The 72,089-nt window shown below is 34.1% G+C and overlaps 6 protein-coding genes across 9 annotated transcripts in view; 3 read left to right on the plus strand and 3 right to left on the minus strand.

The window, feature by feature from the left end:
- Positions 1-27,050: 27,050 nt before the first annotated feature.
- On the minus strand, positions 27,051-28,481 carry LOC122310348. Its single transcript, XM_043124244.1, has 2 exons — positions 27,791-28,481; positions 27,051-27,652 (listed from the first exon to the last, which is right to left on the minus strand). Exons 1-2 carry the CDS (start codon positions 28,479-28,481, stop codon positions 27,051-27,053), a joined length of 1,293 nt encoding a protein of 430 aa, XP_042980178.1.
- A 1,110-nt stretch (positions 28,482-29,591) lies between these two features.
- On the plus strand, positions 29,592-42,519 carry LOC122311701 (dnAJ-like protein slr0093). Of its 3 annotated transcripts, XR_006242847.1 has the most exons (8): positions 29,592-30,060; positions 31,390-31,467; positions 31,604-31,679; positions 34,376-34,449; positions 34,578-34,648; positions 37,171-37,372; positions 39,033-39,081; positions 42,097-42,519. XR_006242847.1 is itself a non-coding variant. In XM_043126336.1 (7 exons), exons 1-7 carry the CDS (start codon positions 30,031-30,033, stop codon positions 42,100-42,102), a joined length of 384 nt encoding a protein of 127 aa, XP_042982270.1. In that variant the 5' UTR covers positions 29,614-30,030; the 3' UTR covers positions 42,103-42,519. The 3 variants fall into 3 exon arrangements, 2 of the variants coding, with proteins under 2 accessions (XP_042982271.1, XP_042982270.1); XM_043126336.1 differs by lacking the exon at positions 37,171-37,372 and having other exon boundaries at positions 29,614-30,060; XM_043126337.1 differs by lacking the exons at positions 37,171-37,372; positions 39,033-39,081; positions 42,097-42,519 and adding an exon at positions 35,065-35,370 and having other exon boundaries at positions 29,598-30,060.
- Positions 42,520-47,029: 4,510 nt separating this feature from the next.
- On the minus strand, positions 47,030-47,889 carry LOC122309054 (putative gamma-glutamylcyclotransferase At3g02910). The gene has a single exon (XM_043122410.1). It carries the CDS (start codon positions 47,738-47,740, stop codon positions 47,156-47,158), a length of 585 nt encoding a protein of 194 aa, XP_042978344.1. The 5' UTR covers positions 47,741-47,889; the 3' UTR covers positions 47,030-47,155.
- Positions 47,890-48,774: 885 nt separating this feature from the next.
- Positions 48,775-54,439, plus strand: LOC122311767 (prohibitin-1, mitochondrial). 2 transcript variants are annotated; one of them, XM_043126433.1, is made up of 6 exons: positions 48,775-48,928; positions 49,549-49,737; positions 50,297-50,413; positions 52,574-52,744; positions 53,108-53,320; positions 54,029-54,439. In XM_043126433.1, the coding sequence occupies exons 2-6, from the start codon at positions 49,561-49,563 to the stop codon at positions 54,221-54,223; spliced, it is 873 nt and encodes a 290-aa protein (XP_042982367.1). In that variant the 5' UTR covers positions 48,775-48,928; positions 49,549-49,560; the 3' UTR covers positions 54,224-54,439. The 2 variants fall into 2 exon arrangements, with proteins under 2 accessions (XP_042982367.1, XP_042982366.1); XM_043126432.1 differs by having other exon boundaries at positions 48,904-49,044.
- A 2,627-nt stretch (positions 54,440-57,066) lies between these two features.
- LOC122310349 lies at positions 57,067-59,179 on the plus strand (the record flags this gene model as incomplete). The annotated part of the gene is made up of 4 exons (XM_043124245.1): positions 57,067-57,315; positions 57,416-57,619; positions 57,954-58,169; positions 58,522-59,179. Coding segments are annotated over 4 exons (900 nt in total), but the record flags the coding sequence as incomplete, so codon positions are not given.
- Positions 59,180-67,798: 8,619 nt separating this feature from the next.
- Positions 67,799-72,089, minus strand: part of LOC122309839 (uncharacterized sugar kinase slr0537) — a 15,052-nt gene continuing 10,761 nt past the window's right edge. Inside the window, exon 5 of the mRNA XM_043123530.1 lies at positions 67,799-68,461. Coding sequence (XP_042979464.1) covers positions 68,008-68,461 — 454 coding nt within the window. The 3' untranslated portion in view covers positions 67,799-68,007. The remainder of the gene's footprint in view (positions 68,462-72,089) is intronic.

Below are 72,089 nucleotides of genomic sequence, written 5' to 3' on the forward strand. Positions count from 1 at the left end.
CAGTATGGTCAGTAGGCTTCGGTCATAGAACCATGGCCTCCTACTCAAAACCTTTTCTTTATCTGTTATGCATTGAAACTCAATCAAAAAGCATTGGTCACCCAACTCCTTGAACCTTACCCATCCTTTTAGCCTCCAAATTTGGGACATAGTTACTCTGAAGCCTTCACTATTGACTAACTTTTCAGTTAGAGCTCTTCCAATGATGCTATGCTTTCCACGCCTGCCTCCCTCCAGATCTTCCTCTGGTTTAACATGAAAGAAAGAACTTTCCTCTTTTGAGAGCTGTAGCCTCTCCCATCTGTTGGCAAGTTCATCTACCTCCATTCTGGTTATCTCCACGTTGTAACTGACTCACACAAAATGAGACTCAAGCTTTTGCCCAAGGCAGAAGCACTGGAACCTCACTCTAACTCCCGAGAGTAGAGAAGGCACTCGTCAATCGGCCGTCTACATATTGAGATGGGTTGTTAGGCAATTGGGCATGTAAATATTGTATGGACGTACTTGCAGTCTTGCATATGATGATCATAATAATAATTTATAATAAAAAAAATTAGAGATAGGAACAAAAGAACTGCAGTCTTCCTCACATGAATGCATTAATTATCAATCTCTTTTACAAAAACTCCCAATCAATTATGTATATACATACTGCTGTGTACTTAATTTCTAAGAAGCTCCGGTGGTGGAATAAAAGTTTAAAAAAATATAAAAATAGGTGTACGTGGTGTGTGATGTATAGAAATGATAATAAATAGCAAAACTCTTTAACAAAAGATAGGGCCATGTGCCCACCAAAATCAAGATTGTGGAAACCGAAGAGGTGATTTATAGCTTAAAAGTAAGAGTACTATAAAAAGATTTTATATTTGACGTGGATTTATATAATACGTTAAATCTAATTTATAATAAAAATAATTTTAATTATAATTTAATGTATTATGTCAAATTATATTAATTTGTGATTTTAATTTTATAAAGTCTTTTTATAATTTAAATATTTTCAAAAATATATATACATATATATCTTTCTATAATAATAAGTATCTATCTCATTGCTACAGTAATAAACAGTAATTTCTCATTCCATTTTCGTTTACTTTTTCCTTCAGTTTTTGTGCATATTGTCCGTGCAAGTGTCTTTGAACTGTATTTATTATATATTTTAGTATGTTGGCAGTCCAAACCAATGACAGTTGTACTTTACAGGTGTTCTTTCCATCAGTTCACTCATGTCCCTTTCCAATGCATGATTAACCAATTGTGTCAGTATAGTGTGTCCCTAGTCAGTGCATGCATTCAGATAACGTGTATAGGTGATATAAATGTCAGTCATGCTTCCAGACCGGTTTACATTTTAACATTATCAAGTATTATAAAATGACCACTGATGAGGATTAAAAAAAAAAAAAAGGCAAAAATCGTAAAAAAACATTAAATAAGTCAAACAGACTCATTACTAAAAAATCATAAATCTAGCTAATAAAAAAATTTTAACTCACTGCTAAAAAATCATGAATCTAACTAATAAAAAATTAAAACCCAATCTAGCTAATAAAAAAATCAAAACCCACTAAAAAATTATCCTTGATAATTAGAAAAAAAAACGTGTTCTCTGCTGAAGAAGGAAAAAAAAAAAAAAGACATGCATATCTCATCTAGCTAATAAATAAATCAAAACCTAGAAAACAAATAAAAAATCACAAAAATATTAAATAAGTCAAAACAGACTCACTACTAAAAAATCATGAATGTAGGTAATAAAAAAATTTTGACTCACTACTAAAAAATCATGGATCTAGCTAATAAAAAAATCAATCAAAATCCAATCTAACTAATAAAAAAATGAAAACCCACTAAAAAATTATCCTTGATAATTAGAAAAAAAAAACGTGTTCTCTGCTAAAGAAGGGAATAAAAAAAAAAAGAAAAAAGAAACACATGTCTCATCTAGCCAATAAATAAATCAAAACCTAGAAAACAAATAAAAAATACAAAAATATTAAATAAGTTAAACAGACTCACTACTAAAACATCATGAATTTAGGTAATAAAAAAATTTTGACTCACTACTAAAAAATCATGAATCTAGCTAATAAAAAAATCAAAACCCAATCTAGCTAATAAAAGGCCACTTTCATTACTGAACAAAAAAAGATAAAAAAAAAAAAAAAAAATGCATCATTTCCACAGTTCATTATAATGGTCATGACTCATGATTGGTTTTGCAGCAATTTAATTGGCTTTAGCAGTGGTTTTGCAGGGTGATAAGTCTACTAAAAAATCATGAATCTAGCTAATAAAAAATCAAAACCCAATCTAGCTAAAAAAAGGCCACTTTCATTACTGAACAAAAAAAGGCCACTTTCATTACTGAAAAAAAAAAAAAAAAAAAAAAAAAAAAAACCATGCATCATTTCGACAGTTCATCGACTCATGACATTCTTTCAACACTTCCTGTACAAGTAAAATTAAATCTATGTCAGATATTTAAATAAATAGATAGGTGCATGTTTTTTCTTTTCCCATACGTGTTTGATTGGTTTTTCAGCAGAGAGATTTAAATAAAGAGAGAAATCATGTTTTACCTTTTCCTATATCTGTATGATTGGTTTTCCAACAGTTTAATTGGCTTCAGCAGTGGTTTTGCAGGGTAATAGGACTTCTTGGAGGATTGAGGAGAATAGTGCACCTTAAAAAGGGTCTTTATGGCTCATTTGTGGTTTACTGCTAGCTTGTTTCGTATAGCTGATTTGGTGTTTTCTTTCAGAGGTACATATTTCCTTAGTGTGTTATTTCTTTGTTCTTCTTTCTTCTTTATAGAACAGTGCATTTTAAAAAGGTCTTTATGACTTATTTTTGGTTTACTGCTAGCTGGTTGTGAGGGCTAAATTGGTGATTTTTTCCTAAGCTACATATTTCCTTAGTAGCCTACTTCTTATTTCTTCTTTCTTTTTTATGGGTTATTTTTTATTCTTGCTAGCTTTTCTTTCTTCTTTGCAGTGCTTATTCTTTTTCTGTAGGTTATTTTCCTTACCCTACTAGCTTTTCTTTCTTTTCTTTTTTCCATTGTTTACTGCAGTGCTTATTGTTTTCTATTGATTTTTTCTAGTGATTTTTTTTTTCCAGGTCTTGTTGGTTGGGCACTTTCAGAGTTCCACACATTTCTGGTTTTTATCTTTGTAAGTATATAGTGTGGTTTACTTTGTTATCTTTCATTTGTTGTTGTTCAGATTTATCCTATTTTTTGATTTGGTTCATGCTGTATATAAGAAGGTGCAATATATGAAAAGATATAAAAAGATAATGGGTTCTGTTTCTGGCTTGGTTATGTTCTATGCTGTGCTTGGTTATGTTGTTATGTTCTAAAAAGATAAGAAACTCTACACTAAGGTTATTATTATTAACTCTTACAGTGTCTTATTTCTACTTATATGTTTTGCTATATTTGTTTTCTTAATTCTTTTGATTTCTTTTGTTATGTTCAGTGCTTTCTTTTTGGCTTGGTTATGTTCAATGTTGTCCTTAGTTATGTTCTTACGTTCTAAGAAGATAACAAACTCTACACTAAGACTATTATAATTAACTCTTACAGTATCTTATTTCTATTTATGTGTTTTGTTGTATTTGTTTTTTTAAAACAATGACATGCAAACCAAAAAACTAAAATAAAACCCATAATTTTTTTAGGATGGCAAGTCATGAGAAGTATTATAATATATGCTTCTTAACTCCTATGCATCTAAATGTATACAAACTTTTTTAAAAACTGTAAACAAATGGAACAACAGTTAACTCACATGCCACCAAAAAAATAAATCAGATCAATTAAATCAAAAAATGAAAAAGAGAATAAAACAATTATATGCAAACCAAAATAATAAAACCTATAATTTTTTTAGGATGACAAGTCATGATGGTAAGGAAAATGCCTACACATAAAATAATCTGCCTAAGAAAAAGTTTTATATTTTTTTGTGTATTCTTATAGTTTGTGGGTCAAAGTGTGGGCTGTATTCAAAGTCTTAAAGTGATTTGCCGCCTACATCATTTTATTGTATGTTCTATCTTATGTATTAAATGTGTATATATAGGATAGAGAGTTTTATTTATTGATTTTCACATGCATTACCGAATATTCATTTAAAGACCTCAGATGAAATGCATAAGAAAAAGTTGTTTTCGATATTAAGGGCCACATGTTTCAAACAAAAGACCAACAAACCAGCATAGATGAGATACTAGAAATGTTAAGGGCAGTACAAAGTAGATGAGATATATACCAACAAACCAACATAATAGATCAGTACATAGATTTTGGAGGGAAAAAAAAAAAAAAAAACTTACCCAGATCTGTTCTAGGCCCCGTCTCCCTCACATGCATTGTGGTAAAAACCAATGCAAAACAAGAAAATAAACAAGCAAATCAGGTCAAGAAATAAAATAAAAAACAGGAAATGAAAAACAATAAAAATACCGACAAATAGGGAAATATATTTTCTCATGAATATATAGATTATAGATAATAATACAGACAAATATAAACTTTACAACACTACATTATAAAAAAGATTATATTTTCTAATTGATCTAAAAATGACACATGCAAAAACAACAATAAGCCAATTGAAAAAAATAAATAAATGACAACAAAAATCTATCATTTCACACAAAAAACTGAGGTCTTGCAAACTTACCAAAAAACATTTAATAGGAAGGGGGAAAAAAAACAGTGCCAAAAAACTATCTGTTCAAGAAAAAATGCCAAAAATCGAGAGGACACAAACCCAGAAGACCCACAACATGCAAATGCAAAGAACTCAAAAAAATGCATGCAAACCAAAAAAGTAAAATAAAACCCATAATTGTTTTAGGATGACAAGTCATGAGAAGTATTATAATATATGTTTCTTAATTCCTATGCATCTAAATGTATAAAAACTTTATAAAAAAATGTAAACAAATGGAACAACAGTTAACTCACATGCCACCAAAAAAATAAATCAGATCAATTAAATAAAAAAATAGAAAAGAGAATAAAACAATTACATGCAAACCAAAATAATAAAACCCATAATTTTTTTAAGATAACAAGTCATGATGGTAAGGGTCAAAATTTCTATAATAGCCTCAAAGAAGCTTTAGTAGATGCATAGGCTAGCATATAGTTCATTTCTATCAGAAGCCTATGTTGTTGTCTAGACAAAAAATAAAATTCATTACATCAAAATTAGCATGTCTGCTTGGTTTAACGAGCAGAATTAATACCATTTTTTTAACAAAATAATGCATGCTAACAAAAAAAAAAAAAAAAAAGATCTAGCTAAAGATGACTGAAGCAGTGGTGCAAAATTGTCATCCTAACATCCACCAAAACAAAGAATCCTAATGTTTCCATTAGTAAAATCTTTCAAATTATTTTCTTAAACTTCATCCAGTCATCTTTTATTAGTGTTATGCTAATAACCGGGAAACCATTTATAACGTTCACATAACATCTACTGGAACTTTACCCCATTCAAAACAATTGTATGCATGTTTGGCTCTACTATAGCAGCACTGACCACATGGAGTTTCAGTCTAAATAAATTATGCTCAAACGAAAAATGTACTAAACAGAACAATAATGGTATATTTCTCTGAACTAATAATGCTTTGAGAATGAATATAAATATACTAGAACTCCTTAAATCAATAAACAAACTTCCCTAAAACATAAATTCTAGGGAAAAAAACATGATTCAGAAGACCAGGAAAGAAATCTTCCATTGAAAGAAAGATAGCACCAAATACAAATGAAATCATGACAAAAAAAGTCGATTTTAATTATAGGCAAAGTTCCATGCTTTCACAGAAACAAAAAAGCCATATGTCAAATTCGCATCCATTACCAAAAATTAACTCAAATCGTATACTAAAAGAAAAAGACAAAAATAATCAATCATAAACAATATATGACATAGAACAAATCAAGAATGGAATACTTACAATAATAACATGTTTGAAACATATGAACAGATGAACAAAAAATTAAAGCCTCAAAAATTTCAAAAAAAAAAAAAAAAAGATTCCCATGTTCGAAATAGAGTAGATCTTCGACTACTGATAGCATATAAAAACAAATTAAAAAATAAATTAAAAATCACGTGAAGCAATGCTATCTCCGATTAGAGCTCCCTCCCTTCCTTCTTTCCCATCAAGGCTATAATGCTTGCCTATCTTTATCATTCTCATCAAAACAAACCCACAATCAACAAAGGAAAGCCTCAAAAACTTCCCAAAAAAAAAAAAAAAAAAGATTCCCATGTTCGACAAAACAGAGTAGATCTAGCAAAAATAAACCCATCTTCGACTACTTAAGGAGAAAAAAATAGAAGAAATAAATCTGGTTTTTTGGTTGGAATAATAAAAAATTAAATTGGTACTTTATAAAATAAAATAACAAGACTATTTAATTTCTAGCAAAATAACAATATATAACAGACCCAAATAAATAAATAAAACCCCATGTTTAAAAAAAAAAAATCCAAAATAGACCCTAATCCTTTCCCACATGCTCATAAAACTAAAAAACTACAAAAAAAAAAAAAACACAGATTTTTTATTTTTAGCTCATTCAGTCGATATATATATTTGGCCTGAGTAAAATATCTCACCCACTTAGATGGATTATAAGTTCCAAATTTCTTTGCTATCTGCAAGTATTTCACCTCCATTAGAGATAGATTTCACCGTATTATACCATAAAACATCTCTAATAAAACTACCACACAGTTTTTCGAACCATAATTACCCAGTTCAATTCAAGTATTTAACAATCATAACAACTTTCTAACCCATAGAATGCATGCTCAAATCAGAACCAAATCACAATACAAATTTGGAACAGTGAAGGATTCAATGCAACATTCCAATCACAGTAGAACAATGCAATCTTGGTGCACACATTGAATTCTAATACCCAAGTATTAAACACGCACATCTTTCTTTTAAAAACACCAGTTTTTCCCAAACTCAATATAAATTCTAATACCCAAATCAACATAGATCTATATAAGATATACTCTAATACCCAGTGCACAAAAAGAAAAAAAAAATCAAAATCAACAAACAGAAAACAAAAGAAACAGAGAGAGGAAAACATACCCAAGGATGAAGACGACGGCACGAGGATGTACCCATAAACAGAAAACTCCTCAAATCGTTTACTGCTAGATCTGGGCAGAGTAGTGGAAAACGACCCATGTTAAAGGAAGAAAAAAAAAATCAGAAACTTAGGGCTTACCGAAATGCTTGCTCAAAGATGGGGAGAGAGAGAAGAGGCTTACGGAAATGCTAGCAGTGAGATCATTGACAGAGACGGTTGAGAAACTTCAGGCTTCACCGTCGGAGCACGCACAAGAGAGAAAGTGAATGAGGGGGGGGGGGGGGGGGAGTGGGTAGGGCATCGAAGAGCAGAGAGAGAGAAGTGAAGAACAAAGGAGAGATACAGCGGCTGGTTTTGTCTGTTAGAGAGAGAGAGAGAGGAGACGAGAGAAGCTAAGGTTTGTCTGCTCGAAGGGAAGAGGGGTCGCGAGGGGGGGGGGGGTTGCGGCATGGGTGATACGAATGGGAGGGAGTATGGGGCTTAGGGTTATGATGAGACTAAAACGGCACTGTTTTTAATAGCAAAATATATTTTATGTATTATTGAGACTATTAAAAGTATTAAAACACTTGATATAAAAAAAAATATTGAATAAGAAAAAGAATAGTTTCTCATTTTTTTTCTTTAAAATAAAAAACTTAAATTAAATTATCAATCTAAAAAGCGTTTGGATATATAAAAAAAGAAAGAACTAATAGCAAAAACACAATTATTCTTCTGTTCCACGATGTTTAATAAAATTAAAGTATTCTTGAACAAATTTTAACTTAAATAAAATTAACTCATCTAACAAAGTTTATATTTAAACGGTTTTACTAACCAAAGTGGTTTGTAATTATTTCCTTTGTTTTTAACACCTGAAAAAAGTTTCTAAAAGTAGAAGATGTATTTATTTAAAACCACCAACAAACCACTTGTTAGTAAACATCTTTAAATATATCCTTCATGGTTTTTCTCTTGTATGCAATTATATCTTTTTAAAAATCTTTAAATATTAAAAAAAAAACAAAGTCATTAGTAATTACTTTCTTTACTATTAAAAAAATTTTAAAAAATAAAAATACGGGCAAGCATTTTGAAAAAAATCATATTTGAACAAGTCTTTTTATATTTATTCTAAATAAAAGTATAAAAAAGTTCAAAATGCATTTAAACTAAGGATATCACATCTTAAATATATTCAAAATAATCATTTTATTTGTAAGTAAGTTTGGAACATGAGCTGTTGTTAAGAAATTTTGAAATATGACTACTATCCTATCAAATTAAAAAATGAAATAAAATAAAATAAAATTTTAAACTTTAAACTTTTTATCCAATTGATTTTAAAAAAATACTATCTTCACTTATAATTTGATGAAAATTTTAAAATTTGAGATTTAGAATTGAAATTAAAAAAAAAAAAAAAAAAACTCATGAACTGATAAATTTCACATTTAAATACATTTAATATTGTATAAAAAAATAATAATTGAATACAGTCTTAATTAATGTAAAAGTTACACATTTTTTTTAACAAAAAGTAGGATTTATTATTAAAAAATTAATTTATTCATATAAACTCTTATATGAATTATTTTTTTAATAAAAATATGAAACACTTATACATTCAATAAATATAAATATAATTTTTTTGTATAAAATTTGTCGATGCTTGTTAGAGACTAGAGAGAGGGAAAGAGAGATGAGAGAGTCAAAGACTCGAGGCGTTGCTTCATACATGGTTTCATTTGTAACTTTCTTTGGACCACATAAAATTAGAAATGGCTCGATGACGTCCGATAGAGACCCACAAGTGCATTCTACCCGGCCTGGTCAATGCATCTTTAGGCAAAAGAATAAATATTCTACCTATCATCACTACATATATTATATATATAATAAGAACGTTGATGCTGATAATAATAAGCATTCCAGATCTTTTATTATAACCATATTTATTACAACATTCATTTTATTCTCTATGTATTAAATTATCGTTGAAATCAATTTTTAAGGGAAGAAAAAAAAAATTCAACAATTTATATATATGTGTGTGTGTATATACAATGCAATCAAAACTTACAATACCTTTTGTGTTTAGACAGAAATTATCCTCCTTATCAAGAGATCTAATTATATAAAAGACTCTATATTGTTTATTTCAAAACCTGTAAGTGCCTTTATATATATTATATATTTCTTTTTGCTGGTCCTTGTTTATAATTTTTTTGTGGGTACTTGCTTTGAATAGTAAATTAATTTTGAGAAATATTTTATTCAAGAATTTTGATATGTGATATCGATCTATGCTTTTTATAAGTTCCTTTTTCATGGTATTTTTTCATTTCATATGTTATTTTGTTATCTTCATTTCCTTGTTGATGTAAAGTATAAATAATTTGGTTATATGTATTTTTCAACATATGAATTAACGAAATTGTTTATAGCATTTAAAATGAATCATGGAGGTATGGATTTTGCATTAAGCTATTGTTATTTATTCATTTAGTTTTGGTTGTGTGGAACAGTATCCAACGTTTGGAAGAATTATTTGCTTCGTTAACATAATGAGAAGTGGTAAGATCGTGTTAATAAGTTATGTAGCATTTGCTGTGAAATAGTAATATTAACTTTTTAAAAGTTAAGTTTGGAGACTATTTTTTGAAGATCATAGAAAACAACTAGCAAAGAATGTCCCCTATAAAGATTTACCAGAAGAGAAAAAGGAAGAACTCCATAGAAAACAGAAAGAAAGATATGCTAAAAAAAATGCATCTAACAGCAATTCCATCCAGTTAAAATATTCAACTTCATTTGGTGGTGATCAACTAACTACATCAATTGATGAACCTTCAAATGATGATGTCCAACATATAAACACCACTCAAGACTTTACTGTTTTACAAAAGGTGTCAAAGAGACAACGAATTTTCCATGCTGATGTTGACATCGATGAATTGTTTTCATCTCATGAAGTATGTGTTCCTCCTGGTGTTAATGTCTGTGTGGTTAATTCAGAGGCAACATCATCATTAAACAATGTGACAGATTGTTCTAATTGTCCGAGTGATTCTATGGATTTTCTTACACGTAAATCAGGAAATACTTACATAGATGAAACAACCGTCTCTAATCAGCTTTTGATTCAATAGGTTTTCCTGAAATTATTTTCTCATCTTTCTTATTCAAATAGCCTTATATTATTTTTCATTGAAATCTGGGAACATTCTATTCAAATAGGCTCCATGTGTTGTTCGGGAACAGTCAAGTTTTGAAACAAGTATACCGCCACCTTGTAGGGGTAAGAAACCAGTATAATTATATTATTCATTCTTCTAATTCCATTGTCAACTCTTGCCACTCTTCTAGTAGTGTCCTTGGTCAGATCATTCAAAGAACAATCGATGAGTTTACATCTATTATCTTATATTCACTTTTGAACTCAATAGGTGAGGGGCATTGCCGCTTTGCTGGACTTAGGCAATTATTACAAGTCGTGCCATCTGAAGCATATTTTTAGCCGTATGTGCCTTATTGCAGACATTGTAAAGCAAAGCGATTCTACCATGAAACAAAAGGATTTTGTTGCGCTGATGGAACAATTTCTTTGGCCACAAATGCTGTCCCTGATCAACTTTATGATCTTTTTACCTCCAACACAGATGAATCTGTGCATTTTAAGACCTATGTTCGGACTTATAATAACAAGTTCGCGTTTACATCTTTTGGAGTTAAATTCGATAGAGATCTTTGCAAACGGAATAGATGAATTTATACCTTTCGAACTCAGGGACAGATCTATCATTATATCAATGATTTAATCCCTTTAAATGGTCGTTCTTCTTATCTCCAATTGTATTTCTATGATACGAAGCATGAATTAAAAAATCACATTTCTGATTCAGAAAGAATGAATCCATCAATTATAGCTCAACTCATCGATATTCTTTGCATCAATCCATATTCTGTGTTTTTCCGGTCTCTTGGTGATTTGCCAAATTTTAAAAATCAAGTAATCCATATAAGATCAGATGCTGGTCTAGATCAACGTGTATTCAATGCCCCGACATCTTCACAAGTTGTAGCAATATGGGTTGAAAATGAAGACGCAAATCAGCTAGGAGGACGAGACATTTGTGTCTTTAGTCATTCTAGTGAAGTCATATAGTTCAATATTATTTTGGCGGCTATGATCCACTTCAGTATCCGTTGTTATTTCCTCTTGGCGATACGGGTTGGCATCAAGGCATTTAAAAGGTCAATAGAGGAAGCACATTAACATGTAATGAAACAACCCGATCAATAGATCCTTACCAATTAATGTCAGCAGAAAAATTACTTACAAGAGAACAGCGAGGTTATAGTGTAATCTTAATCTTCCCATTTTCTACTTAGTTTGTAGACGTCCAATTTTGTAATATTTCATTCCTCTACAACTTTTGCAGCATTAAACAGAAAAAGGAAGGATCCAATTGTTTCGTGCCGTGAATATTATTGCTACAAGTTACAAATTAGAGAAAATGTCAGATCAATTTTGTTACTGTTTGGTTACCTATTACAACAATTTGTTGTTGATATGTATGTCAAGATCGAGACGTCAAGATTAGATTATTTCCGTAACAAACAACAACATATTTGATCTGAGTTATATCAAGGTATTGTTGATACCATTACACTTGGAGAAATCGATGCTTCTAATGTTGGAAAACGAATTATTCTACCTTCGTCATTTATTGGGGGTCCAAAATATATGCGAAAAAAATATATGAAAGTAATGGCTTTAGTTCAGCGTTATGGTAAACCAGACATTTTTTTAACAATGACGTGCAATCCAAACTGATAAGAAATTTCAAATGAATTACGCCTGCATGAGGAGAGTCAAAATCGGCCTGATTTGGTTGCTCGGGTCTTTCATGCAAAATTAGAAGAATTAAATGATTGATTATTCAAGCAGCAGATATTTGGAAAAGTCTCAACATATGTTTATGTTATTAAGCACCAAAAAAGAGGGCTTCCACATGCGCATTTTTTAATTATATTATAGAGGGATTGGAAACTCTATGCACCTGAATCTTTTGATTAGATTGTATCGACAAAAATACCTGATAAAAATATAAATTTGTACTTGCATAATGCTATTATCAAGTATATGATGCATGGACCATGTGGAGTGTTGAATCCAACAAATGTTTACATGAAAAAAAAAATGGTTGTTGCAAAAGCTAATATCCAAAAAGTTTTGCATCAGGTACGACTATTGGAAATGATTGCTTCCCAATATATAAGCGTTCTGACAATAGAATAACTGTCAAAGTGAGAGGCTATAATTTGGATAACCGTTGGGTCGTTCCATATAATCCGTATTTGCTTGCAATATTTGACTGTCACATTAATGTTGAGATTTGTTCTATGATAAAAGCAGTCAAATATCTTTATAAGTATATTTACAAAGGGCATGATCGTGTTGCTTTCAATTTGGTTTTTGAACAAAACAATCAAAAAATTGATGAAATCTAACAATTCTAATTGACCCGATGGATTGCTCCATCTGAAGCTATGTGGAGAATATACGACTTCATTATTAATGAAATGTACCCAGCAGTATATAGCTTACATTTACATCTTGAGAATCAACACCAAGTAACTTTTCGAGCAAATGAAGACTTAATCAATGTTCTCAACTCTGATTGATTTGCAAAATCAATGTTAACAGAATTCTTTGCATTAAACCGAGTGGATGAAAATGCCAGGACATTGTTGTACAAAGAATTTCCAGAATTTTATGTTTGGAGCCAACAATATAAAGAGTGGACTCATCGAAAAAAAAAAAAAACTGTTATAGGTCAAATTGTTACAACAAATCCATTCGAAGGTGAGAGGTATTATCTGCGGATATTGATAAATCATGTAAGAGGACCTTTGTCGTTTGAAGATCTTAGGACAGTTGATGATGTTGTGGCTCCAACATTTCGTAAGGCAGCAACTATGCATGATTTGCTACAAAGAGACAGTAGCTTAGAAGATTGTTTACATGAAGTATCTCTATATCAAATGCCATCCAGTTTGAGACGACTATTTGCAACTATTTTGGTTTATTGTAATCCAACCAATCCGAGAGAGCTTTGGGAACGTTTTGAGCAATATATGTCAGTTGATTTTAGGTCGACTAAAAATTCTATGTTGAATGTAAGAATGCAAGTTTTGCGCTTAATCTCTTTTACACTTGAATCAATGAGGAAAGACATTAATTCGTTCCATCTTCTTGATGACAATATTTTTTTTTATGAAGACCAACTCAATCTAGGGAAATTGAAGATGAATTGGCTATTGAAATTCCAGAAGAAGATATTGTTGCATCAGAAGCCCTTAATAGTAAACAACGACATGTCTATAATTCAGTTTTGGAAAAGGCTTTTTTAGTGAAGCTGCTACATTCTTTGTTGATGGCCCTGGTGGGACAGGGAAGACATTCCTGTACAAGGTACTTCTTACCGTAGTAAGATTAAGAAAATTAGTCGTACTTGCAACTGTTTCATCTGGTGTTACTACATCTATCCTTCCTGGAGGTCGAACAGCACACTCGCGTTTTAAGATTCCACTGGATAATGATGAACATAGCATGTGTTGTGTCAGTAAACAAAGTGCCCTCGCAAAGTTACTACATGTGGCAAGGTTAATTATATGGGATGAGGCCCCTATGTCAAGAAAACAATATATTGAAGTATTAGATAAAATATTACGAGACATTAATGATTCAGAGTTAACATTCGGTGGAAAAGTTATCGTTTTTTGTGGAGATTCTCGTCAGGTTTTACCTGTGATTCGTAAAGGAACAAGACAAGAACATGTTGACGCCAGTTTGGTTTCTTCTTATTTGTGGCCTACATTGATCAAGTTTCATTTGACTAAAAATATGTGAGCAAGATTGGATCTAGTCTTTTCAGAATATGTATTAGAATTGGGCAACAGAATGCCACCAATCACAGTTGATGAAACTATAAACATTCCTAATGGCATGCTTGTTCCCTATGAAGATGACTATACTTCTTTGGATCATTTAATAGATGTTGTTTTCCATGATATTTATGAATATTCAATAAATATTTCAGCTATGATGAATCAACACCAAAGAACAGTTATGTTGATGAAATAAATGCATTACTAATTCATAGATTTCCTGGTGAGCTTAAGCGATATTATAGTTTTGATGAAGCAATAGATGTATCTGAATAATTAGTTACAGATGATTTTTTAAATACTCTAACCCCAAATGGACTTCCTCCTCATGAATTGTTACTGAAGATAAACTGTCCTATAATGCTGCTTAGAAACATTAATTCTTCAGAAGGACTATGCAACAGAACACGTCTAATTTGTCAGGCTTTTGATCGAAATGTCATTAATGCAGAAATCGCAGTTGGGCACCACAGCAGAAAAAGAGTCTTTATTCCAGGGATCTCATTCTTACCAAATGTTGATGAAAATAGTAACTTCCCTTTCAAACGAACTTAGTTCCCTATCAGATTAAGTTTTGCAATGACTATAAATAAGGCACAAGGGCAAACATTGGATTTTGTTGGAATATATTTATCTCAACCTGTTTTCTCACATGGTCAATTATATGTGGCTTTATCAAGGATAAAGACTGCATCTACAATAAAGATTTTAATACGGTCAGTATCAATTGAACGATCAGAAAAGAACTGCACAAAAAATATTGTTTATACGGAATTATTAAGATTAGCATCTTCAGATTAATGTTAAATGGGTAATGATTCAATTGTATAATTTGAGTTTAATTACTTTAACAAAATTGCGCATTTAATAGAATTCTCTTTTCTGTATATTTAGTATTGTGTTTTTTAATTTATTATACTCTTCAATTCTCTTTGTAATTTTTTTTAATGCAGTATTGGGTTTACTATACTTACACATATAATATCTTTGTATGTGAACAGCTTTAAAGATGCGGACGGTTTATACATCGATAAAAGATATTACTCTAAGTACAAGAGACTGAAAAATTAAAATGGTTGTGGCAAAGAAGTTACCCAAATGAACAGGTCAACGCTCACCAATGAAGTACCAAAGCCTAACATTCATTGATTCAGAGGTATAGTATTTATTTCTATCTATTGTCTTTTATTTTATTTTATTTTATTTTTTGTGTATTAAAAACTGGTAAATGATTTTGTTATTTTTGCATTCTATCTATTAAGTTTTGTTTTTTTTTTAATTTTTTTACTACTAATTTGTTGGATCTTTTGATGTTTGATTTTTTTAAATCTTTGGCTTCCTTATATAAATGTCGATAATGTTCTATTAATTTAGTTCTCTTCCTGTAACACATTTAAAAACAAAAACTTTACACATAACTCAAAACAATTTAAAATCAAAGAAAATCATTATACTCAATTATTTATTACAATTTATTTTTTTGTAAATTATTCATTATAATTTTTTATATTATACAGGGAAATCGGCTGAAAGCTACGTACGATATTTGATAAGGATATTGACTCACGACAAGATACTTTGCACATTTTTCAATCATATTACATCATTAATGCATATGTGAAGCCATTGGATTCGAAGTATAGAATTGAAACACATGAATATCAATGGATCTTAAATGCTAAAATGATAATTGAGGAAGTTCCAAAAGATGAAGGACAATTGGAGCCACCAAAGTACCAATTCATTCCATTTAATGAATTAGATGCTTACAAGAATTCAATTGCAGAAATAGGTAATTCACTCTTTATTTTAGAATATTTAATTATCAATATACTAAAAATTTAAATCTTATTTGTCAGATATTTTAGCTGTTGCAATCCAAATCAAACCATGTAGAGAAATAACTTTAGTGCATGGACCAACAACTATTCAAGAGATATATGTTATCGATCAAGGGTAAAACTATTTTTTGGGTAGTTCTGCTAATTCTTTTTTTTATTCCAATTTTGTAGCTTAAACCACATATGTTTAACTATGTGGGGTCGATTTGTGCAAGATGAATGCAAAAAGATCTCAAAAATAATTGAGACAAAGCCAATTATACTTAGAACAAAAATAAGAGTTGGTTCTTATAATTGTATTTTTAATAATTAACAATCTTATATTTTCTTTTACAGTGTATATACTTGCATTAATTATGATGCTTATTTCCAATGAAAGATTATCTCTATCATCACGTTCGAAAAGTAAATTTATAATCAATCCTATTATTTTTGAGGCAACTTCATTGCAAGAGTGGTAATCATCACAAATAAGTCATTATTTGTTTCATACCATTTGAATATTGAAATCTCTATATTTTTATTTCTTATGTTGTATTTGTTTTTATGAATTTTAAGGGCAGTGATTAATGATTTATTACTCAAGAGTATTATTGTAAAAAGCTTGACATACCCGTCTGCGTCTCTATTTTCTGTTGGTATTCGGAAAATAATCAAGAATTGTGATGTTGCTAAGTTCATCAAAAGTTTGCAACCCATGGCGATAAAATCCTATTTTTAGTAACAAATTCAAATATTTATACAATCAATTCTTCTAAAAATTTGTTTCTAATGTGATGCAGAAAATAAAATTTTGGATAAAGGCGAAGATAATTGTGGTTGATTTGCACCAGATATTTTTTTACATGTCATGTATTGGCTGTAATAAAGGAACTGGATATGATTACAATGATAGATTCCTTTGTTACCATTGCAAACACCAAAGCATTTCCCAACCCCGGTATGTATCTTTCAAATTTTTTGTTTGATAATTTATGTAATAGATTTAATGTATAGTTTTTATTGATTCTAACTTAAAATGATATTTCCATCAAATTTGTAACTGCCGAGCATATGTTGAACTCGACGATGGTATAGGAAGACTATCTATTGTTATGTTTGGTGAAGTTGTAGAAGAAGCATTCGGTTGTTCGGCAGTTGAGCTTATAAATCATAATGGAGATGTACGTCTTCTTATTTTCTATTCGCTTTATTGTTGCGAGTAGAAAAGTCTATCTCAAAATTTTTAACATATTTAATATATTATCTATAAATACATTGAAGTTTATATTAAAAAAACTATTAAAAGTAAATTATAACAAAAATCATTTAAATTGATTTTTATATACTTGTTTATTATACCAATTTTATTTTTATTTATAACATGCATAGTAATTTAATTAAAAACATTGTATTAAAAAATTTGTGTTAATTTAGAAGACATAAATTTCCAATATATAAGGTATTTAAATTTTTATTAATTATGCAATTCTAATTAAAAATTTCCTTTGCATGAACATTTATCATATATAGAAAATCTTGTGGCACAAGTTTCACAGAAAGAGTGGAGGATTGAACTTTTAGTAGACCTCGATCGACTCAACCAAAAGCAGTACAAGAATTTCAATGTCGTCTCTATTGATACTGTACAAGATGACACAAAATGATGGATCAAAATAAAAACATCAAAGGACTCATATTTTGAACTGATGTTTTTGTTGGGCTTGTATTAAACTTATTGCAGGCAACTTTGCTAAAACTACGATGCTATAAATATGTGTTGGACTATATTATGTTTTGAACTAATGTTTTTGTTGGGCTTGTATTAAACTTATCATATGAAACCTTGCTAAAACTATCGATGTTATAAATATGTGTTAGACTATGTCATATTTTGAATTAATATTTTTATCTTTTAATCTATATAAGCATGTAATTATTATACTATACTTAACTATCATTACCCTAAATATTTACTAGATTTCACATTTTTTTCCATATGCTTTAAATTATTGATTGAAATCAATGTTTTTATGAAATATATATTATTTTTTAAATAATTATTTCATTAAACTAGATAAACATGCATTGCACGTTGCTCCTACCTAGTATATATATATATATATATATATATCTATTTAGTTCAATTCAAGATCTTTAGTTTTCCCAAATGTCAATCTTACACAGCAAGATCATTGAAAAATTAAATAATTTTGAAATAAATAAGAGTAAAATATCACTGTAAATGGATAAAATTGATGTATTATAGTGAGAAAATAAGTAAACTTTTCTCGTATCTTGCCATGCATCTTATCCACCTATTTTTTGAAGGGAAATTTCTAATAAACATAAGCCAAGTCCTTACGTATAACATACGAAGAACATTATAATATTGTGTAAACGAAGAACATTGAATAAAATATCATTTATTCAATAAATACACACAAATATTTTGCATCTACTTGCATACTTCATTTCACTAAAAAGGGAGAGGCAAGCGTCTCTCCTTGAGCCATTTCCTGCCTTCAGTTTTCAGTTCGCACCTTTGAGGTGAATCGAAAGCAATTCTTATATATGAACATGAAAACAAGATTCTTTTGGCTTGAAAATTTAATTTTTGAATTTTCCACCCATGTATCGCCTTTGTCAAGTCTTTGATCAAGACCTCATCTTTCCCGAATTTCTCCTTTCAGGATTTTTACTAGTGTGCGACGTTTTTAGTGGTGCTTTCGAACCACACCAACAACTTGGTGTTTCCAATACTAAATCATCAATTATAGACAATAATAATTGTGTATATGTCATTCGGGATTCTAAAAACACTGCACACAAGTTCAGATTAGTAAAGAGGCTGATTTCATAATAAGGTAAACTGGGAGTACTAAAGATGCCAATTTCCTTCCAGGATTTCATATTGTGGAATGGCCAAAATACTCTATATTTTGCAATAAATGGATACTACTTATTCTTTTCAAAATCAGACCTACTTTGCTAGAGTTTGTTAATAATTTTGTCACTTTGATATCTTTATTTCTTTTCTAAATCTTCATGTCAATCATCCAAGCCAACATGTGTGTAAACAAAATATTGCAAATAAATCTAGCAATCTAGAGCATAGGAACAATTATTCACAATATTAACACAACAAAATAAAGATAATAACATTTGAGATTCCCATTGAAATTAAATACATTAAATGACCAAATAAAGATAATATAGTTATTCTTGATTTTGAATAGATCTCAAATAACCTGTTTAGTCCTCAAATTAACAAAAAATAAATAAAATACCCTTAATTCTAAAAAAATGAAAGGGATTTTTCTATATCTTTAAGTAAAAGAAATGAGTAGTGCAAAATTGATCAAATGTGGTAGAATTTGAGGGTGTTGACAGTTTGGTGGCAATTTTTTTTTTTTTTTTCTCGTTGATAAAGATGAGGGAGGTGCTATATTATTACAATCCAAATACAGTTCATAATATGCAATATTGTTTTGAGTATAAGTTGAGAAAAGAAAATAGATCCCAAGTGAAAGAAATGGGTGGGGCAAAATTGATCAAATGTGGTAGAATTTGAGGGTGTTGACAGTTTGGCAGCAATTTTTTTTTTTTCCTCATTGACAAAGTGAAGGGAGGTGCTATATTATTACAATCCAAACACAGTTCATAAAATGCAATATTATTTTGAGTATAAGTTGAGAAAAGAAAACGTATCACATTAAACTAACCTGTAGCCCCATTTTTATATTATACTAAATAGATCCCATTTATTTCCTTCTCTCAACGTTTAAACTAACCTGTAACCCAGATCAACTAAGTTCATATAATTTATAAGTCTCCCAAATCTATATGATTTGGTGGTCATTAATGGAAAGAAATTGAAATAAAATACCACAACAAAACACCACAATCTCCGAATGATTTGGTGATTTCAGCTCTAGTAGTGGATATGGTTGCTCATTCACCTCAATTTAGTAAGCTAAAAGGTCAAATATTTATGATATTCTATATATCTATAAAGAAGTGTAAACCCTAGAATCACAAATTATCTTGATATTCTATATATCTATAAAGAAGTATAAACCCTAGAATCACAAATTACCCTTCCGTAGATCTATGGGTTTTGTGTCGGGGGACTAAGGGCTTCATGTCATTGTACTGAGGGCTTCGCATCAGTGGTTTGAACAAACCGAGGGCTTGGGGACTGAGGGATCCTGCGATGGGTCTGGCCTCCTCGGGAGGGCTGAGGTCGTGGTGCTTGGCTTGGTTGTTGAAAAAGATGAAGGGCTTGATTTTGGTGGTGCTTAGATTCGATAAATGTTGAAGAAGACGAAGGGTTCAAAGATGAAGGCTTTAAGGGTTGTGAGGTCAGGGGGGCATGACTGAGGGCTGAGAGACAAGAGATGTAACATAAGAAACTAGACGCAACACAAGAAACTGGTTTGGTATTTTAGTGAACCCGGTCTACACGTCATGGCCACTATGAGAGCCTTAACTTCCCATACGAAGCAAATAATGGGATCGGTTCAAAGTTTCAAAGCTTACTATTAAGGATAACGGTCCGATGGTTCTTAAATTACTCTCACATCATTTGGCATGTATTAGATCCTAATTTTCAGATATGAATATTAATTCTCTTTAGACTCAAACAAAAACTAATAAATATTAGAAGGTGTAAGGAAACTATTTTGAACATGTTATCAAACTAGAGGGAGTTGAGCTACTTTATTAAGGTTTTCTTTTCTATCCATCAACTCCCTTTTCCAATCCACACGAATTCCCAACCAAGGGTTCAAAGATGAAGGCTTTGAGGGCTGTGAGGTCAGGGGTGCATGACTGAGGGCTGAGAGACAAGAGATGTAACATAAGAAACTAGACGCAACACAAGAAACTGGTTTGGTGTTTTAGTGAACCGGTCTACACGTCATGGCCACTATGAGAGCCTTAACTTCCCATACGAAGCAAGTAATGGGATCGGTTCAAAGTTTCAAAGCTTACTATTAAGGATAACGACCCGATGGTTCTTGAATTACTCTCAAATCATTTGGCATGTATTAGATCCTAATTTTCAGATATGAATATTAATTCTCTTTAGACTCAAACAAAAACTAATAAATATTAGAAGGTGTAAGGAAACTATTTTGAACATGTTATCAAACTAGAGGGAGTTGAACTACTTTATTAAGGTTTTCTTTTCTATCCATCAACTCCCTTTTCCAATCCACACGAATTCCCAACCAAGGGTTCAAAGATGAAGGCTTTGAGGATTGTGAGGTCAAGGGGGCATGACTGAGGGCTGAGAGACAAGAGATGTAACATAAGAAACTAGACACAACACAAGAAACTGGTTTGGTGTTTTAGTGAACCTGGTCTACACGTCATGGCCACTATGAGAGCCTTAACTTCCCATACGAAGCAAGTAATGGGATCGGTTCAAAGTTTCAAAGCTTACTATCAAGGATAACGGCCCGATGGTTCTTGAATTACTCTCACATCATTTGGCATGTATTTGATCCTAATTTTCAGATATGAATATTAATTCTCTTTAGACTCAAACAAAAACTAATAATTATTAGAAGGTGTAAGGAAACTATTTTGAACATGTTATCAAACTAGAGGGAGTTGAACTAATTTATTAAGGTTTTCTTTTCTATCCATCAACTCCCTTTTCCAATCCACACGAATTCCCAACCAAACACCCCCACCCCAAACCCTACCTCCACCCCGTCTCTTCCTTTAAAGTCACTCTTCTCCCTACATCCCTTCATTTTCTCTATTTTTTCTCCATTTTTTTCTTTTTGTCAAGCCATTAAAAAGTTAGATGTAGAGCTTTTGATTCACAAATTCATTATGCCATTCCCATCATTGGGAGCGCTACCACATATTTGACCCCCCATGACACAGTCTTCCCTACTACCCAACATGTGACAACCATGCACTGCCAACTCATCTCATATATGAGGCTCATTTTGTCGCTAAACACTTCTAGTTGGCCACAATTAGCTCTCCGACCTTGTTATATTGGTTTTCTATTTTTTTAATGCCTTAATTTCAATGGCATTCAACGGCATTTTTGCACCCAGCTACCACCATCCATCATACACACGCCCAGTGGAAAATCTTTTGGTGTCCAGCTCCATTTCCCCTCCAAAAATTGTCATATTTTGACCAATGCATGGCTTCCATGCACCACCATATTTAGCCACCTATGATTACGTTATTCTTTTTTTCAGAAGATTTATACCTTTTTTTTCTAGGTGTTACTCTCATAAAATTCATTATCCAGTAATGCAAGAGATGAGATCCTGAACGATTGTTTAAATTATGGGCAGTCGCAATTAACACCTGATTTTGTTGGCTGAAGGATAATCCATTAGCCAAAAAACTGCCTTCATGATGACATTTTCTTGGATATAAGCCTAGAAAGCATGAAATAAGAAATATTATATTCTATTTCCTAAAAACATTCTATTTGGAGGCCAGTTCACCCATAGCATACTACACACCTGGTTAGGGAGCACCACGTCATGGTCCACCTCTCTCCCCTTGTTGCTTCTCTCTTTCTCTCTCTCTCTCTTAGAAGCCACCTTCCCCCTCACCCTTTATGGTTCTCTCTCTCCCCCCACATGATTCTCTCTTGTCTTTCACTGTCAGAAACCAACCTCTCCTCCCCACTCCTTGAGGTTCTCTCTTTGTATTTCTCTCTATTTTTATTTGACCAATTTACAAAGACACTATGGGTGCTTGTTTAGCAAGAAGAGACGGTCTTCTTCCTCTCCTTCTATTGCTGCCATTTCTTCAACATCAATGGCACTTCTAAACACTTCCCCCCTTATGCAGGTACCCCCTATCCTTGCCATTGTGAAGAAAATGTAAATATAACGTTCAAACCAAAGTTCCCTTATGATTTTGATGTTGGAGAATCCAGTCTTAGCTTCTTCCAAATAGGTTCGTCCCTACATGCTATGCAGATCATGTGGTCTCTCTCTTTTTTTTTTGAAAGGATCAATACTCTATTGATATAAGATAACAAAGGAGGAAAACAAGATTACAAAATTGGACTCAACGCCCAATTCAAACCACATCCTCAGCCAGCTCAAGGGATTCCTTGGCTAGACAGTGAGCAACATTGTTGCCACTTCTTCTCACAAAACTCACCGTGTAACTATCAAAATCAGCCAATAAAACTCTAATGTCCTGTAATATCATGCCTACACCATCCCATCTTTCAGTGTGTTTTTGAAGACTATGGATAACAGTCTGAGAGTCACCTTCCACCACAATTGATTGCCAACCTTCTTCCTTTGCCCATGTTACTGCATGAAGGCCCCCAAGAGCTTCAGCTAGGAGGGGTTCTAACACACCACCTGACGAGAGCTTCTTCGTGGACACAATTGAGCCCTGATGATTCCTGGCCACCAGACCAAAACCAGTCCTGTTTTTTACTGCACTCAAAGCTGCATCCCAATTTGTTTTGATGATATTCATAGGAGGAGGAGTCCATATGGAGAAAAGCTCTTGGGAGTGATGGGTCCTGTTCTTAGGCTGGCCCTGTGCAGCTTTAAAAGATTCCAACAAGTCGACTGCCTGCCTAGCTACCTGGGAGGGATGTGTGAAGGTATTTTCAAAAAGCATACGATTCCTTCTATGCCATATTCCTTTAGCTGTCACTGAGAATAACTCCAACGAATCCTGGTAGGAAGAGGCACTGAACTTCTCCACCAAGCTTTTGAAATCACCTGCATTACTAGAGCTTTTTTGGAACACTGTAGGGCCTTGATTCCACACATCCATAGCTGAGGGACAGCTCCACAATGCATGGGTGGTTGACTCTTCCTCCCTATCACATAAAGGACACAGTGGGGAATCCACAATATTCTTCTTAAATAAGTTCAACCTAGTTGGGAGTGAATCTAGGCAAGCTCTCCAAATGAAGACTTTTGTGGCATTTGGAATGTGACTTTTCCAACAGCAGGTCCAGTTCTTGGTACAAGGTGCCTGATGTGAGGATTGCCCCTTCTGTGAATCCACAATCCCTTTCTGCTTATAGTAAGCACTCCTTACTGAGAACTGCCCATCTTTAGTCTCTGTCCATATCAGCTTGTCTCTGGCACCAGTCACACTAATAGGGATTTTAAGTACTATTTCAGCTATTTCTGGACCAAGAGTAGCATGAACCAAAGCACGGTTCCATTGTTTTGTGTCCCCATCTATAAGTTCAGTAACTCGAGCATCTGCACTCAGAACTTGAACTGGGGACTGGACCATGAAGCTGGTAGGTCGTGGCAGCCATCTACAATTCCAAATTTTTGCATCCTGGCCATTGCCTATTCTCCATATTGACCCTTTTTCGAGAAGACCCCTTGCTACACAAAGGCTTCTCCAGATAAAGGAGGGTCTTGCTCCTATTTTGGCCTGAAAGAAATTAGACTTTGAGTAGTACTTAGTCTTGAAAACAGTGGCAGCCAGGGAGTTGGGATATTGGATGAGTCTCCAGCCTTGCTTTGCTAACAAGGCAAGATTGAAACTTTCAAAATCTCTGAAGCCCAAGCCTCCTGCTCCCTTTGCCTTTCCCATTTGATTCCAAGATACCCAATGCACCTTTTTTTCCTGGTTCATATGGCCCCACCAGAAGTGATGCATAACTCGATTAAATTCATTTAGCAATGACTTTGGCAATTTGAAAACACCCATGCAGTATGTTGGCAAGGCTTGGATGACAGCTTTTAATAAGATTTCCTTCCCTGCTTGTGATAAGAATTTAGTTTTCCAGTTGCTGATCCTACTCCTCATCCTGTCCAGAATTCCCTTGAAGGCAGCATGTCTTGATCTTCCTATAAGTGCAGGAAGTCCAAGGTACTTCTCATAGGAAGAGGTGGAACGAGTACCAGCCGAGGTCAGAATGTAATCTTTGGTGGCTTTTTTGGTATTGGCACTAAAGAATATTGAGGTCTTGGCTTTGTTGAGTTGCTGTCCAGAGGCATGTTCATAGATGCCAATGATTCTATTAAGGGCTGTCCACTCCTTAGCATTTGCCCTGCAAAAAAGAAGACTATCATCTGCAAAAAATAGGTGGTTAATGCTCAGTTTGCCACGTGAGATAGGGAAGCCATGTATGTCCTTAGCAGATTCAGCCTGAAGCAGTAATCTACTGAGCACTTCAGAAACCAGGATAAAAAGGTATGGAGAGAGGGGATCCCCCTGTCTAATACCCCTATGAGGAAGAAAGCTTTCTTGAGGGACTCCATTGATAAGTATGGAGTATGACACTGAGGATATACACTTCATAATCAAAGAGATCCAGCTTTGGTGGAACCCCATCTTCTCCATGGCCTGCTCCAAGAAAGCCCATTCCACCCTATCATATGCCTTGCTCAGATCCAACTTGACAGCCATGTAACCTTACTGCCCCTTTCCTTTTATTTTCATAGAATGCAAGGTCTCGAAGGCAACCATGACATTGTCCATGATCATTCTACCAGGCACAAAGGCACTTTGTGTGGGAGAGATGATGTGGGGAAGGATGGACTTTAACCTGTTAGATAGCACTTTTGAAACAATCTTATAAAGTACATTACATAGAGAGATAGGCCTAAAGTCCAGTACAGTTTGAAAGTTCTTCAGTTTAGGGATTAAAACCACATATGTGTCATTGATTGGCTTTAGGTCCCCTCCCTGATTCAGGACCTCCAGGACAGCCTTTGTGACTTCTCCACCTACCACATCCCAATGGGATTGGTAGAAGATGGCTGGAAACCCATCTGGGCCAGGAGAGCCCAGAGGGTTCATCTGAAAAAGAGCCTGCTTGACTTCCTCAGGAGTAAAAGGCCTAGTGAGATCCCTGTTCATTTCCTCTGTAACTCTAGGTAGGAGATGACTTAAGCATCCCTCACTACCCGAGGGGTTAGAGGAAGTGAAGAGGTTTTTGTAGTGCTGATTGAAAGCCTCAGCTATACCATCCCTATCTTTAATGATTCTTCCATCCTCCAGTACTAGCTTAGTAATCTCATTATTAAGTTTTCTATGATTAGCACATTTGTGGAAGAACTTTGAATTCCTGTCCCCATCTCTCAACCATTTCTGTTTAGCTCTTTGCTGCCATTTTAGGCTTTCCTCTTCCAATAGCCTGTCAATGTCCCTCTGGAGGTACTTAATGTCCATGGTGTTTGAGCCAATGTTTGAGTTCTGTAGAGAGGATAGTTGGTTCAACATAGACTGAGTGTCCTTCCTGGATTTATGAAAGGATTTTTGGCTCCACTGTTTAAGAGAATCTCTGCATTTACCTAAGTTTTCCTGGACTGAATTCAAACGAGACCGTTGCTGAGTAGGCTCAGCAAGCCAACTGGATTGGATGATAGTCCTACACTCCTCATGCAGGTTCCAAGTGGCTTCAAACCTGAAAACATTCCTTCTAGCCCCTCCCTCACAAGCCAAACCCCTCCACCCATTCTGCCAATGAATCAGGATAGGTCTGTGGTCTGAGGTTTGGGCTGCAAGGCCTTGGATTCTGCACTGAGCAAATAATTCTATCCCTGACAGATTACCAAACACACGGTCAAGCCTCTCCTTGGTGAACTGACTTCCTTCACGATTGTTACTCCAAGTAAACTTAGGCCCTGCAAAGCCTAAGTCACTTAAGCCACAACCCTCCACAGCCTGTCTAAACTGTTCCATCTGGTGATAAGGTCTACAGGCAGCCCCATGTTTTTCATGTTGATGTAGAACTTCATTGAAATCTCCAAAGCAAAACCACGCCTGTTCATACTTTGGTTGCAGCAACCTCAAAAGCTTCCAGCTATCTGTTCTGTTAGCAGTCAGAGGAGCACCATAAAAACCAGAAAACAGCACCTCTCTGCCAGGGGCTTCCTGTGTCAAGATCATCGAAATATGGTGCTGTGAGTAGGATTCCAACTTGAACTCAGATGTGCCATTCAACAGAAAAGCAAGGCCCCCACTTAAGCCTTTACTATCCACTACAAAACTAGAATCAAATCCCAGCCTATTCCTCACTTCCTCGACCCTTCTCCTACCACACTTTGTTTCCATCAAGAAAACAAACTTGGGCCACTTAGTCTTCACTAGTAAGTGAAGTTCTCGAACTGTACGGGGGTTCCCAAGCCCCCTACAGTTCCAACTAAGGCCTATCATTGTTGTTGGTGGGGCTGCATAGCAGCCTCCACCAACTCTGGATTAAAGCCTTTTGTACCAAGGCCAAGATTGGCTCTCTTCTTCCTGTCGGGTGTCACTTCATCAGCCTGGTTTGTTGGGCCTCTTTTTCTTCTGTTTCTGGTTAACATGCCCAACATAATGGGCTCCCCTTGGTGAGCCTCCCTGGCCCTTCTTTTCCACGTGGCTCTTGTCTTTAGGAGCTCATCAGGCCTTTCCTTTGACATCTCAGAGCTAGCACACACATGCTGCACTTGTGGTGGAGACTTTAGGGGGGAAATGAAATGTTTTGGGGTACTAACCGAGGTCGATATGCCAGGATCATGCTTCCTCTGGTGCTGGTCCACCATCGCTGCCCTCCCCTCAGGTATATTAGCATGAAAACCTGAAACCATCTCAAAGTCTGACAAGCCATCCTCTAAAGGTGCTGTCGGGTCCTCCCCCTTTTGGATATTTCCAAAAGTGGAGCAGGTAGGTTGAGCTTTTGGTTTCTTAGTTTCTGCCTCCTCCTTATTTGGGAATTCTGTGGAGAGCTCCTGAGCAGGCACCTTTCCATGGTTAGGTGCCTCAGTCCAGGTCCCTCCATGAACCACCGTATGCAGCTACTGTGATTGGTGAGAGTCTCCCGTATCGCCACCATACTTCCTGACTTCAAAAATCTTAGAGTTCATCGGTTGAGCTCTCAACCATGGACCAAACTGGGAAGATTTGGCCTCACCTCCCTGATAAGCCCCTCGCTGAGCTTGACACCCCTTTGTCCTGTGATATAGGATTCCACAATGAAAGCAGAAAGACTGTAATCTCTCATACTTCATGTGAATCCAGTGCTTCTTGTTATCAAGCTGCAACCATTTTCCTCGAAGCAGAGGTTTGGTCAAGTCCACTGCCATTCGGACCCGTAGGCACTTGCCCCATGCTCTTCCTTCCGAGTCAGCTTCCACACGGATCACATGACCAATCGATGAAGCAAACTTGCTTCCAAAGTCTGCATTCATAACAGCCAGCGGCAGGCCATGCAGTTGGACCCAGAAAGGTTCAAACTGAAAATGCACCGCAGTGAGTGGGGTAGATTCTTCTAGTTCTTGAAGGGAGACTAGGTTCCTGTCGAAGAACCATGGACGACCACCCAAGACACGTTCCTTATCTTCAAGAAGCTGGAATTCTATTAAGAAACGGAAGTCGCCCATATCCTTGAACTTCACCCATCCCTCAAGTCTCCATATTTGAGACATTGTCATTCTGAAAGCTTCAAAGTTGAAACCTTTCTCAGTCAAGACCCCTCCTACTATGCATCGTTTTCCATGCATGCCTTCCTTCATAGCTTCATCAGGAGAAGCCACAAATACTGTATTTTCCTCTTTTGATAGTGAGAGATTCTCCCAACGACGAGAGAGTTCCTCTTCTTCCATCTTCATGAGCACCACGATCCCACACTGTAGCTCTTCCTCGAAGAGACTAACACCCTTGCACCGGCAAGGTACTAATACCTTACTCTTTCTCTAGAGAGAAAAGAGAAGGACCAAAACAATCTCACCCCGAGATTATCCATGTGGTCTCTCTCTCTCTCTCTCTCTCTCTCTACACACACGTTTTCCTATTCTTTAGATTTTTTTTAGTTTAAAGAATGCAATGGTTGAGTCTAGTGCACTTAGAAAACCATTTCAAAAGTCAATGTAAATTGATTGTAGATGAGCATACGAGAGGATGCGTTCTACAGGAGATGAGATTTGGAGAGAAGGCGTACTATGGGGAAGAGCTTTTGTGTTTTGTGAAGTTTTAAAAAAGAGTAATGTTACTCATCATTCCATGATATGATATTAAATTATTAGAGAATATTTATTATATTTCACTTGTAAACTTATCTAATGATGCCACATCATGAGATGATAAGAAAATAATGAGAATTTGCATAGTGAATAGATTTTTTCTTTAAAAAAAAAAAAAACGTAAACACGCTTGCATCTCACTTAAGTGGTGTGTGGTGTAAGACTTCTAATAAGTAGCAAGACTCTCTATTTTATATATATATATAGAGAGAGAGAGCTTTGTTACTCATCATCCTCACACATTACACACTATATTTTTTTTATTCTTCTTAAACTATTTAAATTTTTTTATTCATCATTCATATATCACACATTATAAGAAAAAAAAAACAGTATGGTATGTGATGAGTGAGGATGATAAATAGAATTTTGTGTATATATAATGTATTATTTAGTTTGAGATGTTTGCAGGAGGAGTACGTATCTCAATCTTGCCATTGTACCTTCTAATTTTTATTAATTTAATTTGATATAAAATGTATATATCGCCAAGCTGTATTGATTATTGAAGAATAACTATAAAAATAGATTTTAGAAGAATAACCAATCAAAGACGGTTTTCAATTTTCGAATATTTATTTTGTATTTGAAAAAAAAAACATGGATTCCTCGTCCAATCCATCCATTAATGAAAATTAACTAATTTATTTTTGGTTTTTAGTAAAACTCAAACATAAGTTTCAGTTTTGCAGTTCCAAATTTCACATTTCCTTTTTTTAATGGTTGTTCCATGTTTTGTTTTGTACGTACCCTTCTTAGTGCAGTATAAAAAGTTCCGTTATTTCGTTTTGGTCAATAATTTAAATTAATTTTTTTTTCTACCAAGAAACAAATCCAAACGAATTGTGACATTCAAAGCTCCGATCCTCTCCTTCCCCATCAAAATTCAACCACAGAGCCCGAACTCCTCCTGATTTTCTTTTCCTTCTGTTCTCTTTTGGTTAAGTACGAACACGAAATTGAGGCTTTTGTTTCTCGTTTGCAATTTTTTTTTTTTTCAAAAAAAAAAAAAACTATTTAAATTTAAATGAGTTCGGAAGGGTATTATCATATCTTCAGCTGATTCAGCGCGGTAGCTACTGCACTTCTCAAATGAAATACATAGACAAATCTTCTCATAGAAACGAAGCAGATGGAAGGCATTGATAGTTCCATCCAAAAGGTATGTGAAAATTTCCATGCCGTTTTTGTATCTTTTTCTTTTGTGTATTCTACGATTCTTTTCAAGATTCCGGCAATCATTTTTGGATTCCGTTTATATTTTTTTTTTTTGTCTTTTGCGGTTGTTATTATTCTTGCTCGATTTAAAAAGATGATACAGCAGAACAAGGTGATATTTGGGTGTCGCCGGATTTTCATTAGTCGTGTATGCATCCGTGTTTCTTTCTTTCTACCGTTTTCTGAGTAACCAAATAGGGGACTTCTATTTCAATGATTTTTTAACATAGTCTGGGTATAGATGTGGAATGAATTAAGTATAAAGGCATTGGGTGTTAGGATTTAGTTGGGTTAGTTGATGCACAATGGCGTTGTTGTGAGTTACTATATGGTCACTAAAATTTTACTGCAAAGAAATATGGCTGAAATGGGGAACATCTCTTGTTATGAAGTGGCATTTAACTAACTCTACCGAAAAGAATTTACAAATGGGTTCAGGGAATCAGATCATGAGCTATAGACTAGTATGAGATGTTCATTGTTCTGCCCAAAATCAGTTTCAAACATGTTTTTTTCTCCCTAAATATTTTCAATCTAGGATGCCAATTTACAAATGGGTGACATTTTCCTTTTGGAAATCATCAGGGCACGCTGTGAGTGGTTTACCCCTTTAAATCAAACCCATGTTACCTGAGAATACAGACAGTTCTTCTGTACGGATGAGGAAGTTAACAGGATGTTGGTTAAACCATGATGGGTAGTCTTTAGAAACCATATGTATGGAGTGTAATGAGCTAGGTATTAACCAAGCTCAGCCTTCTATGGGTCTTGCCTTTTAGTCCTCTTTAATTGGCCTGCTTTACCTCAGTCTGGATAGTTAGTTTGTATTTTCCTGAATGTGCACGCCACAATGCAAATATTAGGAGATTAGCATTTGCAGGTGACCTTACTATGTGAATACTGTAGACAAAAATGAGTTGTGCAGAGGTTTCGGTGACCTGCATTCCATCATTCCATTTACCAGGGAGGTAAAGCCTGCCTCAGTTGAAGGTCTTTAGAGGGAGATCTGTATTGCAATAAGAACAGTGTTAAAAAAATTGGAATCTGGATTCTTCTAATAGTATAATTTGACCATTAATTAGCTTTGCAATTTGAAGATATCATTCAGAGCTGCTGATAGAACTGAATTTGATGGGAGCATGCCTATTGTTATCTTACATGAAATTTGTGATGCAAGTTCACATGACTTGTTCCCCATAGTTTTGGTTTATAGATTTGACCCCAAGCATTTATAGTTTATGTATATTTCATGTGAGCCTTTACTTGTTTGAAGGATTATTACAAAGTTTTAGAGGTTGATTATGATGCAACTGAGGAGAATATCAGATTAAATTACCTGAGGCTTGCACTGGTTGGTCATCTTTCTTTTCTGTTAGCTCCTTTAATAGTATTTTTTCCTTTGCTTGACTGTCATAAATTATTTTAACTAAATGTAATGGGACACATTGACCGAGGAAAAATATACTTGATTCTGTGGCTATATATAGAAGTGGCATCCTGACAAGCACAAGGGTGACAGTGCTGTCACGGCAAAGTTCCAGGAGATCAATGAAGCTTACAAAGGTAATACTCAGGCATGACAGGTGCAGAAGTCTGCATTTCCCTCTCTATTTGCATATGATTTTAGTATGAGAAATTCTATTGGACTGCAAGTGCAGGCCCTTTATTAAATGAGAAAAAACATCATTTTAGGAGGGATATTTTTGTAATTTTAAAAAATTTTAAAGATAAAATTGCCTAGGCCTGCATTGTAGTCCCAAATGGTGACTGTACATAGCATTGCTCTTTTAGTATTCTTTGTTCTTTAAAAACAGTGAAGTTAATGGCCCTTTTCAGAATTTGCAACTGTTAATATCAGCTTTATCCTCGACTCCTACTTATCAAAAAAAAATATCAGCTTTATCCTCCTTTTTTCTCTTTTTTTTTCTTTTTCTTTTTCTTTTTCTTTTTTTTTTTTTTAAGTAAGAGATAAATATTATTGATATGAATTAAATAGGCATAGCCCATGTACACAAGAAGTATACAAAAGAACACTTAAATACATTCTAAGAGTGATAAATTAAAGATAAGAAGTCATGAACATTGTCCCCATTTAGTACAATAGCAGAAAACCAAAGCAGTAAAGTATGGAGAAAAAATTCCTCAGCTCCACCATTGTGCGTTCCTTATCTTCGAAGCTACGTGCATTCCTTTCCGACCAATACACCACATGATACACGACAGGATCATCTTCCACACTGCTGCCTCTTGATGATAGCCTTGCATCTTCCTCCAACAACCCAACAAATCCACCACCCTCAAAGGCATAACCCAAGCAACATCAACCCTTTGAAAGATCTCATCCTACAACACCTTTGTTACCTCACAAAGTAGTAAGAGGTGATCCATAGATTCTCCATTCTTTTTACACACATAACACCATTCCATCACTACACATCCCTCTTCCTCAGATTGTTTGTAGTCAAGATCTTCCCAAGGGCGGCATTCCATACAAAAAAGGCTACTTTAGAAGGCACACGAGACCTCCAAATATTCTTCCAAGGGAACGGAGTATGATCTTGTGTTGAAAAAATTTTATAGTATGCCTTAACTATACATTTCTTGTGATTATTAGACCTCCACTTCAATCTATCATACTGTGCTATAGGTGTCCCCATGGAGTATAGTAGGCTGAAAAGATCCGATACATTAGATAATTCCCAATCATGAAAATCCCTATTAAAAAGAATATTCCACTAATGAGAACCATGAGAAAATAGCCGCATATCTACCACTAAAGCCTCCCTATTAGCTGCAATATGACAGAGAGCCGGAAAAGCCCTTTCCAATGTGTGATCTCCACACCACACATCCTGCCAAAAACTAATTCGATTGCCCTCTCTAGCTACAAAGCGAATATGTTTTTCAAAGCATGACCACCCCCTCCTTATAAACTTCCATAAATCCACACCATACCCCCCTCTCACTTTGTTGGAGCACCAACCACCCCAAGCAGCTCCATATCTAGTGTCAATAATTTTCTTCCATAATGATCCCCCCTCCGTGTGATATCTCCATATCCATTTCCCGAATAAAGTTTTATTAAAAGTTCTCAAGTTACACACTCCCAACCCCCTATACACAACTGGAGCACATACTGTCTTCCATCTAGCCAGATGGAATTTCTTCTTTTCCCCATGCCCCCTCATAAAAATGCCCTAAAGAGTTTCTCAGTCCTGTTCATCACCCTGCAGGCATAGGAAACAAAGATAAAAAAATATGTGGGGAGGTTAGTAAGGGTGCTCTTGATAAGGGTGAGACAACCCCCTTTCGATAAATACACCCGTTTCCAACCAGCCAACATTTTCTCTTATCTTCTCCACCATTCCATCCCATATAGCTCTAGCCTTAAAAGTTGCTCCCAACGGAAGGCCCATATATTTCGTTGGCAAAGAGGACACCTCACAATCCAAAAGGCTTGCTAAACTGAGGATTTGAGACTGCACCCACTGGAACCATCTTAAACTTACCAAGATTCACCTTGAGCCCCAACACTGCTTCAAAACAAAGTAATAGTGCTCGTAGAGTTGCTATTATCTGCTTCACAAAAGAGTAAAGTATCATCTACAAATAAAAGGTGTGAGATGATAATAGAGCCACCAGTGCCATTGTCCACCTGGAAACCAGATAAGAAACCTCCACCAACAACGGCCTGCACCATCCGGCTAAGTGCTTCCATAACTATAACAAACAAAAGAGGAGATAGATGATCTCCTTGCCGCAAACTCCCAGAACTATAAAAAAAACCAGCAGGTGTACCGCTAACTAGAACTAAGAACCTGGTGGTAGATATACAATGACGTATCTAGGAAATCCAGCTATCACCAAAGCCACACCTCTCAAGCAGGTATAAGAGGAATTCCCAATTCACGTGATCATAGGCCTTCTCCATCTAATATCTTCAAGAGAATCTGACAAGTATTTGAGAAATTCACACAATGGTCCTTGGCTAGTGTTCTTTCAGTGATCGATATTTTTGATTAGATGTTGAACCATCAGACATCAAATTTTTCTAAAAATTTTTTACAACAAAAATGCTTAAATATATTGCCTTTCAACATCGTAGGACCTGTTTCTACACATTACAAAGAGACAAAAATGAAAAAAAAGAAAAAAAAAAAAATTAAACATAGGCATTTTGGTCCTTTATTATTCATCAATTTTTTTTCTTGCGTAAAGCAGTGTCACGTGTTCTTCAATCTCTATTAATTCTTTTGCAGTGTTGATTGATCCTGATAAACGAATTGACTATGATCTAACCGGAATCTACGAGATTGATAAGTATACTTTGCGGGTAAGAAAATTCGAAAAAAACTATTATGAGGCCTAGAAAAACTTATTTAGGTTCTTTCTAAGCATCTGTTGTTATAATTACTGATGTTCCAATGTGACTATCTGGAATAATCTACCCTTCCAATGCAGGAATATCTTGCCAGATTTAAAGGATTGATACTTACCTGCAATGGGCTTGGCATCAGTCAATCGCCAACAAGGTAATAGTTTAAATTTTAATTAACACAAATAATATTTTTCAATGTGGTAAATGACTTATGAAAGCTTGTGTGTGTTTGTCTATTTACTTTTGTGTGCATGTGAGTGGGTAGGTTTGTGTGTGCATTTGATATAGGGTATCTGAGTGTTGTTGTTTCAATTATCAAGAATCAAGATATTGTTTTATAAGTATCAAAGATTTTTTGAGTTCTTTCCCATAGCGTTCTTCTTGTTTTCACAAGAAGTATACAAGATGAACAGATAACTAGGAATAGGAAAGGAGAGAAGAAAGTCATGAAAACTCCGCCCATTAAAATCTATAGAGGCTCTCCAAACTAGTACAGTCTTGAAGAAAAATGTTTTCTTCCATCATTCACTCTTGAACCTCAAAAAGTTTTTTTCATTCATTTCCCTCCAGGTACACCACATGAGACAAATAAGGACAATCTTCCATACTGATGTAAAGAATCAAGAAATTAACTCTGGAGATTATGTAGATCTTCATCTTTTTTATATATATTTCTTATATGATCAATTGCATTAGATGTTGAAGAAAGCATAAGAGTTCCCTATTGTTTCATTTCTTCCTAGATCTGAAGGACACAGAATGCGAGCCAATTGAGCTGATTCTTTTTGAGTTAGCCTAACTTGTTTTTCAAGGCAAGAATTTCCCCCCGATAAATACCCTAAAAGCAATTAACTTTTTTTCTTTTTCTTTTGAATATTCATTTAACTCGGAATTCTGTATTTGTTTTCTATGTTTCTTCTCCAAGTTCTGGTCTGCTAGACAGAAGTGCAAGTCACATGGTTGATTGGCAATTAAACAATAATTATATCTTTCTTAACCTTTTGGCTAAAGTTGAGTACCAATGATGTCCTACCATAGTGGTCAGGGACTTTGGGAAATTGTGGGTGATCAGAGTTTGACTTGCTAATTTTTGGCCACTAGAACTCGAGATAAATGTGGCAAGGCCATTTTGTGAAGGAAAAACCTGGAAACCAGATTGGTGTAGCCACTAAATGGGAGGCTGACACGCATGGCTGCGAGAAATGTTGTTAGCCGCACAGGATTCTTGCTCAAATTTGAAATAAGATGCCATAACTGATTGTTCCATAGCTCTCTCTCCTTCCTCCAAATCAAAACCCAGTGCTGCCTCCTCAACCCTCTTTTACCATCTCCTTTCTAATGTGGAATCTTGTAATGGAAGAATGTGCCAATTTGTGAAATGGATTCTCTGAAAATACTTTTTTGTCTGATTTTTCAAGTGAATTATATATATATATATATATATATAAAGAAGAAGAAGAAGAAGAGAAGAAATTAAAGAAAAAGAAGAACACTTTGAAGCTTTGTGACACAGGTTAAAATACGTCGGAGAAGAGGAAAAATGGAAAAATGTTAACCTAAAATGTTCTCAACAATGGCTCCTCAACTTCCATTATTAAAAAAAATGGTTAAAAAAAGTGGACCTTGATCCGTTAGTCCTAAGAGCTGCTTGATCACTTCCTGAGAAACAATCCCCATTTCTTCTTCTATATCTCTCCCTTCCTTTTTTTTGATAAGTCTCTCCCTTCCTTGTACATGTATTTATCCAAATGCACACTCAAAAATTTTCTTTTGAGTTTATTTCAGTATTTACCAAAGCTTGGTAAGTTTATAGATAGACAAACACTAGCAAAAACTCATACCACAACATAAACTTGAACAGAGAGAGAGACCTGTCTCTCAGTTCCCACCAAGAAATTTGCTTATGTTGTTTTTGCTCCGATTATGTTTTATTGTAGACTTACGTTTCAGAAACTATAGCAAAGAAAGGCAAAATCGAACTTGGTTTGAGTGGTGACAAAGCTATTGACAACAACTACAACTGAAAATGTCTGTTCAAATAGCTTTTTTTTTTTTTTAACAAGTAAAAATATTATATATATATATCAATAGGAGTAACCAAATACACTGGACGTATACAAGAAAACACCTAGCCCATACTAGAGTGCCCCGAATCACCCAAAAACCCGTGAAAACTACCCTAAATACACCAAACCCAAATTGGAATGGAACACACCTCCCCAATCCCAGCCCCTTGTTTCCCGGACAACTAAATCAAATCCCTCTACAAGACTGTCTTCCCTCGACTTGAACTATCTCCCTTAGCATCATAGTTAACTGTCCATGAAAGACGCTTTAACTCCCTGCTTTTCTTGAAACTTGATTTAGTTTCAAGCGCGTGGCTCGCCTCAATCATAGTGAATAGAGCTTTAATTTGGGCTTCATATGCATCATTTGAAATCCCCACGATTTGCTTAAACCCTTTAACTTTATTAAGAAACCAATCCGATGGTGAACCCGCTATATCATTTAACTTTGTTCAGATAGCTTCGACAACACAGTTTTGGGTTTTATCTCTCCAATAGCCTTTTTTTTTTTTAAATAGAGACGAAGGAGACCATGTTTTGTTTTATTTGATTTTTGAGATGCTGGCGTGCCATCATTTTATTGGATGGTGTCAATGACCACTTTAAACAGGATCCTATTCAAAGGGGAACTGTTTTGTGAAAAAGGAAGTGATAGCAACTGCACTAGATTGATGTGCACGTGAGGCTCCAATGCTGGAAGCTGAATGGGATGTTAGAGATCTTCTATGAATACTTTTTTCACAGCTGTAAACAGATATAATGATGATATTGGGATTAGTTCTGGCCCTCAGTTTCTGCATATGCTTCCTAAGGTACTGGGAACAGAAGTTGCGAACATTTGTTAGTTATTTCTTTGTAGAATTTATATAAATTGTTGAAGGTTTGGCATGGTAGTTTCTCAAAATAGAACTGTTGTCCTGGGGTGAATGTGATCTGCAAGGAGAGGGCACCTGCCTGCATATCGTTCATCTCTTTTTTGCATTATAATAAACCAGTGAACCCTTGGTTCTGTACAATTTGCTGGAATTGGAGGGGGAGAAATTTTTCTTTTAGTTTTGCGGATAGATTCTGTGGCAGTGGTCCTGAGTAGCCTCTTCGTTTGATTTGAGATTTAAATTTTGTGTTTATCTATCTGCTTTTTGTTTAGTCAAATTACTGCACGCCTAGTGCTTCTGGTTACTCGTGGTGCTCTCCATGATTCCATCTTCCCTCCACAGCACCATTCAACAATGTGCCCAAGCTTGAAAGGACTTTCTTGTCTTTGACCTTTTGATTCTATCCTTCAAGACTCCTCAAACCTAGTAAAAAGAATGGTTAGATTCGACTAATACTAGTTGTCAATCTGTTCATGCCACAACTTTAATATTCCTTGAATAAAGGCTGTGATAAAGAAATTATTATTATTATTATTATTATTACTGTTGCTGTTGCTGTAGCTGTTGTTAATATTATTATAAATGTATTTATATAAGTTTTCAAACAAATGCTGTTTCTTTTTAATAGTGTATATAAACATTATTTTGATTTACAAAACTGAGTGATGTATAGGTTGTGAGTTTTCTACTAAGTGAGCATTAATATTTAGGTACTGTTTGGCCACAAAGAATTTTCATCTCAAACACAAAATTCTCATCTCATCATTACAACTTTCCCAAATTCCCATACAAAATATAATAAACAATTCAACTTTTTTCCTAATTTTTCAAATCCCAAAATAATAATAATATTAAAATATAATATTTTAATATTTAATCTTAAAACTCAAAATTCTCATATGAAAAATCTCAGTGGCCAAGCAGAACCTAATGAGGAAACAAAAGGATGGAGGAAATAAATTTGTAAATTTTGTAACAAATCCAGAGAGTAAATGATAATAGATGAAAGAAAAAAGAATAGGGCAAGTCTTAAGACATGCAGCCACAGGTAAGGTGATATTAACTGTTGATATTAAATGATGGTAAATGTTATAGTTCAAATATAATACTACATAATTAACTTCAGATTTCTTAATTATTAAGCTAATAAGTCTGTAGAGAAATTTTGTTACTCAGGATCCTAGGCATGTATTTTCTGCAATCGATAGCTCATTCTAAATCTTAGGCCTCCTTAAAGCAATTTTTAGCTTTTGCTCTTATATCATTTTCCTAAGAAGCGAAGTAAACATTATACTTCACTTGGCAAATGGTGCTCTCATTCTTCCATGACCCAATGGTACAACATACCCCAAGCATGAAAGGAGGACTGCCCTATCTTTTCTGCTGATTACATTCTTCTTTGTTAGTTGATTCTTTTCTAAACATCAAGCCTTATGCACTAAACTGAATTGTTGCCATCAAAGTCTAGCCATATTTTATTCAACTCCATCGGTAGATTTTATTCAGAAGAAGTTGCTGTCCAATATATTAATATAGTAGCTTTTATAATTTTTATCAACCTTGCAGAGTTACTTATAATTTATATATTCTAATGCAGGACACAGCAGCAACTGACAGAAACCAATGAGTTAACAGATAAATATGAGGTTTGGACTTGCTATCCATATCAAACTTTTCAATTTGCCTTCTCGATCAATTCCTGTGATACGCTGGTTTAAGTGTCTGATAGTTGAAAAAGAAAGTGTCTGGTAGTTCCATCCCTATTGTTACCTATTAATTAAATCAAAGCTGAATAGAGTTAACAATATGCATACAAAATTGAAAACGAACCTCATCAGGTTTGTAATATTAGATCAATGCAGTCAAAATGAGTGGTGTAAATTATTTCTCTTGAATAATCTTGATTACAAAGCTGGTTCTGGTGGATGTTAGACAAGTATTGATCTTGAATAAATGATGGGTTGAGATCTTTCTTTTTCTTTTCTTTTTTTTATAAGTAAATAAATTCTATTAATTAAAGAATAGGCAAATCCTGATACAATGTATAGTTTGCCCTAACTAAGTAGGAGCAATGGAGATAAGAAAATTATGAAAATCTAGGCCATTAAAGTCAACAGCAATGGCCCAAGTACAATGAGTTCTAATAAAAAAAGCTTTTAATTCCTCGATCAATCTCTCTTTGTCCTCAAACATCCGTTCATTGCGCTTCTGCCACAAACACCACATGATGCATATAGGGATCATCTTCCACACAGCTTTAATCTGTTGAATACCTCTCAAGTTTGTTCAGCTGGCCAAAACCACCACCACTGTCTTAGACATAACCCAAGCCAAGTCTACTCTACCAAGAACCTCATTCCATAACCCTCGAGTTGTCTCCCAATGTAGTAAGAAATGGTCCATAAATTCACCCCCCTTCCTACACATACAACACAAATCTATGATGATCACCTTACATGTTCTCAAATTATTGGTTGTGAGGATCTTACCCAAGAAAGCAGTCCACACAAAAATGCTGCTTTGGGTGGTGCCTTATGTATCCAAAGCTCTCTCCCTGGAAACTGAATATAAGGCTCTTGAGGGACGGACTTATAAAAAGAGTGAACCGAGAAAGAGCCTCTACCTATAGGTATCCACCACAACCTATCATGTGAGTTGCTCGGTTTACTGGAATACAAAAGGCTGAAAAAAGCTTCAAAACTACTCATTTCCCAATATTGTGCAGCCCTAATAAAATTGATGTTTCACTGGATTTGCTCCCCCGATCTCACCATAACTTCCACCATTGAAACATCTTTGTCATTTGCAACCCAGAATAGTGAAGGAAATGAATTCTTTAGAGCACCATTACCACACCAAGTATCATACCATAATTTAATTCTAGTTCCCTCTCCTAGATAAAATATTGTGTGACAAGTGAAGACTTCCCACCCTCTTCTTATATGTTTCCACAGCCACACTCCATACACCCTTCTCACTTCTTTTGTACACCAACCCCCCCCCCCCCCCCCCCCCCCCCAAAAAAACAACCCCCATATTTGTTCTCAATCACCATCTTCCCTAGAGCTTCAGGTTCCTTATGGTATCTCCACAACCATTTACTAAGTTATGTCTAATTAAAAGATCTCATATTTCTAATGCACAAACCACCATTCGAGAGAGGGTTACATACCTTCTCACATTTGACGAGGTGAAATTTGAATTCCTCCCCTACTCCACCCCATAAGAGGTCCCTTTGAAGTTTCTCAAGACAAAGCTTGTTGGGATAGGGAACAAGGACAAAAAATAGGTCGGTAGATTAGATAATGTACTCTTGATCAGGGTAATCCTACCAACTTTTGATAGGTACATTCTCTTCCATCTTGCTAATCAATGCTCTACTCTCTCAATCAATGTGTCCTATAATGAAACCACTCTCAAGGCGGCTCCCAATGGAAGTCCAAGGTAAGTCATAGGTAGCACGGTAATCTTACACCCCAAAATACTAGCCAACTGTCTTATACACTGTACTCCTCCAATAGGCACCATCTCTGATTTATCCAAGTTTACTTTCAACCCAGATGATGCTTCGAAACAAAGGAGAAGGGCTTTCAGTGCTCGAACCTGGTTATGATCTGCTTCACAGAAGAAAAGAGTATGACCTGCAAATAAAAAATGAGAAATGTTAATAAGTCTCCTATTTGGGGATCCAATCATGAAACCAACGACAAAACCATTCGCAACCAGGGCCGAGGTCATTCTGCTCAACGCATCCATCACAATAACAAAGAGTAATGGGGACAACAAATCTCTTTGTCTTAAACCTCGTGTGCTATTAAACAAACCATTTGGGCTTCCGTTTATCAAAATTGAAAATTTCACCATTGTTATGCACCACCGAATCCATGATCGCCATCTCTCCCCAAAACCACATCTCCCTAGAAGGTCAAGAAGGAATTCCCAATTAACGTGGTCATACGCCTTCTCCATGTCTAATTTGCAAATATTCCCTGCAACTCCAGCTTTCAACCTACTATCTATGCATTCATTTGTTATGAGAACCGCATCTAGAATCTGTCTATCCTTTACAAATGCATTTTGGGGTTTTGAAATTATCTTCCCCACTACCTCACTCAAGCGGTTCGCTAGCACCTTGGAAATAATGTTGTATACCCCATTTACTAAGCTAATGGGCCGAAACTCTTTAATCTCCGAAGCCCATTCCTTCTTCGGTATCAGTGCAAGAAAAGTAGCATTAAGGCTTTTCTCAAACTTTCCAGCCAAGTAAAATGGGTTGAGATCTTTCTTTATGATCATTAGTTTGTAATTTGCCCCATACAATAACCTAATAGGTGGTTGACCTTATAGTTTTAGGGTTTCCTTTGCCTATAGTTGTCTTATCGAAAAAAATATGCTTTAAACATTGGACATCTAGATCATTAAGATTGCACCATCCTGTTCTTTCAGTGCTGCAGTTTCATTGTATATGTCATCATCGAAACCTAAAACATAAAATCTTGTCCTCAAAGTGAAAATTTTCCTTGACGATGTTTTGTTTTTTGCATTTAGGGGATGCTGTAATTGGTTTATGGAAAATAGGTTCATTTCAATGCATTCTCAATGACCTTAAAGAAAGTTATAGTTCAAGTTGTAATGACCAAAACTATATTTGGTTAACACAGGAATAGAGTTTTCACTGAATGCTAAAAATCACCATCAACTGCTTCAAGGTCTTTTTGACAGAAGCTATCCGAGAGCTCCTGAACCAAAGGCAGGGAAGCACTGAGATGGTGCTGTTCCATCAGGAATCTTGTTTTTGACCAGATTGGGTGGGAGTGCCGTCCTTTGGAACAGTGTGAAAACGCAAGGGTTTGGTTTCAAAGTCATGACATTGAAAAATGTCACAAAGAAAAGAGATTGTTTCCATATGCCCGAAAGTTGAAAAGATTAGTACATAGAAACTAAGAATGTGATGTCTGATTTGGAAAGTCTCAAATCTACCTCCAAAAAGCTACTAAACTTCTATTTTGTGGAGATTATTATGTCTCTTGTATATTTATTTCTCCTGATGGTTATGGACATGATTTTCTTCCTTTTTTCTTTTTCTTTTTTTGTTGCTTTCTTTGATACAAATGCATTGATAGAGACCTACCCCTCACAATCGTTATCACTTACACCATCCACAATTTAGTGTTAAATAATTGTGGCTAAAGGTCATAGCCTCATGGGTAATACTTATTGAATGACATAAAGCAGCACCGATTCAGCCTCAAAAACCTTGTGGATTCCGTCACAGTTATTGAAGAAAAAACTATACAATAACACAAAGTAGTTAGTGCAGCTTAAATATATCAAAAATAGATTTTTTTTTTTTTTTTTGTAGGCTACCGTAAAGGGTGGAATCTATTACTCAATATATATATATATATATATTTTTCAAGTAACGTAATCTCACTAAAAAATGCAGAGGGGGCAATCCAAGTACACATTCCAAATATTTTTTTTTCTAATATAATAAAAATAAATTGTGAGTGCAATAATTGTGGCTCAAAAGTCATGGTTAAGGTGGAATCCTGTAGACTTGCACAGATGCATCCTTTGAAAAGTCAGATTGAAAAATAGTACATAAAAGAAAATAGAGGTTGGTTAAATATTTTTTTCTAATACGTGATTGGAATTTGGAGTCAAGAAATATTTAAAATAGGTTATATTCATCTATTAAAATAGTTGGTTGGTATTTTTTAAATGGAATCTGTTTCTCATAAATTTTAGTGCCTGTCCTGTCCATATCAGACAAAACAAACCATGGGTGCGTTCTTTTACAAATATGAATCCCAGTCAAGATCCAACTTTCACGTTTGGATTCCATTATGTGACAATATATCATTTATAATTCCAAGGAATATTTTGCTTTTCTGTGTTTTTTAGGTGCCTCCGCGATTCAAAATCACTTCCATTATTATAAGAACTAATATCACACTCAGCACGAGGCGTTCGAATACAAGTCATGACTTTGCAAGGGTTCTTTTATAAAAAGTTTAATAAGAGGTGTAAACTAAAATTAAGTTAAATATTATTTCAATATGTCATTAACTTTTGTATTTCATTGATTAAGGAAAAAGAAAGGATCGAAAGCTAATCAAAATTTGTAAGATTCGTATTTGAGTAATTTTTAAGTAAGCTTTTTGGAGTCTAGACATAAGATATTCTTACGTTATTGTAGGACGATATATTAAATAAAATTATTTCAAAAAAAAAATCAATATCTCAATTTTATTGAATGTCTTTATGGCGGAAAAAAACCGTTGTTACAGTTAGATAGCTGGGATTAGCTAATCCTAAAATTTAAAACAAGGTATCAATACAATAATAAAAAATAAAAAAAAACCATTAATCATAATATATAAAAAACACACGTCAAATCAAAACACAAAAGGTGCATGCTTAACAAAGCATGCAATCAAAGCAAGACAAAGTAATAACAAAACTATAGAAGTCATGTTATTGATGTTGTATAACTTGTAAACCTACTTGATCCATTCAAATAGCCCCCATAATGAATTTTGGAAGATTGTCTTTAGTATTGAATAACAGCTCTATACCTTTAGTGTCCAATTTAGCTAATATGTCTGCAACGTGGTTTGTTTTTCTAAAAGAATGATAAAAACATACCACAATTGAACGAGCCGTCTTTCTAACTTCTTTCCAATATCTCTGACTATGCCAAGGAACTTGCCCACCTTTCTCCTATCAATTAACCACTAGTTTAGAATCTGTTTTAACCTCTATGTGATTAATATTCATTTTTGCACATAAACTAAGACCATCAGTTAGGATTATTATCTTTGCAAATTTGTTATAATTAATACCATAGAACCGGACAAAGGCAAAAATCATATCACCATTCTCATCTTGAAGGATCCCTCCACCTCCACATCGACCTGGATTACCAAGGTTACGGCCATTAATGTTAAGTTTAGTAAATCTCTGAGTTGGCCGCATCCATTTCAATATCTGGGATTTTGTTTGGACGAGCATATTCATTAAACTGAGTTGTTGTATAGTCACCACATCTGAGCATTTGGTGAAGGGCTTATTCATTTTTGTGTTCATGAGTTAAGCTAAAATATTCTGGATCTTGTAGCACACTTCCTCTCTAGTTTGATTAACTCCCTCCATTCTAGCTTTACACCTATATAACCATAGGAATCAGCTTATTAATGAAGGGAAAATGCCAATCACAATGTTAATTTGTGAAACCGCCTAAGTTTTGGATAGCCATTGTTGAATTTTATCACTCCATATATTGGTAGGTATAAGATTTAGAGTTAGTGCTGCCTGAAAATACTTCCAAACAAAGACTATAATCTCTCCTAAAAATAATGAATGATTTAAATATTCACAATATGTCTCTTGACAACATTCACATTTAGAGGCTATAGAAATATGCAGCTTTATAATATTCTGGTCAAAAGTCAAACTATTAAACATACATTTTCACATAAATATAGAGAATTTACTTGAAATTAATTTATGCCAGATTCATTTAGCCTGTGACACTTTTTCTTTAGGATCATGATTGTATTGCCAAGTTGACAAAGTCATAAAATTATTATTTGGCTCTCCTCTCCATATAGGAATATCAGGATCTAAAGGGAGACAAATATGTCGTAATTTCAACTCCAAATGGGGTTTCCCACTATCTCATATATTTTCTCCCAATTACCTCCTATTCACCCTTTTCTTCATAAATAAAATTAATACTTATATAAATAATTATAATTATATAATATAAAGTGCTAGAATACGAGAGTACTATTTATTATTTGGATTAAAAGAGTTTCAACTTATCTTATTTAATCAGTATAAATTTTTAAACTTTCATATAAAATATAATAAATAATTTAATTTTTTAAATTTTAAATAAAAATAATATTTTAACAATATTTCCTTTTAACTTTTAACTTTATCTCAACTCAATCTAAAACCGCCTTAATGGGTTTTAAAGAATTTTTTTTGTCTCAAATAATTTAGGTACTGTTTGGTCATCAAAAAATTTTATCTCAAATATAAAATTTTCATTTCATTATTATAATTTTTTCAAATCTCTATATAAAATATAATAAATAATTTAATTTTTTTTTACTTTTTCAAATTTTAAAATAATAATAATATTAAAATATAATAATTTAATATTTAATTTTAAAACTTAAAATTTTTATCCAAAAAATCTCAATGATTAAGCAAAACAGGATTAAGAGGTGATGAAGTGAGAAACACCCAACCTATCAAAACGAAAACTGCACCGACTTGTCTGAAATTCGGATAATGCAGTAAAGTTCACAGCCGAAATTCAATTCTATAAGTTCTCGATCGTAGCGTATAAAACAGGAAATTGATAGGTTTGAACTTTGAACTAAAGCCGACACATTTGACCATCATAACAGCCCGATTTGATATGGGATGAAGATCTCACAATTGTGTTCTTACTGTTTATATTTATCAAGACTTCTATGGTAATGAACTTATATTATAGTTGAAACACAGAAATCAAATTCTTTTTTAGAGTTTTTGGTATCTTCTTGCATATGGGAATTTTTTGTAGTTGAAGGAAAATGAGGAACCAAAAGTCCAGATTTTGACAAGGAAAATGGAAGAAAGATCCATACTTGGGTCAATTACTTTTCTACTTAAAAGGTCTCAAAAAAGACCATTTTCAAGCACAATCTCCTCCTTTTATGACTCATTTTGCATTAAAATCACAAGGTTTGTAAAGGATCATGACAAATGAGAACCACCCACACATGAAAAAGTAGGACCCTCTAGTGCCACTTTTTTTTTTAATCTTGTTCTTTTCCAATGGGTTTGTGTTGTAGCTTTCACAAGACAATATGTACAAGCAATACCCACTCTCGAAAGGCCAAAAGGAAAACGATGAAAAAGGCTAATTTTTTAAATAACAAATAAAATAATATTCTTTTAACACAATTAAATCGAAATAAGATGAGATGATTTTAGATAAAAATTAAATAAAATATTATTAAAATTAATTTTTTAATATTATTATTACTTTGATATTTAAAAAATAAATTATTTATTATATTTTATATAAAAATTTAAAAAAATTATAATAATAAAATAAAAGGAGATAAAATACTTGAATCCAAACCAATGCTTAAAATTCAAAAGATATCTTTTTGAATTTATAAATAATTTAAGAATCGAAAAAAGCAACAAATTGAGGGTTCAACTCCTCTTTTGATCAGAGCAGCCACTCCATCTCGAGGTGTTAATTCCGTCGTCTGAGATTTTAATGGGGGAGAATCGCAGGGGGAGCGAGAGATTCCTCCATGACTGTAAATAAAGGGGAAGAGATCCCTTTCAAATCGGAGCGGCGACTCTACGATCACACACTCTCCCTAAATATATTTTTTAAGGCAATTTTAATAGAATGCTGCTTTATTTATCTGTCCGGCTAGATTTTAATCCCTATCGCTTGTCATTTCCGTCTTCCGTGAAACTTTCCTGCAAATTTTCCTAGCACTCAAGCACATCCCAATTTCTACAAATTCTAAGAAATGTTTCGTTCATCACCATTTCCCAACATGCTCAACATTCCAAAGACACTAATTTCCAATTTTTCAAACCATCTGATTACACTACCAAACACGAGAATTGAAAAACGAGGATTGCAGAATAAACTACATCCATAATTCATAATTTTCTTCTTGCTGTTATTGTTCAATCGGAGGGAGAGGAAGACAGAAAGTGTTGAATGTGATCGAGAAAGGTGAGGTGCTGAGGCCTATCCTTCCGCTTCACATAACCCTTGGTCTCCCTCTCCGTATAAGCGCTCAATCCCTTCTTCCCATTCTTCATCCACAGCTCCATCGCGTAGTTCCTGTGCCCGTAGTACGCCTCGGCGCTCGTCATCCCCTCGGCGCCGCACGGCATGCTAAAAGCACCACTGATCCGGCCATCGGCGTTATCACGGGGCTCTAACTCTAACAGAATGGGGAGCCTCTCGTAGTGACCGCGACCGGTGCCCTCCAATTCGTCCATCCTCGCCAATCCCTTAATCGAAACCGCGTAGAGCTCGCCGTGGACGCGCTGGCCGCAGCCGGGGATGTCAAGGAGGAAGGGGACCCGGTAGGGCCCGCATACCAGCGGGTATTTTTCCGTGGTGCGGACGGTACCGATAAAGGCGGCGTCTCCGGTTCGCATCAGCTCCTGCATTAGAGTGTGGTTGGAGAACCCACGCTTCAGCGTCCCGTAGGTGAATATGAGGCTTCGGCGCTCGTCCTGCATCCTCTCTTCTGCAACCATGATCACTGGTAAAGAAAGAATGGGAATCTTCGAGGTGCAATGGCGGACAGAAAGCGGAGAATGAAAGAAGATGAGATTACGTATGTTTGTGGCGGATGGGAAACAGGCTTTGGAAAGCCTGAGATTCGGTTCGAGATACGGTTAGTTTGGGGGAAAGGAGTCCTATTTAAGTATTAGTTTGCGGAAGGCTTTACAATTTCCAAATTAATAAAAAATAATTATTAATTTAATGCCAAAGTATTTCAAAAAATAATTATTAATGCCGAAGCTTTGAACATGTTCAGAGGTAAAGAGAAATTTTCCTTCATTTTTTAAAGAATAATCTTTCGTTGTTCATCCATTTTGTTCATTTATTTTGACCGTATTTAATTAATTTTTAAATTTTTTTTACTTACTAATTAAAGAAATGATTATTAGTGTATTAATTTGTTTTTGTATTTTTTAAAAATATTAAAAAATATGAATAAAAAATAAAAATAAAATTAAAAAGATGAATTTTACTCAAAGGTCACGTCCAACGTTCACATACCATATTATTTAAAGAAAAATGATAAATTTACACAACTTTTGTATAACTATGAGTAAAATGAAAATTTTATTTGGACTTTTTTCATGATTTGATGTGATTAAATATAATAAAAAAATATTATTATATTTAATATTATTAAAAAATAATATTTTTAATTCAGATTTTATATTTACTTACGTAATCACTCTATGACTATAAATATAATTTCTCGTATATATATATATATAATATATAAAGATTTTTTTACTTCCTAAACCAAAATACAAACTCTGGCAAATGATTCTTATTCAATTTTGGATATCTTAGACGTTCGGTTTTTTTTTTTTTGAAATATCTGAAATAATATTTTTTTTGTTTAAAAATTAAATGTCAAAGTGGAGATAGTTTTTAGTACTTTTTATAATTTTCGAATATTTGTGGGCTCACAATTTTTCTCAGAAGTAAATGGGCTTAGCCCAAATTAAATTGTCCAGTAAAAATGTTAAAAGAGTTTTTACATAAAACATGGGCCCGTGGACCTAACGTCGTTACGTCAGGTTAAATCCTAGGGTTTTACACATATCTTTGCGAAACCCTCTCTCTCGTTGGCTCTAAACCCTTTCTACCGCTTTCTTGCCTGTAGCTCAAAGACTAAGCCCTCCCTCTCGGGAAGTATAAAGGTATCGAGAGCTTAAATTTTGCATTTTTTTCAAATCAGAGTTTTCTTTTTTCAATTTTTCATAGTTGGTCGCCCGAAAATGGAGAATCTGAAGTTATGTTCTAACCTATGACAATAGTAAGGTTTACTTGCATTGTCTTTTCCATTTTTTGAAAGTGAGAAGAATAATCGAGTTTTTGATCTTTTGATTTTTTCTTAACATGTTTATTCGATTTACTTTCTTTGAGTATAATGGTTGCTTATGATTTTTTCCCATCTTCCCTTCACATCAATACTCTCATCCTCTTTATTCGTTTGGAATACAAGAATGACGGTTTCCTTAAATTGGAGGATTGTTTACGCCATTGTTTAATTTAGTTTGTTGTATCCTATAGTTGAAGGATATATTGTGTTTCTGATTAATTAGGGTTTCCTGCTTATAAAAAAAAAAAAAAATTGTTAAATTAACATTTACTTGTTCCCCGTCTCTCTGTATGGTATTCACGCATTCTCTCTGTATGGTTTGCAGCTGCGAATATATGCTTTGTGTATATAGTTGGTGGCATGATTAATACATTTTGTTTTTAGTTTCCTTGCTTGTGACACAAACAGCCACATTGACATTTAATTGTCCATTCTCAGCATTTTCACAAAATGAATTTGAACAATGTTAAAGTTCCGAAGATGCCTAGTGGTGGTGCAGCTTCTACTTTGCTTAGGCTAGGAGTTATTGGTGCACTAGGTTTGTACGGTGCTACCAACAGTCTCTACAATGTTGAGGGAGGGCATCGAGCCATCATGTTCAATCGTATAGTTGGTGTCAAAGACCAGGTTATTGTTTTTCCTTAAACTCTTCTGAAATTTGTAAGAGCATTGGCAATGGTTTCTTTATCTTCATATGTAAAATTACATGTTTTGAAGATTGATTTTGAATATGAAGAAAAATTCCTACATTGGATTATGTATTTTTTGATCAAATAATAATAAAATAATAAAGAGAGAGAAGAGAAAAAAGAAAAGAGAGAAAAAGAGAGAGTTGGGAGGAGAGAGAAAAAACAATAAAATAATGTTTGAAGAAGGAAAAGGACATCTTCAAACATGAATAACAACTGTTCATAGTTATTTAAAATTATGAAGATAAATAAACCAATGTAGATGAAATTGTGGCAAGTTTATTCAAATTTGACTTCAAAAATGAAGATGAATAAACCATTGCTAGTGCTCTAAAAGGTTATTAGGTTATCTTCTTAATGGTTTTTCTTGTATGCTTCAGTAATACTTGGTTGTTGAAGACTTGAAGATACACCTAATATTTAAAATCTTACGTTCCTGCCATTTCCACATTTGTATGCATCTCATCATCTGTACATTAATGGTGTTGAGTGTGCAGGTTTATGCTGAAGGGACACACTTTATGATTCCATGGTTTGATAGGCCAGTGATCTATGATGTCCGTGCAAAACCCCATCTAGTGGAGAGTACTTCTGGGAGCCGTGACCTCCAGATGGTAAATTCCCTTCTTGTTGATGCTTCAGAAAATTGACACAATTATGTTGTTTAAATGTGGTTCCATTCAAAATCTTTCTAAGGAACCAACCGGGATTGAAAGTGGTAAGATGTACCAAAATATGTAGGTGCTTTTCCCCTTGAATTACCCGAGGTGAACTTGCGGAAAACTCATTTTCAAGGGCCTGTGCACCCCCGGGATTAGTCGGGATGCTGTGCCTGGACACCTGGTGCAAATAAAAATATATATATATATAGGTGCTTTCTTTGGACTTTTTTTTAATAAGGATCAAACTCTTTTCTAAGGAACAATCGAGATTGAAAGGGGTAAGATGTTGCAAAATATATTAGAATACTTTCTTTGGATATATATATTTTTTTATTGAGGAACAATTATTTTCTGGAAAGTACCACATATACTCATTAGGTGTCAGCTGCTATGTTGATGATTTCTTGCCATGAATGTACTTTATTCAATCTCAAATGTGGTGGCATCCAAATACATGAGGACTATAAAATAGATACACCTGATTTTTTGCCACTTGATTAATGATCACTGGATAATTTAATGCATATCTCATCATGTTGTTTTTGCTGTTTTTTTAACATATAAATAAAGTTTTGATATATATATATAAGTAAAGAAAAAAAAACAGCTAAAAGAATGAGTGCAAAGAGCCTTTGAAGACATATTTACTAGCCCAACACCAACTACAATCAAAGCAGAGTTGGAGCACCTCCGACCCTGATCAGAAATAATTTGAGAGCAACAGATATTTTGTACAGCCCTAGTAACATTGTTACGTTTTACATGGATTTAGCATGTTTTTATTAATTTAATTATTAGTTGTCCTTTTCTTCTCAAAAAAAAAAAAAAATTGTTAATTGTCCTTTATGTTTAACTGTTGTTTTTAATTTCAACGCAAAGTTAACATGCTGGTCCTCCTGTATGTTGAAGAGCCACTTTTGCACGTGGACTTGACTTCTAGAGTGCAGCAAGCCATTGCTGAAACTTCTGCACAATGTTTGAAATCTTATCACCACCTCCTCTTATCACCTTTAGGAAACCAACTAGTCTATAAAATGTATGCTTGGAAGTCTTGAGATTTTGTGATTCTTCTAATCTTAGTTTTATCTCTTGTTTTCTTTGTTCTTATTGTTTTTCTGTATTCACATCTTAAATTTGGAAAAAATCCTCGAGTCTAAATGATAGGAGATAGTAGTGGCAATTGCTAATCCCTTTGGTCATGTTTAAACCATTCAACAATTGACAGCTGGTCCTCATTTGACTGCACTATTGTTTGGTCTTTTGTTGTAAGAACACAAGAAAAGGATAACCCACATCTTGGCTTATTCTCCAAATGACTAATCAATATTGTAATTGGAACTATTTAGAATTTTATACAATACAATTCCATCTAGTAGGTAATCAATATGGGACTTGTCACTTAGTGGATGTCTATCATACTCATTCATGTCTATTACACTCCACCTACCTAATGTTGGATGCAGAGGACTTTAGAAAAATCTCTATAGTTCTTATGTTGCATTGAGTGCCTAACGCCTCATGGTGTTACAAAACTAGCTCTAATACATTTGCAATGACCCAAGGAAAGTCCAATCCACATCTAAATTACACTTCATAAAGATTGTCAAGGTCGTAGTCAGACTCCATAATAATCATAAAGCCTAGTTACACCTAGTAAGTAACCAATGTGAGTTTTGATATTCAATGCACCTTTACCAATACATATTTACCTCCATCATGCCTCATCCACCCAATGTGGGACTTGGGGGCGTTACACTAGTCCTCTAGCATCTGATCCTCATTTGAGACTAGCTGTTTGCATCTAGTCCTATGGGTTCAAAAATTACACAGGGCCCTTATTTCTCATCTCCTTTTCATCCTTGCAACTGTTATAGTGTGGGGTTTTGTGCTGTATTGTTAAGTTGAAACGGTTATGTACCCATGCTTAGATGTATGGTGAAGGTTTTACACTAATAGATGTGTAAAGGTTGTTAGTGTTTGGGCAGCTGTTATTATTCAAGTTTAGAATTCATTTTTCATGCTTCTAGAGGTAGAAACGGTATCAAGTATTTAATTCTTTGCATAATATTCCTCCTGAATATTATTTGTGAAAATTTTGACTTTGATGTACAGGTTAAAATCGGGCTTCGAGTTCTAACCCGTCCTGTGCCAGACCAGTTACCGACAATTTATCGAAGCCTTGGTGAGAATTATAACGAAAGGGTCCTGCCTTCAATTATTCATGAAACTTTGAAAGCTGTTGTTGCTCAGTATAACGCCAGCCAACTTATTACTCAAAGAGAGGTGAATGCCAAGGCTTATTCTTCTTTAAAGTTCTAATTCCAAATTGATCTAATGATTTTGGGTTACTATAAAATAGACCCTTTGGTTTCATAGCCTTTTATCATTAAGCTCATTGGGTCAGGGATGCTGTTATTGGGATTTTCTGCCTTTGTTTTCTTGAGATTAGTGTATTGTTTCCCATGATTTAGTCAATTATAGTAATACATCTCATTTGATTGGTCCTGCTCTGTACTTCAATTTTGCTTCCTTTCCTTCATGGTCCCTAGAATATTTTCATAATTCAATTGCAGTATATTAAATAAAGATGGGCTCTAATGATGGATCTAACTTTCAAGTTTATGATTGGCCCTCTATTTTTTGTAGGCTGTTAGTAGGAATATTCGGGAAATTTTGACTGCAAGAGCAGCCAATTTCAATATTGCGTTGGATGATGTTTCAATCACAAGCTTAACTTTTGGGAAGGAGTTCACAGCTGCAATTGAAGCCAAACAGGTGGCTGCACAAGAAGCTGAGAGGGCTAAATTTATTGTCGAAAAAGCTGAACAAGACAAGAAAAGTGCTGTTATCAGAGCACAGGTGAGATGGAAGGGATGTGAAAGTTTAGATACTGCCTTAAATTTGGTGCAAGATGCCGCATATGTCTTTATTTTCTAAGTCTCTATCATATGTCATAGAGAATGCTTATTTATCAATATATATATGTCATGGAGAATGCTAGTCAATGATCTATTAGTTTGATCTCTTCTCTCCTGATGTCATTGTAGTGAACTGGTTTAGAATATTGGAAAACCATTGAATCATATTTACACCATCTTTCTTGATCAAAAGCTGTTGGAAAACCATTGAATCATATTTACGCCATCTTTCTTGATCAAAAGCTAGTCATACTTACTGATTATTGGCTTATTTTTGTGCATTTAGAGGTTAACTGATGCTTTAGTGAGATTTTATTGTCACGTAACAGGTGCTTGAGGCTCATAGAAGTTGCTAGGAAATTCTTAAAAGATGTGAATAATCCATGTTTAGCATATTATGTTGTATACTTCTTGTGTACTTCATCCCTTTTGCATTTCCTAATAAATTCTTTGATTATATGTTGAAACAAATCTTTGCACATTGTTATATTTATTTATAATGAAAGAAAAATATTTTTTATAAGCATAATGAAACAAGATAATCGTCCAATGATTATATTTGCATCCGTAGTTGCTTGTAATTTGTTAAATTTAAATTTCTTTCATTTGAAGGTCTCTTTTGCTCAACTTTTTCCCCTCCGATTGCCAGGGTGAGGCCAAGAGTGCACAGCTCATCGGTCAAGCAATTGCCAATAATCCAGCATTCATCACTCTCAGGAAGATTGAAGCTGCCAGAGAAATTGCACATACCGTCTCGAATTCAGCCAACAAAGTTTTCCTGAGTTCGGATGATTTGTTGCTGAACCTTCAGGATATGAATTTGGAGCCTACTGGGAAGAAATAAATATTACAAGTCGAGATCACAGAGCCCTTTTTCATTTTGTTTATCAACTCTTCCATCGCAGTGATATTCTCAAAACCGAGCATTGGAAATTTAAATGGATAATTTGTCTTAATGGCCTATTTGAACAAGGAGATTTAAGGCTAGTTTTGGTACTATAGTATTCTGATAATACTACATTACTATTCATTATTTTATCAGGACTTTTCATTTACTTTATATTACTATTTACTATTATTTAATATTTTATCATTACTTTTTCATTACTATTCACAAAATCACATAATGTTTGAAATCAGCTCGCTACCTAAACGCAGTCATCACTGGAAAAAAGCCAACATCTCCAATGTGAGACTGCTGCATTCAGTTTTGTTTAGTAACTGTTCAATTGATATGATAGTAAGTACTCCTGTCATTGGAGGATTACTTCCATCGTTATCTCAGTATACCCTTTTTAAGAAAGGCACTAATTATGATTAAATCTCACTCATTTCTGGTTTTATATATGAGAATGATTTACATTGAATGCATGCGTGAATTGTCAATTAGTTCTTATTAACTATCTTGTTTGTTTCCCTTTTTCTAAAGGTATGTGAATCAGTGGGTGGATCTACAAAACAATCATGAAAACAAGCTGTTGTTGGACAAGTTATATATGGCTTTCTGGCCTTTTGGCATAAAAATGGAATCAATCATATAATGAAAGTTGTTGGAGAAAGTAAATTTTGGAATAGAATTTTTGGTTGGGATTCCATCCCACGTCAAAAGGAGATGGAGCCAGCCTTCTTCATCCCTATAAAAAGCAGGCAAGAAAAAAGTTATTTTCAATATTGAATATTATTTTCGATATTTAGTAAATCTACATGATATAAAAGAATTTCTCTGTTTCTAAAGTTTTAACTGCTACACTTTAGAGCTCGTTTAGATTCGGAGAGCGTTTCATCTAATTTCATTTTATTATTATAATTTTTTAAAATTTCTTCATAAAATATAATAAATAATTAAACTTTTTTAAATATTAAAATAATATTAATATTAAAAAATTAATAATATTTTATTTAAATTTTAACTTAAAATTATTTTGTCTTATCTGTAAATAATCCTTCTGGTTTCATCAAATAAGCACAAGAAAAAATAAATAAATATAGATTGTGGCCTCCTAAAGGTGTAGATCGAATTTGTCAATCAAAGAACTAATAAAGCAATCAGTTGCAGCCGTCCAATCAAAAAGTAGAAGATATTGGTACAAGCACGATATTAGGTAAAGGCTTGCCCCTAAAGTAGGGGTGGAGATGGTAGCCAAATAAAAAATTACTGTGAATAAACAAAAATTAAATATGCTTGGGTATGGGTTTCTCTTCTTCTTAGGATTTCTTAGTAGGTTTGATTTGCTTTCGGGCCATCTTGGAGTACTTTATTGTACTTTTATTTAGGCCTCCTTGCAGCTTTTAGATGTTTTTTTTTTTTTTTTTGAAAAATTCATATATATTAGGCTCTATCATATTATTGTAATATTTTTCATATTTTTTATTTTAACAAAATTAATTTAAAGGTTTTTCTTAGGTTTAATTTAAAAGTTGATGGATAGTCTTACATCAATAAAATTGATCAAAAGTGAGATAAAATATAGTATATAACATAACTCATTCTTACTTAAAGAGATATATATTAGTTCTACTACATGCAGTCATTTTTACATATTATTTATGCACTCTATTAATGTAATTAATTAAAGTAATTATTTTATATTAAAAAAAGTGACGCAGCCAATTAAATTAGTGGAGTGTATAATGAATATATAAAAATGACTGCACATAAATTTTTTTTTTGTATATATATATATATCAAGTTAAAAAGCTTAGTTACTTACAAAGTGGATTCTCTTTTCATTTTCTTATTTAATTTAATTACAAATGGGGGAAAGGGAGAAAAGGAGAAATGAAAATACATTCCAAAATATTGTTGGAAGTAACATTTCCAAAAGGATTCTTTAATATGTAAGATTTCTTCCCTATTACAAAATCTAATTGTATCGATTATTACTTCTAATTTTTCTAATGTTTTTGTAAAGAGAATGTAGATTCCTTTAAAAATAAAGATTTTTTTTTTTAATCTATATGTAAATCTTTAATTTAAATGATCAAAACTATCATTGGTAATTTCAAACCAAGCTCCGAACTGCCACAAGACCTCACCCCACATGAGAGGTAAAATTCTAGAACAAAAAAGTCCAAAACATGCTCCTCCTCCTTGGTTTCCTTAATTTTCTATGACTGACTTATCAACTTTCCAACGTGTCAAGTTGGTTACCTCCCAAGTGTCAATCCTAGAAACAATATATATATATATATATATATATATATATATATATATATATATTTTTAAGCAGAAACAATATATATATACACACACGTGTGAATAATGCTAGCTAGTATGCCCTTATTTTGATCCATCATATATATATATTTAAAAAAAAAATTATTTACTGATTAAGGAAGTGATTATTAATGTATTAGTATTTTTTTAAAAAAAAATTAAGAATTTTTAAACATATTTAAAAAATGTTTAAAATTAAAAATTAATAAAAAAAAAGGTTGCAATTTACACTGAGGACATCAAGTGAGCAAATTGAATGGCATGGTATCACTACTTTTATATATATATATATATATATATATATTTTCCAACCTACTTGATCCAAAAAAAAAATTGAAAAAAAAAAAAAGAATAATTAATATTCCAAAGTGGAAAAGTAAACAGAAAAATAAAAATAAAAAAACAAAGTGAGTTCCTTGAAATAAACGCAAACTCCAGCAAAATAAATAAATAAATAAATTCCTTTTTGGTTTTTGGTTCGGAGAGAGGTTCGGTTGTGGACTTTTAAGCCTAAGATAAGCACATTCCACACCTCCATCCCTAACCCATCCCACCCCATCCACTACCCACCACTACAAAAAGTGCCCCACTTCTCTTTCCTTCCTTTCTCTGAAGAAAAGTATACAGAGAAAAAGCTCTTTTTTCTGCCTCCAAAACTGGCCATAGATGATCAAGAATCCGCCATAAGAGACATCAGACCCAAAAGCAGAAGAATCATGGTTAGCTCCCCTAATCAGAATACACTTCTCACATTTATCTTTGTTGTATATTTAACTCTCTCTCTTTTTTTTCACATGTATTTGGTTCTTTTTGGTGTAGGGAGGAGGAGTTTTAGATGATGATGATGATAAAAACAAGTGGCCGCCATGGCTGCAGCCTCTTCTCCAAACAAGCTTCTTTGTTCATTGCAAGATTCACGCAGATTCTCACAAGAGTGAATGCAATATGTACTGCCTGGACTGCATGAATGGAGCCCTTTGTTCTCTTTGCCTGACTTCTCATAGAGACCACAGGGCTATTCAGGTAGATTCTGCAACTCATGTCCCTCTTCTCCTCTTAACAAAAATTGTATATTGAAAAGGTTTATAGATTTCATGAGTGGGGTGAATTTATAATCCCAGCACACTACATTGTCAAAACCTATCTATCGTGTTCATAGCCTTCAAAAATCACAATACATGGATATTATCAATTTTACCAACCACATGTGGCCTTTATTTTCCCAAGTGTCTTCTTCTTCTTTTTTGGGTATTTTTGTTTTCCTTTCCTTCCTTTTGTTTTGGTAGTTTGAAGAGTAGTAGAGCACTGGAGGGAAATTATATAAATTTGTGATGGATTTTGCTGCTGTGTTTTGCAGATACGGAGGTCGTCATATCATGATGTGATAAGGGTGTCTGAGATTCAGAAATATTTGGATATTACAGGGGTCCAGACATACATAATAAACAGTGCCAGGATTGTGTTCTTGAATGAGAGGCCTCAGCCTAGGCCTGGTAAAGGTGTCACCAATACCTGCCAAGTCTGCGAGCGCAGCCTCCTTGATTCCTTCAGTTTCTGCTCCCTTGGCTGCAAGGTATTTCACAATTACTGCAACTACTCTTTCTCGTTCCTTTTTACCTAATTTTCTGAGAGTTCTTTTGGTGGGCCCTGGGAATCTCGTTCTGTATTATTTCCTGTGTTATCCCAATTTGCAACCATTAATCTTATTTCCATATTCTTCCAAAGAATTCAAATGGGTTTTCCTTCTATCATGATATCTCTTTTTGGGGAATCAAATATCTTCATTTCCGTTGGACTTTATATATGCAATTGAGCATTGATTTCTTGGGTTTTTGTGTTAGGTGGGAATTTAATGGAAAGAGAGAGAGAACACACAGAGAGAATCTTGATTGTTTTATCTTTTATTTTTTTAACAATTATTTCAGATAGTTGGGACATCAAAGAGTTTCCGGAAAAAGAAAATGTGCATGGAGTCTACAGAAGGGTCAGACACTGAAGGATCATTGAATGGCATTGGCAATGGGCATGTGAAAAGCAAAGTTCGAAGCTTTACACCATCAACACCACCTCCAACGGCTGCGAGTTACAGAACTGCCAAGAGGAGGAAGGGGGTTCCCCATAGATCTCCAATGGGAGGCCTTATTATAGAATACTAAAGAAAGAAAAAAAAAATAGTGGTTTTTATTTTACAATTATATACCTGCAGCCCTAAAACACCACATGATTAATGCCACTGCCTTTAAGTGGCATTAATCTTAATTAGCAATGTCTTATATGCATGTTTACAGCAAAGTTATGACACCTGAGCCTTGTACATGAGGCCGGTGATACAAGTCAATCCAGCTAGCTCTATATATCATGTTGTATATATAGGGGAAAATAATGTTGAAAAATAATGGGAAATTGAGAATGTTGGGAATGATATATATATGGAGATGATGATCATGAGATCAAGCAATATATAGTTTTATGATCTATAGATGTTTGTTTCGATATTTATAAATTGTATATAAAAGTTTGTAGAGAGATCATCTAGTTTGTACTGAATGTGAAAATCAATGAATAAAATGCTCTATATATATACACACGTGTTTCGATATATATATATATATATATATATATTCATGTGGGGGCCGAGCTGAAAAAAAGTAATTATTTTTTAAACAGCATTAGCTAGCTAGCATGCATTAATAATTTCTTGATCATCTCATAGGAATTAGGTTAGTCTACTCTTAATCTGTGATCAGTAGTACGTGATGTCTATTAATTAATGATCAGTACTGATGATGGATGCCCTACAAAGCATGTGAGATGGTTGGTTGAGAAAAGATATCAGACGCGACAGAAAGCGCGAGAAAACCACCTTGTGATCATCTGAGGTGATCATTTTTTTCCTTTACGTTACTTGCAAATAATAATAAAGATTTTTGTAATTTTTGGATCATATATATATATATATAACGTCCTTTTCATGCATGCAATATTGCTCAAATTACAAGTGTGTGTGTGTATATATATATATATATATATATTGAGCTAAAATATTCGGTCACTGCAGCAAATGTTAAATGCAATGATTAAAATTACAAGACTTGGAAATTCAGCTAGCAATAATGAATTATGACAACCTAGCTACTAGCTAGCTAGCTAGCATGCATGCATGTAACCAAAACCTGTTAATAATCCACATGAACTCTTAAATCTTAGGCTGAAATCAGAAACAAATTATTATCAAGGTACTGCATGCATGCTGCATGCATGGAGAGTATGAATCTTGAAAAACATTAATGGCAAAAGAAGATATATAACCCTAATTATAAGATTCTAGGATGGGATCAGAGATGATCCATCGTGAGATTTATGCGTTAACGTTGTAGTGTTCGTGCCTCGTGGATATTATATATTGTGGGTAACGACAAAAATCATCTTCTAGCTCATGATGATCGCTAGCTAAATAAGCCATAAAGCCATTTTAATTTCTTGTCGTATATGTGTTTTTTCCTTTGGTAAATCATAACCTAAAATGAGAGAGGCCAGGGACATCATATCTATCTATTATTTATATGAATCGAATGTCTCCTTCCACTCATTAACTCGCATTAATATTATTGCTTAATTCATGTACTCTCTCTATATTATATATATATATATATATATATATATATATATATATGTATTTGCAAATCTAGACGTACACACTAAATTAACAGAAAATAGAGTTGATGTTTGACTTTATTTATAACTATAATCGATTTGATAGTGAATGGTGTGTTTAGATACTTAATTGTTAGGAGTAATGTTACACCTACAATTTTATTTATTTATTTATTTATTTTACAATGTTTATACATTTATATAAAGTAATGTTACGTTTTTCTTATTAGATTTCACTAATTTGTTAATTTTCTTATTGTTTTCCAAAAAGTTTGAAGTTATTAGATAATCTAGAGTTATCCGTCGGCCGCGCTGCCGTACTCGTGCCACACTACCAAACTCTTTGCTAAGCCAATCCACTTAACATGACCGATCGACCACCACAGCTAGCCACGCCGGCCGGCCAATCCCCACTAAGTGGAGTAGTAACATCAAACCTTTTTGCTCAACTCTCCCTTATTCGAAGGCCGGCCCCTAGCAACTAGAGCTACTCAAAAGCATCTCAATCTACTTCAATGCAAATACATGTTGTGGACCTCTTAATTTCTACCCCAACTAGGGACATGACCACAACATATATATATATATATATGTACTCACAATGAATGGACCATTGCTAAAGCAACCCTCTTTACAGTGGTCCTCTTCTTCAATATATATATATATAGTTTTTTCGGTTCATTATGAACAAATTACAATTATTAATTTTCAATTTACAATAATAAATACGCAATAATAAATGTTATTAGATTTATTTTATATACTTATAAAAAAAACTACTAAAGAACACTAACGTGACACTCATTACAAGAAAAATAAATATTTTTAATTAATTATTTACGATGAAAATAATTATTTGTGATGAGAATAAATTTATTTTGATAAAAAAATAATTATTTTAACAAGAATTAACCTTATCCTTTATTCAATTTTACAAGTTGATACTGCATGAAAAAAATTCTCTAAAGAGCATAGAAAAGTGCATCAAAAAGCAATAATAAGTGTGAGAAAAATAGAGTTGGAGAGAAGAAGAAGGCGACGACTCAACAATTTTTCCCTTTTTTTATAATTTCTGTGAAAAGAAATGGCAGTAGAAATACAAAAGTACAAATATGGAAGATGAGTCACAGACTTTTGTACCGTCTGGAAACTCCTGATGTTGACACGTACAGTGTACTTTATCTTCCCCCAATATTACCGGTAATACCGGTAAAGTGAAACCTTTTTTTTCTTATTATTTTCCGATCCAGCGGTTGAAAATGGAGAAGTACAAGCCGCCCCCGCTACCGTGACATTGCCCGTCGCTTTCTTTTGCGTCTTTTCTTCGGTTTTAATCATGCGACACGTGTCTAATCATCCCCCAATAATTGTCCTTTTAGGAGCTCTCTCAGCCGTCCGTTTGGCTGTGCATCTAAACGCATCTTCTGCGCTGTATTTTGTTGAAGACGAATATTTTAATAATGAAGGAAAATGAAAGTTTTCACTTAGAAAAAAGAAATAAATAATAAATAAATAAAAGATGGGAATCTGGATTCGGATTTTTGTTGGCAGTTGGTGGCGGTGGCCTGTCCAGATGAAGGACAAGAGCATCAATTAATTTAATTAAAATTTAATGTCATAAATCATAATCAATCAAAAGTGCAATAAGAATTTTTATTGAAAGTGGCCAACTAAAAATTTCTTTTTCTTTTTTAGATAAATTTATATTATTATAAAATATATATTATAAATTTCAATAAGAATTATTATTATTATTATTATTGTTAACATATTTATCTATTTGGAAAATAATATATATTTTTCGATTTGGTCATGTAAATATTATTTTATTAAATATTGGCATGTCTAAAAACTCATTTTTGAGATAAATTTATATTATTATTGAATAAACATTTATAAATTCAATAGGAATTATTATCAACATCTTCATATTGCTGTTTATTATTTGGGATACCAAAAAAAGAAAATAAAAAATTCTATTTATAAGTCTGTAAAAAAAAAATTAATCCATATTGCTGAAACGACAAGATTTGATTTGTAATAAAAATTTATAAATCTAAATTTAACATATCAAATCAAATCATGCTATATCAGTGATGTGGATGATATGTTTTTACACCAACTTATAAATAAAATGATTCAAACAAAATATTGAGAAAATGTGTCATTCTAATTAGATTTAGACCTTTATATTTAATTATATGGAACAATGTTCAAGCAATCTTTTGTTGAGTACTAAAACAACTACATTTGTTTATTTTTAATAGGAGTTTTTCATAGGGAAGTACACATATATTAATTATTGAAAAGCAATACAAATTAATTAGAGTTATATATAAATCACAAGTTGCAAACATTCAAAATTAGAGTAATATTTTATATATGTGGCTCAATAATATAAATCAATATATTCTCATGAATTTCAAATGCTGTTTTCAATTATTATTTTTTTTAATCTCTTATGTGCACTTAAAATTCTATTTTTTTGTGTTGATTTACTGTTTGATTTCTTGAATATTATTCCTAATATTAGGTGGAATATTAGAAAGGAAATTCCTGGTCAGAGCTATTAATGAATGATTTGTTGAAACAAGACTCGGTCATTTTTTGGGTGGCAACTTGTCTATATTGATTGCCCTTTACCAATGCAAAAAGGTCTCCATGAAACCCCACATAAAAGTCATGTTGATTAGACTGTATATTATGTCAATATTAACCTAATCACCACTGACTTAATTCATCACTTTGATCTGTGTAACAGCTAGCTAGCAAGAAGATGCAGTATCCTCATAATTACTTGGTTAGTTAATTAAATATCTCAATATATATATATATGCCGATTAAGTTTGTCTCTTCATTTTAACTGTTCATATATTTTAATTTTTTTAATTAATAATTAAATAAATAAGTTTTAGTATATTGGTATTTTTTATTTTTTAAAAATATTTAAATATATTAAAAACTATGAAAAAAAAGGAAGAAAAAATAAAAAATTAAATATGTTCTAGGCAGCACGCCTAACGGTCATTGATGGGCAGTAGCGGCCTAACATCACTCATATATATAATATATATAATTTATAAATTGAAATGGAAAGTTTTTATTTTTATTTTTGTCTAAACAGTAGTGAAATGGAAGAAATTGATAGATAAATTTGATTCCCATGAAAGTGGAAATCCCATTAATAACAAATTTTCTATCTAAAAATTTTTTATTTTGATGAGGAGCATCAGACCCATTTTTTCAACTGAAAGAAAAGGAATAAATTGAAGTAGTACTACTGTATATAATGATGAAAAGTTGTACGCTAAATTGTTCACACATAAGTACCCATTACCAAGAGATCATCAAGGATGAGAACAAAACCAAAAGTATTGGCGAGGTTTGGTTATACTGTTACACAGTTCAAATTATCTCATCTCATTTCGTATAATTATTACAATTTTTTTAACTTTTTACACAAAATATAATAAACAATTCAATTTTTATATTAACAAATTATATTCTAATAATATTTTATTTAACTTTCAACTCGTATCTCATCTCATCTCATCTGTGTAATCAAATGAAAACAGAAAAATTTCAAATTTCCAAAGTGTTTTCTTCATGTTCATGTTTAACATCTACTTGCCTCTCCTTATCCTTACCCAAATACACAACTTTTTATTTATGTACTCATCAATCACTTTAGTGGGATCCTCAGCATTATTATTATCTCTGAGATATGCTCTATGTCATCCTATGGATTCTTGGGCAACTGTATTTTGTTCCTTCTCGTTTGGTCCACTTGCTCCACCATATGAACAATCTAGCCAGGCTAATACAAGATGCAAGATGGATGGGGTAATTGGGGTCCACCTTTGATGAAACTTGCCTAAGCCATGATGTCAATTGAATTCAGCATTCCTCAGCATATGATGATGTGTCTAATAATTAATGCAGAGATTATGCACATATATAGCAAACCCACCCATTATTAATTGATTTAATTGATCATCTATGCTTACACAAAAATTAAAGATTATTAATTGACTTGGGTTAGGTTACCCACATCACCAACTTGGGTGTCTCTAATGGTCATTTTACATCATGTGAACCACCAAAATTATGTGAACCCTAGCTAGGATAATAGAAGACCCACCTTTAAACAGAGAAAAAGAAAAATGTTTGCATAAAACATTGACACCCATGCTTGTTTCCAACTATAGTGACAAAGAATAAAACCTAATCCTCTCTAGAAAAATGAAATAAAGCAAAATCCGGGCCATGGGTTTTCTTTAATAATGTTTATTAATTAATATATATATACTACAAAAAAAGGGATATTTGTGACCAATATTTTACAACCAAAATGATTATTTTCGACCAAAATTAATACTTTTTTGTCAAAAATAATCATTTTGGTGCAAAATATTGGTCACAAAAATTTATTTTTTTTGTAGTATTTTTTAATGAAAACTCAAGCCTTCTGATCAATGGTCAGAATTGGTAGAAGTCTGATTTTTTTATTTTTTATGTAGGGCTCTTCAAGGATCAAGATTTGTGTATGGTGTAGATTGTAGAACAGAGACCAGTCTGGTGGCTGGCCTCATTGAATTGAAGTATGCTTGAATCACTTGACCGCTCTGACAATTATAATGTCCATAGTCATATAATGTTAATCATTCAATGAGAAGAAAATCAAAGTCTTCCCTTTACTTTTTTCTTTTTCTTCTTGATAATTAACTTCCTGCTTTAGAAGTTATCTTCTCCCTTAGAAGAAGAAAAATCTCTCAAACTAATAATAATAATAATATTTTTATTATTCAAAATCAGGACTATAAAATTATAAGTCAAGATCTACAAAGAATTAATAACCTTGTAATTTGGCTGGCCTGATATTGGTATTTCTTCTTCTTTTACGGAGAGTTTAGGTTTAATTAACCTGTTGTAGGTGTGCATTTTGTGAAAGATTTGATGAGAATAATGGAGTGAAGAGTACTGTAACTATAAATTGTAAATCTCAAAAAGAGAAATGATACTTGCAGTCGTAAGTATATAAATTTTATGCAATCATTTTGAAAAAAATGACTAAATACAGGACTCATAAGAAAAAAATAATAATTTTTTTAATAGTAGATCTTACTTTTTTCTAAAGCAACTACACGGTACTTGTGCACTCTACGACTGTATATAACATTACTCTTTTAAAAATAAAAAGGGGCCAAAATATACTGAAAATATTGTCGTCCTAGTAGTCTTTGGCAGGTAAAATAAAAGAGAAATACTTTTTGCAGTCGGCAGATGCAGTCGGCGTGCAGTCGGCTGTAAAAAAGTGAATTAATACGGGACCTACATGAAAAAAAAAATTATTTTTATAACTTTTTTTTATTCATGTAAGTCCCCCTGAATATAAAAAAAAATTTTATAATTTTTTTTATTCATTCCGTACAGCCGACTGCACGCCGACTGCATTTGCCGACTTTATGTAGCAAAGCCCTAAATAAAATGGGATAAGAAGCATGTGAATTCATTTCCATGATATATGGTTTTGGTAAAGTTTTTGGCTCTACCCAATGACGATGAAATTAGAATAAAATAGTTGTGGCTTTTGGTACTTTGAAAACACAGAAAAGAACCATGTCCTAACGCTAACATGCCTACACATAATTGAATAATTGATTGATACCAAACAAATTAAGCATATATAAACATTTGGTGACGGCTACATACATATATATATATATATATATATATATATATATATTTATTTATTTATTTATAAAAAATGGAATCACTATCTTACAGAATAAATTATTTTCCTCCCAACTACCATTTATTTGGGTCTTAATTATGTGTCTTGAGGTGTATTTTATTGGTGAACATTATAGAACTTGCTTTTACCAAAGAGTGGCTCTACAGCCACACATGAGGGATCCGCCAAGTGCAAAAAAGTTTTCTTTTTTGTTTGTTTTTATGTACTTTTTTAATACTTTTAAATATTTTTTAAAAATAAAAAAATCACTAAATTATTAAAAAAGTACTACCTTAATCACTGAAAAAAAAATGCAATTATCGGGATTCCTGTTTGTGGGACTAGTATTTCTCTTTACCAAATATTAGAGACTGCTTCCTTGAATTTTTAACTGAAATCTGGTCCTCCTTATGCACATATGCAAGGCCTCAAGCAATGAGAAATGAAAGTGATCACCATGAATATATTAGCCAGCTTGGGAACAGAAGGCAGGGCATATATATTGGCATTTTGAACTCCCTATGCAGATGAAGAACCTGTCCAAAATATCAAATAAACACCCAAAATCCAGGCTTAAGATTTTGAGTATTCAATCAAGCTATCTTATTTTGGTTTCTCCAAATTGGCTCAATTACGAAGGACCCAAACGAATCCTAAGTAGTTCCTTCTCCAGTGAGTCTCTGAGAGTGTATATCTAAATATTCAGAACACAATTTGCATTAGCGTGAATGGAAATAATACCAACTTTAAGGGAATATGTGCATGTTGTATATAACCTCCTATTCATTACAAATGAGGACCTTAATCCATTTGGGACCATCGAGGCAGGCAGGCAAATAGAGGTGGCATGCAACATCCCCAACTCTCAATTGCTTTTCCTTTTTCCCAGGCAAAATGGGTTTGCCTAACCTCTTCACCCATATTGAAGGAGAGAACATCTTTTCTTAACTGCTTGGTACTTGTGTTTAATGACATTTTATTTTAACTGCATACTTATTTCTCTCCATCATTCCAAAACTCGAGAAGTGGATTTGAGACTGAAACAAATTTACCAAACATATATATGAAATCTTGGCCTTCGTTTCTTGAGGAAAGTAACTACAGAGTACGATAAGATTTGAAAGCATAAACTGTCAGACTGGGAGACGCTCTAGGGTGAATAGCTGTGAGAGAGAGAGAGAGAGAGAGAGAGAGAGAGAGAGAGAGAGAGAGAGAACATTGTCTTCAAAATCAGCTAATAAATCTAGTCAGAGAAATTTTCTTCGCACCTAGAAGGACAATAGCAAAGTATTTTTCTTGGAAGACAAACAACCAATGCTGCTGCTGTCTGCAGAAGGTAGGAGGAGTGGCTGGTTCCAATTCCAACAATAAACGAATCCATTAGATGAACATACATGTGCATGTTCGGCCATAACACGACACGAGGGAGATATGTCCCTCATGCAACGGCTCTAGTTCTAATTACTCAAGCCGTGCCCATCAAAATATATCTTATCATCATGAAATAACCAATCAGAGCCAGAAGAAATGGAGAGTATTTGCTTTGAGCCATGGAGATAAGAGATACCCACATGCGAATTTTCAATTTTGAAACATTAAGACCCGAGTTTCATTAAATTACAATTTCAAGACCCCAACCTCAATTTCCATCAATATATGGACGAAAATAGCTTATGGCACCGAGTCGAGGTGTTAAATGGCCACATCAACAATTTCCATTCATAAATTTATGAAAATCGACTCTAGGGTCTTGAATTTCAAATTAAATGAAACTTGGGTTTCAATGTTCCAAGTTCATGTCAAAAACCATAGAAGAAGCAAAGCAGGGTGTTATCGATATTTCCCACGAAAAGATGCTTATTTGGGCATTCTGATACAATTGTGACCAAGTTTCATGACACTGCTGACCTACTCAAAAGCCTAAGCAATTTCATTGCCAAATTAGCCAATGTACAATCATAGAATGTACAGTTACAAAGATACGAACAAAGGAAACAATGTAGAGGGACCCAAGAGGAACTGACTAGAAGCTGGAAATATGATCCGAACTGACATCAGATCGAACAGTGGAGCTATCATAATGGAATGTGAATGATTCTGCTAAATCAACTGCATCTTGAACTCTAAGCCGGGTCCCCTGTTGCCCAACAACTGTAGCTGCAATCCTAGATGCCAATGTACCCATTCCTCTCAAATCTGACAACCCCCGTAAAATACCATACAAGATACCAGATGCATATGCATCCCCAGCACCACAAGTGTCCACTGGTACACATGGAGAAGGGGGAATATATACAGCTTCTCCTTTTACACCTATGTAGGAGCCTCTCGGCCCATCTGTGACTGAGACTAGGGGAACAAAATGGCTCAGATACCTTGTGGCTGAAATGGGACTTTCCTTTGAGGCAAAATGACATAAAGCTCTAGCTTCATCACTGTTTGCAAAAACAATGTCGGCAAGGTTCCCTAATATTTCCCTGACAGCAGAAACATAAACAAAAGTATAATAAAGCTGAATAAACAGTTTACAGCCCAAAATAAATATTGTCACAAACACAGAGTCTTTATTGAGGGGGTAAAAGATACAAAGTATGATGTAAATAAGATAATAGGATCTATAAAATTAAGGGGGTGTATACACAAATATTACAGCCCCAACTATACATCATCCTTCATGCATTTTCTTGTCACATCAATATGAATATATTGCAACCCATTGTGGACAACAAGTTTCATAATTCAAATATCCATATTGTACAACTCCTGTTATTTAAAAGGCAATATTTACAGAGCCCACTTGGAACATGAACAAAAATTGAACAGCCAGAAGTTTTTCTTGATTGGCACCGGGTGTCTAGAAATAGCATCCGAACTAATCCCACCGGTGCACAGCGGCAAGGAATTTCCCGCAAGTACACATCGAGTAATTCAAGAGAAAAATCCCTCAATACAATGGCACCTAGAGCTTGTTTGCACCCAATGGGATTCGAACCTCAGATCTTGGAAGGAGCATACTACCAAGACCAAAGCCTTTACTAGAAGTTTTATCATGTGTCCAACATTCATCTTTTTAGAAACTTCTCCCAATAAATCTAAAATAAGTATGCGACAGTCATGCACATTGAAGAGAAACGATTTGATCTCGGTTTCGTTGTATGCTAATTCGACCATCCTTTCTCCATTCGGATGTGGATAAGGGGCCTTATCAAATTTATTCTTTATAAGTAAACGATTTTATTTAAATAATGATAGGCATAGCCAAAATACACAAGAAGATATACAGAGGTAAGCTCTATCTATGTGGAATCAAAGAGACAAGGAAGTAATGCAAATCAAAGCCACTAAAGTCTATAGCTATGGCCCATGTACATAAGGTTCTAATAAAAACAGATCTCAGATCCTCTATTGAGTGCTCCTTGTCTTCAAACGTCCGTGCATTGCGCTCTCGCCACAGGCACCACAGAATACAAATGGGGACCATTTTCCACACTGCTTTGATTAGTCTAATGCCTCTTAAATTTGTCCAGCTGGCCAAAAGTGCATCCACCGTAGCGAGCATGACCCAAGCTAAGTCTAATATGTTGAACATTTCATTCCATAATACTCTAGCAATCTCGCAATGTAGTAAGAGATGATCCACAGTCTCACTAGAGTTCTTACACATAAGCACCAATCCGCTATGATCACCCTGCGTTTCCTCAAGTTATCTATGGTCAGGATCTTACCTAAGGAAGTTGCCCACGTGAAAAATGCCGCTTTGAGAGGCATCTTATGTCGCCAAGTCCTTCTCCATGGGAACTAATTATTTGGCGAGTGTGTGAGAGCCTTGTAGAAGAAGCAAACCGAGAATGTACCTTTGTCTGCGGGTATCCCCACAATATATCAACTCACTAGTTGCTCGGTTTTGTGGAATACAATAGACTAAAAAAATCCTCAAAGCTGGCCACTTCCCAATCTTGAGCCACTCTATTGAAATTGATATTCCATTGAACTTCCTCCCCCGATATCACCATGAGATCAGCAACTAAAGATTCTTTTTCACATGCAACCCAATAAACAGAGGGGAATAGGTCCTTTAGAGCATCATTTCCACACCATAAGTCGCTCCAAAATTTAATCCTAGAGTCCTCACCCAAAACGAATTTTGTGTTTCAAGTAAAAAACCCCCATCCTCGCCTGATATGCTTCCATACTCTCACTCTGTGAGCCCCACTCACCTCTCTAGTGCACCAACCCCCCCTCCCCCCCCCCCCCCCCCCCCCCCCCCCCCAAAAAAAAAAAAAAAACCTCCACATTTGCACTCAATCACCGACTTCATAATGCTTTCAATTCCAAATTATATCTCTACATCCATTTTCCAAGTAACGCTTGATTAAAAATTCTCAAATTTCTAGTACCCAACCTACCAGAGGAGATTGGGGAGCATACCTTGTCTCAACCAACTAGATGGAATTCAAATTCATCTCCCATACCACTCTATAAGAAATCACGCTGAAGTTTCTCAATCTGGTATGCAACACCTGCTAGAATAGGAAATAGAGACAAAAATTAAGTTGGCAAATTAGACTGCGTACTCTTAATTAAGGTGATCCTGCCATCTTTCGACAAATACAGTTAACGTATCATCTACAAACAACAAATGAGAAATATTAATAATACCCCTATTGGGGTCACCAATCGAGAAGCCGGCCATAAAACCATTATTAACTAGTGCCAAGATCATTCTGCTAAGCGCCTCCATTACAATGACAGAGAAGTAAGGACAATGGATCCTCCTACCTTAAACCTCAAGTGCTTCTGAAAAAGCCAATTGGGTTGCCATTGATCAACACTAAAAATTTTGCTGTTGATATACACCATATGATTCATGACCTCCATCTCTCTCCAAATCCACACCTCCCAAGTAGGTACAGTAAGAAGTCCTAGTTAACGTAATCGTAGGCCTTTTCATATCGAACTTGCAAAGGATCCCAGCAGTGTCATCTTTTAATCTACTGTCCAGGCATTCATTGGCAATGAGCACCGCATCTAAGATTTGTCTACCCCTTACAAATGCATTTTGGGGTTTTGTAACAATCTTCCCCAAAACCATCCCAAGGCGATTTGCAAGCACCTTGAAAATTATCTTATATACCACATTCACAAGGTTAATAGGTCGAAATTCCTTTACCTCCGAAGCCCCAACCTTCTCAGGTATCAATGCAGTAAAAGTAGCATTAAGGCTTTTCTCAAATTTTCCAGCTGAGAACAATTCTTGGAACACCTTCATTAGATCCTCCTTCACTACTTCCCAGTATGTTTGAAAGAAGCCTATAGAAAAGTCGTCAGGACTGGGTGCCTATAGAAAAGTCGTCAGGACTAGGTGCCTTGTCTTTGACCATTCTCCTCACCACATCATGAACTTCCACCTCAAAAGGCCTCTCCAACCAAGATACATCATGTGGCCAATAGATTCAAAATGGAGGCCATCAAGCTCTGGTCTCCACCCCTCTTGTTCAGTAAGCAACTGTTCAAAAAAATCCACAACATGCTCTCGAATCACCTCACCCTCCGTACATTCCACTCCATCAATTTTTAGCATCTCAATGGCATTGGTTCGCTTATGAGTGTTAGCAATTCTATGGAAGAACTTTGTGCTTCGATCCCCTTCTATCAAACACAATGCTCATGATTTTTGACGCCATGAAATCTCCTCTAATAGGATAATCCTCTCTAAATATGCAACCAACTCTATCTTCTGAGATAACTCTTTCGAGGATAGGACCCAATCCTCTTGTATCCTCTCTTAACTCCCAACTTGATCTTCTAACGTTCCCTTATGTAATCGAAAGATTGAGTATTCCAAAGCTTTAAGTCTATTTTTAGAGCTTTCAGCTTGCCTATAAAAATGAAGCTAGGGGTACCGTGTGTCTGATATGAAGACCACCTTTGTCTGACCCTATCCACAAAGACTTTAAATTTCAGCCACATATTTTCAAACTTAAAATATCGACACCCTCATTGAATACCTCCACAATCTAGCAAAATAGGGAATGATCTAAACAGAGACAAGGCAATCACTTTTGACCTACATCCGAATAATGACTTTCCCATTTTGGTGAGATA

This window comes from Carya illinoinensis, chromosome 5, assembly GCF_018687715.1.
Source record: "Carya illinoinensis cultivar Pawnee chromosome 5, C.illinoinensisPawnee_v1, whole genome shotgun sequence".
Taxonomy (NCBI): Eukaryota; Viridiplantae; Streptophyta; class Magnoliopsida; order Fagales; family Juglandaceae; genus Carya; species Carya illinoinensis.

Coding starts and splice junctions, on each gene's coding strand:
- LOC122310348 (XM_043124244.1), bottom strand. CDS start 28,481: ATGGAAGAAGAGGAACTCTCTCGTCGTTGGGAGAATCTCTCACTATCA. Junction 27,653..27,790: donor GCGAGGGGCTTATCAGGGAG/GTGAGGCCAAAT, acceptor TGGTTCATGGAG/GGACCTGGACTGAGGCACCT.
- LOC122311767 (XM_043126432.1), top strand. Junction 50,414..52,573: donor GGAGCCGTGACCTCCAGATG/GTAAATTCCCTT, acceptor TTTGATGTACAG/GTTAAAATCGGGCTTCGAGT. Junction 53,321..54,028: donor GTGCTGTTATCAGAGCACAG/GTGAGATGGAAG, acceptor TCCGATTGCCAG/GGTGAGGCCAAGAGTGCACA.
- LOC122311701 (XM_043126336.1), top strand. CDS start 30,031: ATGGAAGGCATTGATAGTTCCATCCAAAAG. Junction 31,468..31,603: donor ATTACCTGAGGCTTGCACTG/GTTGGTCATCTT, acceptor GGCTATATATAG/AAGTGGCATCCTGACAAGCA. Junction 34,649..39,032: donor ATCAGTCAATCGCCAACAAG/GTAATAGTTTAA, acceptor ATTCTAATGCAG/GACACAGCAGCAACTGACAG.
- LOC122309054 (XM_043122410.1), bottom strand. CDS start 47,740: ATGGTTGCAGAAGAGAGGATGCAGGACGAGCGCCGAAGCCTCATATTC.